At 42.7% G+C, this 60,948-nt stretch overlaps 1 protein-coding gene across 1 annotated transcript; it reads right to left on the minus strand.

The window, feature by feature from the left end:
• Window positions 1-13,888: 13,888 nt before the first annotated feature.
• stk33 (serine/threonine kinase 33) lies at window positions 13,889-57,823 on the minus strand. Its single transcript, XM_069659774.1, has 15 exons — window positions 57,731-57,823; window positions 57,108-57,221; window positions 56,880-56,984; window positions 56,594-56,732; window positions 54,971-55,056; window positions 54,284-54,371; window positions 52,187-52,262; window positions 51,985-52,097; window positions 51,757-51,842; window positions 51,598-51,670; window positions 51,104-51,285; window positions 49,755-49,841; window positions 49,272-49,406; window positions 14,690-14,746; window positions 13,889-13,993 (listed from the first exon to the last, which is right to left on the minus strand). The coding sequence occupies exons 1-15, from the start codon at window positions 57,821-57,823 to the stop codon at window positions 13,889-13,891; spliced, it is 1,539 nt and encodes a 512-aa protein (XP_069515875.1).
• Window positions 57,824-60,948: the final 3,125 nt, after the last annotated feature.

Here is a 60,948-nt window from a genome sequence, read left to right on the forward strand (position 1 = left end):
ACACTCTCTGCTTTAGGTCTGGATTATGTAACACTCTCAGCTCTCTTGTTTACCCGCTTTGTTAAAGACGGATGAACTTGAGATCTCCATTTTTCATCTCAAGTTTTAAAATTCAAAAAGCGAGCATCGCGATAACAAAGGGCAGCCCCACAATGTGAGAAATGTGCACTCTCCCAGCTGCAGCAGCCCGTCTGCCAACAAAGCACTGTTTGCGTAGAACAACAAAAGAGAGCGGTGCAACAAAACACCAGGCATTATCATCACCATTATTGACAATAACAACAGCAGCAATAACAAGAACAACAGAGGGCATCCTGGGATATCAAGTCACATTTGTTTCCCCATTTGCAGCATGAAACGTACTGTAATAATAAGGCTGCCTTTCTGCTTTCATTCGGAGTGCCGGTGCTGTCAGCGGGACCGCGGACAGGAGGGTTTCATCAGCTCGCCAACTTCACTCTCAACCTAACTAGGCCAGCAGGCTTGACACTTTGCGTCGGAGTACCGAGAGCTCACATAAATGAAATGCAGATGATTGGTAAAATGATACGATACACAAAAGCAAGTGTCACCAGGCTGTCATGTCTGCCTTGTTCGCCCCCCCTTGGTGTGTGTGCTGGCACGCCTTGGGCCACATCGACTTTCTTCCCCCCCCCCCTCTACCCCTCCCCTCCTTACACATGCGGTCCAGGGACGCCGGCCGTCTTACTGACTGACAGGCAGAGGGAGAGATGAGCCGGATTGGGCTGCGTATGCCGCTAAATGCAGGCAGAGAAATAAAGAGAGCAACAACTCATAAGTAAATCTCTTTAAAAGTGAAACAGCGGCAAACACGGGGACGATAAAAGTTGGGAGCAAAACTCGAGTAGACAGAAAGAGAAAGCTATGAGTGTTTGAGGAAGACACAGATGGAAAATAGATTATGACTCTGAGTGTCTGAGTTTAGATTAGGTCACTTTAAAGATCTAAAGCTTCATCAATAGCAAATCAGCCCTCTGTGAGTCTGAGAGGCTGCTTTCTGCCTTGATGCTGATGCATTATGCTGCATTTATAAATAAATGTCATTTTTCAATTAAGTAAACAACTCAGCGGTGCTGAAGGATAGTCGTCATATTAGATCAAAGCTGCTTCTTCTGCCTGCTTTGGATGTTCTTTACAATGACACCAGTTCATTTGAATACAAGCTGATTTCAGACTACGGAGGCCTGAAACAGTCAAATGTGATGAAACTCTTACTGCTCGTTGCTCTCTGTCTGTGACTCACAGTTTCTTTTTGCTTATAAAGATCTGTATGTCCTCATAATAACTGAGTAAAGTCACATCCCGACACCCATCTCTGATGACTGCTCCTCTCTCATTCCCTTCAGCAGCCAACAGGGGGAGCAGCGAGGGGAAAAAACAGACTGCTGGTGTTTCTCGGAAATTAAGCAAATTGGATCATTTGCTGCTTGGATGCAGTAGAATGATGTTCCTCCTCTTCAAATTTACAAGTAAAGTACCTAATAATGCCAAGCAATTAGGAAGGACTGCCACTACACAACAGGGACCGGAGTGATTGCTAATGTGGATTAGGCTGCATTATCCCGCCGGTGGAAGGAGCGGGGTCGACACAGAAAGGTGGTGTTATACGAGCACCAAGGACAATGCCTTAAATGCCACACTTCAGCAGCGAGAAGGGATTTGTCTCTAATTAATTTTCCAAAGATTTCTGTTGTCCGTGTTTCTGAAGGCCAGCCTGGTGGAAACTCCAGCGTGGAGTGCCCTCCAGTAGTTAAAGCCCTGAACAAATGTTCAGCATCATTAAAAATATCAAGTATCTCTTGCTTCCTCCTCTCTCCCACTACATTATCTGCAGTGGCTCTACTTTCTGTATCAATGATAGAACACTTCACTGTTAAAAGTTTCAGAGCTACAGTAAAAAGACATTAACCATTTTATTGGTTATACATGAACGAGAAACTCTCTGCTTCCATTATTTTATAAAACAGGTCAATCCAGTGTTTTATTCCCTTTTAGTAAAATCTCTTTCATCTGTTATGAAGGTGACAGCTGATACACTCTTTGCCTATTTACTCGGCGCAATAAGAAGAACTTGAGGAAATGCTGAGAGATTATCTTAAGCGTTCTCTGTGTCGCCTAAACTTTGCGACACAAATGTGCCGTTCTTTCATCAGAGAAATAACCGCGGGCCCGTTTATCTGGGCTCTGCCATCTGACGAAAGGGTTTAGTGGCGACGAGGGATGTGGTTCTGGATGACAGATTTTAATTACAGGAACACAGGCGAGTGACACTCGAATGACCAGTTGCAGCTTCCCATCAGCCAATCACTGCTGATAACCAGATGATGAGCACACAGCGACCAATTAGCTGTGAAAGGGCAGCAGTGCCACATCAGCCACAGTGCTGCTATGCAGCGTGATCTTCATTGTAGGTGTAAAACTGTGAACACAGATTTCAGAACTTTTGTCACAGTGGTTAAAAGTGAGGGAGACTGTAAAGAGGCCGGAGTATCTTTAGGGCTCATGTAGCAGGTCTGAAGCATGTGACACGGGCAGCTGTGTTGGGTCCTGGGAGCAGGTACGCATTTTATTAGGAGATGAATCAAGTTTGTTTTTGGAATCAAGATTCTGTTTTGTCTGAAGTTGTTATTAGCAAATTTCACTAGTTGTCTTTTATGCAATGAAACGTCATTTCTATACGTCATTTTCTCTTCACCTACAGTATTTATGATGTTACTCATGGCTGCAATCACCACTTAGGGGTCCCTGGGGCAAAAATATGTAGTTAGGCCCCTCCTGACCCCTCTGTGGTTGATTGATACCTGTATTGCTTTGGGATAGTTCATGTTACAGGGATGATGCACTACATGAGCACCAAACACACAAATAATATGACAATTAAAATGAGCTAACGATGTAGGATCCGCTTCAGTTTATATTGAACTTTACTGCTGCAAATTCCCCTGCAAATGTGCAGTTAATCAAATTACTAGAACTAATTGATGCACTGAACCATTTGGGCTTTCCGGGGTCCCTTTGGGTCCGGGGCCCCGTGGCAGTCGCCCGATTTTCTAATCAAAAGCTTCTTGATGTCTGTATTAAAACTGGGGTGAATTTGTATTTAGAAGTCTAAGTGTACGGGTACTTGAACTGCTCCTTTAGCACAATTTCTATTAGTTTACTTATTTTGTAATTGTGACCTTTTTAACATTTTAATATAGTCGATAAAAGACCTAGATGACTAAGAAAGTCCTTTTTTGACGTTTTTTTAAAATCCACACTCATAGGTACAGGGTTTTGTTGAAAAGTGGGAGCTAATGGAAAGATTTATTATTGGAAGGGGTATGAGAGAAAAACTTTTCTACACCACATAACCTCTAAGATGAAGTCAAGAAACAGCTGGCTACACCTGTACTCTAGTTTAGTTAGATTTAGTGTGCTATGAAAACTAAGAATGCATAAGAGCAGTGTTTTATGGGATGTATCAGGACTGCAGAAGAATTTTATATTTTATATATGATATTAAACAACAAAAGATTGGTAAATTATGTATGTCAGATGGCTAAGCTGTCCGATGTTAGTGATGTAACCCTGTGTTGCAATTGGAAAACTTGGTAGAGAGGGCTAAGGCAAAATATTCAACTTAAAAAAACACTGACTCTTTAGTTCGGCTCATTTGAGAGCGTCCCATCACCACAGCTTCATCGTGCCTGATCAGCAAGCCAACATTAGGTCTGGCAAACCTGTCTAATGTGACTAACAACTCAGTTCATAATTTTTGTGACAAAATTATGTTTAGATGATTTAAAGTTTCGCTGCCGTCAGTTGGCCAAACAGTTTCATCAAAATACGCTTGCCAGTGTTTTGCTTTATTTCCAGTCCATGACCTCAGTGAGGCTATAAAGCATATTTTTCATGTTTGATTGACAGCCTAAACATGCTATGGCAAATTATCAGCAACTTGTTTGACTGAACAAACTCAAAACATTTTTTCCTGTAGTTATAATATCAATGATAGTAAAACAATCATTGATATAGTCTGCCTAAATATAACAAAGTCATTCATTAAACAAAGACAAAAGTGCTCAGGTGCCTGGACACACTCATCTTTTCAAAACAGAATTGCTGTTACTTGGTATCTGTAATGATAACATCTCTCAAGACGCAGGCGGTTTTCAATGAACAGCACATTATTTATGTCTCCACTTGTGTTGGTGCTTGTTGTCTGTTATGAACACACATAATGCTGAGCAAAAAATAGTTTACAGCAAAGTACACAGCGACTTTGAACAGCTGGCGTCGGTGCTTGATCGCTCATGAGTGTAGCTGCTGAAGTGAGTGTAGTTAGTATCGTTAACTGCGATCATATTTGCTGTAGCTCAGCGGCTGCTGCAGCTTGGGAGCCATGCACGGAGTGTGTGTGCGTGTGCGATGCTCAGGCCGACAGAGGCCTTTCCTGCTTGACACGGAGCGTAGAGTAGAACCTGAGCAGCTGCATTCTGGTTATTCTGCAGTCGCAGCCTGCTGGTCTGCAGATACATGGGCTTTTGGGCGAGTGGCTGGGAGTAGTGCAGTGTGAATGGTAACACCCTGGACAAATTACATGGCGAGAGAAGAGGGGCCTCTCCCCTGCTGAGCCGTGGTGGCATCACAGGGGCGGAAAATGACAATTCCTTGAAAAGGTCATACAAGACGCCTGCACTGTGATACGAGCTTACAGCCAATCTGACAATCTTAATTCAAATCATGACATTCCCCCAAAAAGTAGAACGTTTTCATCTCCGCATGTCAGATCAGCTGTCTGACCTTTTGCATGTAAGAACTTCACTGAGTTTTAACAAATGCTAATCAGAGCCCTTCATTAACGGCTCTGTCGCACATCCGACGCGCCGCCCCATCTGCAATTTATGCATTTCACACCGATTCAAAAGAGTAATAGGATTCCTGCTATATTCTATTAATACGCCTATATTGTCTATGAATTGAGCCATCTTAAATGACATGATGGATTTCAATATGACAAAGTGGTCACGTTAAGAGGAGAATTGCCTTTTGTCAGATTCTGAGGCATTTAACAGTGTGTGTTTTTAATATGTAATCTCACATTATTCATGTCGGCACGTATTTTATTTCCTCTTATTTTCCCCACATCTTTTTTTTCTCCTCCTAAACTGGAAAAAGAGTATTTGACAATGAATTTCATGCTTCAACCAGCCCCCTACCCGCATGACCAGCGTCGCACCACACCTTAATACCACTGCAGATGAAATGTCATGGAATATTCACCTGCAGAGTTACAGACCTGCACGTCTGTTCACAGGCCTTTTCTTTATACATGCTAGGGTATTTTTGCTAGTAATCTGAATCAGGGTATATCATAGTACATAAGCATAAACTCATAAGCATATTAGGCCTGAAGTTCAAGTTCAAAATCCATGACGTGCCACAAAAGATTTTTAGATTGTTGAGCTTCTTTTATGAGCCTCTTTGACAGATAAGCTTAAATTATGAATGCTTTCACTTCCCGCCTCTTCTGTGCCTGCCATTCTTGGCCATTGTTACTGTAAGTGAGCACCTACAAAGGGGTTTAGTCCAGCTGAAAGGATGAAATAACAGTAAGTTGGAATAATGGTCCATTAAGGAGCAATCAGTAGTAGATTTCCTGCATGTGACATCTGAACTTTTCAGATATTTGTGAGACACGTCAGAGAAATGTTATTTTGAAACAGTAACTTAATCAGATCATAATCAGTTTAATCAGATCATATGGGGTTTAAAAATACATATTTGCCATTAAAGTCAAACTAATACTGTGACACATTTGTGTAAACAGTCTCTACCCTTTGACCCTTGACTTAGGCTTTTCCCCCTGCAGAGGATAACAAACAAGGATTGGCACCAGTAGACATGCAGTGAACTTTTATTGTGTGCTCCTGACATCATACTGTGTATCTACAAACATAATCCTTCTTTATCAAGTCAATTTGGTTTGTTTAACATCTTTTCTATGCTCTCTGTCCCTTTAAAGCATTCAGCATTTGGGACAATCTAATTTGCTACTTTGCCGGGAAATGTAGAAGCTAGCAAGCTAGCCTAATGAGTTTCAAAACATTGAGAGGAAGCTATATAGCCTAGCTTGCTAATGTTAGCACTCAACTCCCCCTTAGATGTGAGTCATGTTATATTAACGCCTGCTGAGTCACACACCAGCAGCTCCTGAACACTCAGTGCTGGCTTCCTGCTTTATACAGACTCAGGGTCTTGCTAGCGTTAGCGGTTTCTCCTTCATGGGTCCTGTGGTGATGATGGCAACTTCACAAAGCTACTCACAGACTGCATGTGATTCTGTTGTTTCTACTGGAGCCTCTGTGGGTCAGTAACATGGTGCAACGCAGTTTCACAGCATTTCACGAAAGACTCACGAAAGGTCATATTTAAATACATATATTTACAAGAATTGTTTTCCGGCACAGTCGGCATGTCTTTCAAAGTGTTATATTTCAAATGGATGTATATTACATGCCTGTGACATTAAAAAGCTTTCACTCGAATTTTTTGGGTGAAAGAGACAAGAACAGCATCACGGTGAAATGTAAGTTGTGCCTGGAGGATAAGTGCTTTTCAGCTGTGAAGAGCTCTACTTCAAATTTGAAGAAGCATCTGAAGGCTAAACAGCTGTGCCTAATACTGCATGCCTCTGACCTGCTGTAAAGGTTGTATTAAGTCTGTCATTCCTGTTATGATTATGGTCTGCAAAAAGCTATCCAATGACGGTAGTATCAATGCATCAAAGGTAGACGTACAGTAGGCTACAAGCCGTCCTGACGATATAACAAAGACCTTATCAGTTCCTTAAGCCAAACAAGTAGTATTGGTAGCTGTTCAGGTCTAACTAGTCGATAATGTTTCAGAAAATGCTCGGGTAGGGTTCAGAAAACGTTAGTCACTGTTGATTTTTGGTTCTAAGATGGGATACAAATAGTGGTCTCCTAGCTTTAACAGAAAGAGCATGCTGCAGCATTAAACACCTAAAGTGTAACCACAATGCAATGCGGTTGTGGTGACTTTTGGCAAAATATAAGGAAAATATCATCACCATCTTCCCATCACCATGCAAGGAATAAAAGTGTTTCCTGAACTAAAAGTTAAGTTGTCCACATTCCAGATCTACAAAAGTGCGGGATCAAAATATTCACAGAAACAGCCACAGTCCGCTCACCACTGCGCTCTGATCTGTGTTGCATTGAAATGAACCCGAGCTCTCGATGAAATCCAAACATGGGGCGGCAAAAGCACCGGGTTACGGTGTGGACCGGAGGACAGATAGGGCAGCAAAGCCTCCCTCACAGCTGGGTGCTCAGATTAATAGGCAAGATAGATGTAGTGTATGTGTTTACTCATCACTGTGATTGTGTCTGCCCGGGACGAAGGCTTTATTTGAACGGGTCAGGATTGTAGGAGACTGTATGGGGAGCATTATAAATGAAGATATAGTGAAAGGCCTTGGTGGGAGAATAATGATGTATACTCCATCACCTCTGCATTTGAATATTTAAATCTACTTACAGTATCATACGAACTCCCCGCTCTCCTCTGAAACACCACTTCAGAGAAAAAGGCCTTTAATATACGAAATGCTGCTGTGTCAGTCGGGGAGAGTTCAGGTTTTACAAGAAGCAGCACTTCAGGATGTGACCCGGTGCCGTGCATATCTTCTGTCTCATTGTAACGTTTCCCTCGCCGGGGTTAATGAGCTTGACTCCGGGCGCCCTCGCCCTGCTCAACAGACACAGTTACCTTGCACTCCTCCCTCTTTTCTTCCAGCATGCCGTCAACCTGAAGCCGAACATCTCCACGGCTGAAAACAGCAATTCCACTTAGCACATGCAGCCAGGGGAAAGTTATCGAGCAGCGGAGTGGTCACCTGTGCTTTTCAAGGCTCAGGTCCAGCAAGGTCAAACGCTCGGCAATGAGCTGCATCTACTTGCTTTGTCAGTCAGAGGCCTCTGAGGGATTAATTGTCCCCCCGCTCCGTCTCATTCAAACCCATCCACCACTTTCCTGCTCCATGAAAGGTGCTCGCCGATCATCAGGAGCCTTTTTTTACATGTTTTTTTTTAACCAATCCTTTTATTAAACGTCGAGCAAACACGCGCCGATTCAGAAGACCTATCTTTAAATCTGCGGCCTCATGCATTTTTAATTGAACATGATTGTAGCATTAACAGCTGAATATGCAGCCGGCCTTTTCTCACATTCGTCTCAGCCTTAAGTGCGAGTGCCTTAAATTAAAAGGCCATAGAAATCAATACAAGTGGCATCCATGAGAGAGCACATATCTTCGACAGTCTGTCTCCTAATGCATCACTCACCACATGCTCTGCTCTTGTGTCTAAAAGCACTTAATGTGCAATAAGAAGCCGCCCACCTCAGATGTTGCCAAATACCGGGGATGGCCTGTCTGAGGGAGCTTAAAAGTTCGCTCTAATGCTACATTAATGGCTTATCTAGTCTTGCCTCTTTGTAGGAGTGAAACTTATCATGCTGAGCAGCGCTGTCAGAAGATGTTTAATGGAAGCTAGCGTGCAAAAAATTCAAACCGAAGATGCTTTGCACAGCTTTTATGTGATGCAACAAATAACTGTTTGAGTTTTGCTAATTTAGGTCACATTAATTTGATGTGCTATATTCTGCATGTTATCTGGATGGTGCAGGAGGGGTTTAATAATATATTTTTTAAACCACATCAAGTAAATATCCTTCAGAGAGAGCAGAGGGGACGATTTGGAGACTCGGGATCTCAGATTCCTGCGATGGACAAAGATGGAGGTCTGAGCCGCCCACTTGAGGTCATTTCCACAAAAACAGTTTGACACAGATTTCTAACAAGCATTAGACTGTCTGTTTTTCTTCATTTTTAAGGTGTCGTTCCTCTCCTGGAATGTATCCCTCATCTTCTCTTCATCCTGCACATAAACTTGAACGCACAGATTTGTAAGAGCAAAACAGTGAATCTGCAGCGCCGGCGAGCGAGGCTGCGGAGGACTGCATGAAAAGAACTCATTAAAAACTGTGACTCACTCACGGAGACGCTCCGGCTTGCACTGAGTCGAGATGATTTGTGAGTAAATCCTAGACTGTTGTCCAACAACATATTTCTAATTGCCTCCGCACACGCACACAAGCCTGTGTTCACACACGGAAAAGCACACTGTATGACACATAAGATCCTCCCTCGTACAGTGAGAGTCAAAACTGAAAAATAGATGAGATCTTTGTCACTCAAATGGCGGTAGGTTTCTTAAGTGCTGTCAGAGTACGGATGAGGCCAACATGCATTATGGAGGACCGAGCCTGGCTCAGCGCCTCGCCTCTCTCTGCCTGGTGCCTCGGCACAAAACTGTCTAATGGAGTTGAAGACATGGTAATTTCTGTAGCAACCTAAGGTTCTATAATAATATCTAAAGTTGGAAGCTAATTAATCTCAGAGGTATATCACAGGCTTAAGGCCTCTCTGCACTGTCTGGGGCTGCTAATTCCTTCCATCTGGGGTTCTGAGGAGCATTTATGGGAGTTTACCAGATTAGCCGCAGACACAGGATCTTTAAAGGGAACTGCTTGTTCTCCTCAGATTGGAGATCTGTCCTCATGTGCGGGGGATAGGCTAATAAAGCGCTATTGTGTGCTTATGTGACTGGTTTGACTGGAGGGCTAAAAACGGAAGTCGATGCCTTTTATTTTTACTGATGTGTAAAGCAGGACATGTGCGGTATTCATTTAAATCCATGTAGAGTGCACATCTTTCCAATTACACTTGAAGTGGACTTTTCCTTCCAGAGCGTGCACTTACAGAAGAAGCTTATAGTCCATTGCTGGAGATATGCATCAATGTAGGTTAACTAAAAGCTACTGTATCACACGTTCTGAAATGAGACTTATCAGAATCTTTTGTTGCAGCTGTTTAGATGGCAGAGATCACTGACTTCTCATTACCGCTACAAAGCAGCGCGGGTTCAGGGAGGCTAAATTTGAACATAATGACGGATGAACAATGATATTTGTCTCCTTTTCCAGCAGATATATTTAACAATAATATTAAGTCTTGCAGCCTTCGGCGAGATCTAGACCTGTCCTGATAAGACCAAGGTCATCTGTGAGGAGTGTCTGCATAGGAAATGAGTGCAAGCTCCCAGCAGACTCAGCAGGAACGCTGGAGAGATGAGTTAATAGTCGCCACTCTGGTTTTTAAAGTGTGTCTGCAGTCCTGGTTGAGTTTAAGAGAAAGACACCCGAGACGGGAAGAAAGAGACGGAATTAAAAGTGGAAGAGAGACATAAATGGAGCGTTCACGTGGAAATATAATCCACCCCTCTCCTCTAAATCATTTTCAACCTCATGTCCTCCCTGTAAAGCACAACTTTCACTCTTTAGTCGAACAGCAGAAACCCGGCTGCAGACTGGATCCACACTCCACTACATTAGTTAAGTGAATTTCCCCATGTGCCATTTGAGGGTGTGCACCAGGCGCCGTCTCACCTGCAGTTTGTGTCACTCACAGCTGGCACTGACGAATTATTAAGGTGGATTTGACATGAAATGTTGGACGTAGTCACCCTCTACCTTTTCTCCACCCATTAGTCTCCGAGCGAGCTACTTGACAGGGAGTGCCTTCAGCTAGCATCAGCTCAGGCAGCAGCGCTCCTCTCCTCCCCCGCAGATGCACCTTGGGCCTGCAGTGGTCTCCTCCTCCTCTTCTTTGTTCGCCGCATCTGTTCAGGGTGAGATGACAGCACTGATTAGCCTCACTCAGAGTCTTAATAAGACGACCGGAGTACAGAGAGGCAGCACAAGGCGAATGCAGACGCACAAACACAGCAGTTGTAATCACTACATGCCCGGCCTGTGCAGCCCTGAACCTACAGTAAACATGACTCTGTCCTTAACCCTAATGAGGTCTGTGAAATGTCCCTCTCTGTCGGTGATTTGTTTAGCTTTCCCAGACCTAGCATCTCGGCTGCTCCTCCTGCAGTCCACACTGCACAGGCTGAGAGCTACTTATTTTCATTTTAATGACTGTAAGCTTCTCTTAATATCAGCCTCTGGATTACAGATGGACTTCAGGGGGAATTCAACACTTTAAGTCAAACTCTTTTCCATGTTTCCCCATGCAGCTATGTTTACCTGATTTGCAGATGATTTGAAAGATTGTTATTAAGCTTAAAAACATGCTATCGGTTTAGTTTGCAGTATCTTTTCTAAACAATGAAGTGGTTCTGTAAAACCACTGCTGGTTTTCGGTAAAAAGCTAAAAGGAAGTGGTGTTTTCCTGTCAAATGAAACCGGGTTAACCAAGTGAAAACTGCTCCAGATATTCATAGGCTGTTGTATAACAGGTGCTGTTGGCTTGAAAATTCTACCTCTTACTGTATTCAATATTTTCTTTTTCTTTTTTTCCAATTTTTGTTGCACACAAAGTGCCAAAAAATATCAAAGTCAATTGGCCAGTTTACTCAAATAGCCAATTTTGATGGATTTCAAAACTAAGTATGCAGCGTTTGTGTTTCCAGGAGTGTAGCGTGCACATTTTACAGCAGCATAGGAGGAATAAACACTTGGTATCTGTTTTTTGTTGTTGTTTCTGGTCAGATGTGTATGTAGGTATGAGTGGGTGTGCAGCCTCGGCTCTCTGTAGGGCTGCGTTCCTGCAGGGTGAACTTCTCCCACTCGTCTCCACCGTCTCCCCCTCTGCCTCCTGGCGGATGCTCCTCACTCTGATATGTGTGTCCCAGCCCACCTGTTCAGGCCTCATTACTGTCAGGTCTGTGTTAATAAATATCCAGGTGTAGAGCGCTCCTCGGTGCCTGTACTTCATCACCGAGGAGCTCAGTCTGCCGGGCGCCCCCTCCTCTCCTGCAGCAGGGCTGACAGGAACCATGATTACACTGTAAGCACTGTAGTTATTCACCTTCTGCCCAAACTCCGACACTGCACTCCATCTTACACAGCGGCACACACATACGCTGCTCATGCACACGTGCACACAAACATACAGGAACACACACGCGGTGACAAACAAATACTTACAGATATTTGCTCTTTCATTCCCATTATTTCTCCCTTCAGTGCAGCCCTCTGTGTGTGCAGGCTACATGGACTGTACTTTGCCATTTGCACCGTAGGGACAAACCTACAGCGATGTGTGGGGACGGCTGCTGTGCTAAATCATTGCTGTAGTGTGGGTCCAACAGTTGGCAATAAATTGTGCATAAATGTAAAAGTTTAGAAATCGTCACACTTTTCTTTCACTCATGTTATCTAACAGGTTCATGTGTTTATGAACAGCTGTCACACACATGATATGTGTGAAGACACACAAAGGCTGATTACAAATCTGACTTTCATCAACGTGGACTTTGCTTTTTAAGTTATAGATCGTGCAACGCGATCACTCATCAAGGGAGGTTTGTGTCAGTGTCCTTAAACAAGACAGAATCAGATATTTTGCACAAGAATCATGTGAAGTCACTGAACTGGGTTCTTTGTATAGTGAAAAAAAAGAACATCACATGTATCTACATTAGATCTCCTTTACCTTTTCTTCTCAAAGTTTTCTATACTGACATGCACCTTTGCACAAAAGTTAATCTCACGTCCAAAATGCACTCGTGCAAACAAAACACTTGTTACATCTCAGATTCCATTCTTGTACCCAAACACTGCACAGAAAGAAACTAAAAGTTATTCCAGTGATGCAGTTCAAACTGTACATATTCACTACAACAGCAGAGAGATGCAGATGTAGAGAAACATACTTTCTGCATACCTGCTTATCCCTAATAATCTACTCTATAACAAGTCTGTTCCCAGCATACATTGTGTCCAAGAGGGTCATGTGATCATGTGACTGGTTGTCAGAAGCGTTCCTCCTATGTGATCAGAATATTTGGTCATGAATGCAGATTGACTTCTGCTCCGCTGATTACAGAAGTGTTGTTGAAAAACTGAACTAGTATAGAGAAAGGATCTTGTGATGTTTTTGTTGTGTTACTTTGAACGTGATTGTTTGTTTTAAAGATTATTTTTGGGGGCTTTTTTGCCTGTATTGATAGGATAGATGAAGAGAGACAGGGAGTGTGGGGAAGAGAGTGGGGGATGACGTGCACCAGGGGATCAGCAGCCCAGGAGTTGAGCCTGTGATCAGTGCGTCGAGGACTGTGGCCTCCATACATGGGGCGCCTGCTCTACCAACTGAGCTACACCAGCGCCCCTGGATGGGATTGTTTGACCTTCAGTGGTCAAAAATGTATCTGACTTTCCTGACATATTTGCTGATGTTATTTGCGACACACATGATAGTTTTATAATTCAATGTTGGAACAAATCACATGGAATATAGTATGAGTCTCTTAATTTGCACTTCAGACTATAAACTCTGCAAACCGGAGGAGCTGCCGAAGTCTAGACCTTAAATGTACATCTAAGTTTTTGATCCCACTTGTTTGAGGTAGCTTTTAAACTTGTGAACAACCTTTTTTTATAGTTATAGTTTTTATAAAAGTAGATAAAACCCAACCTAAGAGGACTGGCTCATCTGAGCATCAGTTAACAGTGCCGTACTTTGCTGTTACATTTTGAAATAAAACATATAATTTTGTATACTTTTGGAGCCCAGATAGTTCCAAGGATTTATCAGAGAGCTGGTGGTTATAAAGAGGGACTACTTTCATCAAACAGGTCACTTTGACTTTGATGGAAGTCTCTCTTATCAAATGTATTTTCCTGGAAAGCGATCCCGGCTGCCTGTCATGGAATCAGCACTTGTGTATGTGTTCGTGCAGGCCCCCGCCTCTTTGCATGTGTGAGGTCAGTGTGAGCGGCCTGAGCCGGGTTAACCAGGCCTGTGTGAGGGCTCTCGTCTGAGCAGCTCAGCAGCCGGGGCGGCGACAGCGGCGGTGGTCAGGGGGAATGACAGGGAGGACACAACCACTTGACTCTGGAGAAGCAATCAGAGACTAAGGGGTTTAATGCACTGCCTTGGGTCTGAGCCACAGCAATTGGGTTTGATAGCCGTGTCATTATGAGAGGAGGGCGTCTGGAGGTCTTCAGCGGCCAGGGATTAGAGGAGAAGAGGGGCGACGCGGAGACGGAAGACGAGAAGAGGAGGAGGAGGAGAGCCGGCAGTGGGAATCTCTGCGTCCGCCGCTTTGGACGCAAAACCCTCTCTCACCTCCTCGACTCCCCCTGTCATCATCATCATCATCATCATCATCATCACGCTCGCTCCGCTCTCGCTGATTTCCCTTTTACAAAAGTGACAAAGAGAGCGAGGCCTTGAAAGGACAATACCAGAGGTCACTCCCACATTGTGTTTCGATCGTGTTTTACAGCAGACGTTTTAATTTGCTGCCATGCGGACAATTATAGTTTATTTTTTCTGCGGCAGCTAATTAAGAGGAAGCAATATCAGTGACAGTGCCTAAAGTGTTTGTCTCTTTGGCGTTCATGCACCTCCTCCTCATTTACCCTCTGTAATCAGCGTGAGAGGGAGAAAAAAATGACAATAATAAAACATTCTGCTTAAAATCTGACACTTAACTCTGATTTTTACTTCATTATTTTCTTTCCCAGACTCATTTGCAGCCTTAACCACAAGATGTAACTTATTTACAATGTAACTCTTTTTACTTACCTCCTTGAAGTTCATCCTGTAGACTTCGAGCTCACGGTGCACTCTGTGTTCATGTGTCTGCGAGAGCGAGGTATGTGCAGAGTGAGTGTGAAGGAAGTCAACCTGTGATGGATGCGATGGCAGATGCTCGGGTAAGAGTTGTCATCAGCGTTCCCGGAGCCTTATGGAAGAGAGCCAGGTATACGCCGCTTTGATTGGGCCTTCTGTGGCTCTGCTGTTTGCCGCAGCGCAGCTTTGATTAGCGCCTCCATGAAAATGTATGCCCTATGCTCAAAGAAAACTGGGGGAGTAACTACCTGTCAGGAAATTCACAAACAAGGCTACTTAGAGCACAGGGACCTGTATATTTTAAAGTCTAATATTCCCCGCCATTTCCTTTCATTTCATTGTGGGGGGCTCCCCAAATCCCTGTTGGTACCCCGCCCCGGCGCACCCTTGCAAAAGGTCCCCAGATAAGGAGCTGCACTGCTGCCCCCCCCTCCCAAAAGCTAGGTGAGGGAGACACAACAAAGGCTCTCTGCCAGATGCTGTGAATACCAAAAATCCTCCGACACAAAATATATAAATTAATCAGAGTGCAGGTAAATAAATAAATAATGTATATGAGGAGCTAATTAAATGTGTTTATTCCTGTTATCATATGCTGCCCTCATTTCCACCACTTGAAGTCATGAATCATTAAGTGGCTGCTAAATTGGTCTCTGGGGCCGTCCTAGTGGCAGGGGGCGGCCAGATCCTGTCTGGCAGAAGGCAGGTGTGCGGCGGACGGACGGATGGCCTGTGCTCCCGCGGTCCTCGGACAGCGGCGCCTGACAGAGGGGAAGCAGGCGTCACGCTGGGAGGTGAGTGGCCGGAGGAGAGCCTGTAGCAGAGCGCCTGACAGGACCGCCCGTCACCAGGGCCAGCGCTGCTTTGATTAATGAGGGCATTTGAAAGACAATTAGTGGAAGCAGATTTGCCTTCAACTACCTTATCAATCAGAACTCTTTTAATTCAATGTGTAGCACCCTCTGCACCAAAATGAGTGTGAGCGCATGGTGCATCAGGGCAGGAACAGCCTGCCTGTCAACAGGAGGGGGGAGAGGAGGGCCGGCCTATAAAATACAACACCATTCCTCCCAGGGCTACGGAGACTTAGGATGCACAGTGCTTGTTGTTGAACTTGTAGAAGCCAACTCTTTTTGCATGTAACGGTAAGACATTATAAACATACACTTTATGCAGTATAATCCTTTGTTTGGCATGCAATGACTTTGTTCTTGCTATTATTTCTAACACAAAAGCAAGAAATGATTTAATGAATTGTTTCTGTACTATAAAACCTGTTTCAGCCTTCAGCATGCTGGTGTCATGTGGGCATGTATGTCTGTCAGTGCAACCTTATCTACAGACTGATCACATATTGGATGATTTTTCAGTGACAACATATTTAAGTGTTGATTTCTTTTATTTTAATGGGAAATAAACTGATTATAGTCAAGAAGTTTCCACTTTAGGTTTAGTCTAACTAACATACTGTGAACTGACACATTAATGTTGTATGTGATACATTACGTTACTTCCTCTCTGGCTCACTCCAGAAAGGCCAAACTACTTCTTTCATCTGAAGTGAAAGTTGGCTTTGTACATAAATCATTAGGGGTCCAATCATCCAACATGGACATCATGTCATGTGATACTGGGCTTGTATTTAGCATGGAGCAGTGTCTGACACCATTCCTCTCTGTGTGGAGTTTGCATGTTGTCCAAGTGCCCCCTGGTTTGCCATTTTGTACTCCGGCTTCCTCCCACACTCCAAAGACGTGCAGCTTAGGATAAAAGTCCACTCTAAATTACTCATAGGTGTGAATGTGAGCATGGATGGTAGTCTACAAAAAGGACTGGGTTAAACATAGGGAAAGGTCATAGCCTGGGTCTAAATGGTCCGTTTCTGAAGGTTAAGAATTCGTTGTTATTGTTACAATATAACCTCTTCTTTTACTGTTTCCACAGTAAAGGAAACCAATATTGACTTATCATTAGTAAGCAGGAAACATACACCACCTCAGAGGTGAAGTCCTAGTTCATGTTGTTGAACTATTCTCTTATTCTTCTACAGACTTTGTGGCTTTAACTCAAGTCAACATCATTTATACTGAACCTTTCACACAATCATGCAGCCACAAAAAGGAAGTGAAGAATAGACAATAAATATTCACTGATCAGCCATAACATCATGACCAGTGGGTGGGATATATTTGGCAGCAAGTGAATCTTTTGTCCTTGAAGTTGATGTGTTAGAAAAGGGAAAGATGGGCAAGCTGGATGTGACTTTGACAAGGGCCAAATTGTAATGGCTAGACGACTGGGTCAGAGCGTCTCCAAAACTGCAGCTCTTGTGGGTCACACCGGTCAAGCTGCCCATCCTGACCCCTGTCCACCGCCAAAAGCACCTACTATGGGCACGTGAGCATCAGAACTGGACCACGGAGCAATGAAAACAAAGGAAGAAGGTTTCTTTTACATCATGTGGATGGCCTGGTGCATGTGCGTGGCTTACCTGGGGAAGACATGGCACCAGGATGCACTATGGGAGGAATGCAAGCCGGCGGAGGCAGTGTGATGCTTTGGGTGAATGTTCTGCTGGGAAACCTTGGGTCCTGCCATTCATGTGGATGTTACTTTGACACATACCACTGACCTGAACATTGTTGCAGACCAAGTACACCTCTTCATGGCATTCCCTAATGGCAGTGACCTCTTTCAGCAGGATAATGCACCCTGCCACACTGCAGAAATGCTTCACGATTGGTTTGAGGAACACGACGAGTTTGAGGTGTTGACTTGGCCTCCAAATTCCCCAGATCTCAATCCAATCGAGCATCTGTGGGATGTGCTGGACAGACACGTCTGATCCATGGAGGAGGCCCCACCTCGCAATTTACAGGACTTAAAGGATCTGCTGCTAACGTCTTGGTGCCAGATATCTCAGCACACCATCAGAGGTCTAGTGGAGTCCATGCCTTGACCGGTCATGGATGTTTTGGCGGCTGAAGGGGGACCTACACAATATTAGGTTGGTGGTCATAACGTTATGGCTGATCTGTGTAATGTTACAAGTCTAAAACTAACAATATCGACATCTTCCCTTGGTTGGTTCCAATGTGATCCCACTTAAGGACTTCATCACTTGCACTTAAACAAATGTCTTTTTGAGGCATTTCACAGTCTCCACTTGAACTTGACTACTTGCCACTGACTCATTTAGTTAAACTGGTACAACTAAAAGTCAGAAAACCAAGCAGGAAGGGCAGCTGAGGCTCAGTGGTCGAGTTGGTCACCTCTCAATCGGTGGGTTGGGAGTTCGATTCCCAGACTGGGGTTCAATCCCTGACTGCTACAATGACACCGAGTCGAAGTATCCTTGGGCAAGACACTGAACTCCAAATTGCTCCCGAAGACATAGATGTCAGGTATGAATTGGCATAGATACTGATAGGAGGTTGGCACTTAGGCCTTTGTCATCTGTGTGTAAATGGGTGAATGTGACATGTAGTGTAAAAACGCCATATAGGAACAGTCCATTTACCATTGTACCATTTAAAGTTGGAGATACAAAGGCCCATATACATTTGTCGCTGCATACCTGCCAAAAAGGTTTCCCTGCTGTCTTGTTATAATCATCTTTTGCAGAGTGGATCATGAGGATCTTTCACCTAAACAACCTGCTTCTCAGTTTGACTCACCAAAGCCTTCAAAGCACATTTTACTAGTTTCCCTGCTGTAAAGGTCAATATTTAAGAGATATTTTTCCAACTTTGTGACAGCTCAGAGCTCTCAGACTTCTCAACAAATACATATAAAAAGATCTCACTTCAGTGCGTTCCATACAGCTACGGCTTTTTGCACAATTCCACTTGTCAATCATTTGAACAGAAATTATTTGAACCACTGGAGAAATGATGTAGATCTGCCAGTGTGCTTAAGAGGCTGAAAGATGTGTTTTCATATAGCTGGAAACAAGCGAGTGAGGAAGTGTCTCTATTGATCCCCCTGCCTGTAAATAAAACAGGGCCAATGAGCAAAAAGAAACAAACAACTCTGGCAGAGAGAACATGGGGAGAGAAAAAAATCAATAGGTCCCCTCGCTGGTGGGTCTTCTCTGGTCAGACTATTCTCTCCGGGTTAGGCTGTGCGCAGACAGTAAGCAGGGAGCACACAGTCAACATCCTCTTGATTTCCAAATTTCTGCTGTAATGGGGCTCTGCAGAGGAGGCAGCTCATGTGCATTTGACCCACTCAGCTCTGGGAGAAAAGGAAGCACAAACAGATAACAGCTTTCAGCAGAGGATGAGGATCGGTAATAATGCAGACTCAAATGATTCATGGGTCATGTTTTAAAGTGGCACTTAACCAATTTTGCATGTCAGAGTCAGTTTATGAGGAGCGCGTGGAGAGAGTTTTGTCTTCTGTAACTTTGGAGGAGTTTGTCAAGATTGAGAAAATTACTTAATACTCGCTTTAGTCGTTCTGGAGGAGGGGGAGATTAACGAGTTGCAATGTGGTCATTGAAGTATCCGTTATTTTTTGAGGTTGACTCATAGACTGTATAAAAAGATGGACGACATGACTGCTCCGCAAAAGTGAAGCCAAAGCATCTCGTACGCCTCCTGCTGACAGGCTGCAGTACAGGTCATAAAGCCCGTCTCCTCTATGTTAACAGATGGGACATGAGTCAAACTGTAACATCAAAAATACAACACTCTCAAACATGGTTTCTGCCTTTATAGTTAGTTATTATAATGCTGATTTATTTAAGTGTTAATTATTCTTAGAAGTCTAGTTTTAATTAGTTATTTGCTTATTTAGTTATAATGCCATGATTGACAGCTCTGCAGCTGATCTGTTCCCGAGTAGCAGAGTAGAGGAGGCACATCGAGAGGAGACGTAGCTGACATTAACAGTACAGTTAGTGAAGTTTACATATCCGTAAATATCTGCTTCAGATAACACAAGAAACACTAGAACACTACAGTAGAAACTGTCCTAATGTGAGGGCTCTTTGCTGGTATTTTTTCGGTAAGATGAATGTGTGGTTTGGGTTGCGGAAGGGGCGGGACGTCAATACCTTGGCTCCACTAGCCGATCTCTGCTGGGCAGACTCTGGATCCAGATGAGCAAGATGTCAACGAGAGGAGGTGGAGACGTGTCATCCATCTTTATATATAAATAAACATCTACTATAAACAACATTCAGCTACATCAACTTCTTTCTTAATCTAAACTTTTGGGAAATTCAAAATTGAACACTAAAGTATTGATCATAATCTTCCTTTTTTACATGTCAAGTAGAATACTCCTCTATTGACTGAAGATAAGGATTTAGGAGATAGATGATATTATGTTGCTTAAAGAGAGTCAGTATAGAAGACAGAAAAAGACCCTGGGTCCCTCTCACTGTGGACAAAGACTATTCCATACGTGTGGAAGTGACATCATCCAGAGCACAATATATTTAACGGCCTCTCTTCCGACGGTCCTCGTGATGCATTTGGCTCCGGCGTGGTTAAAACCAGGCCAGTGGTGGACACTGGGCTCCGCCTGCCTCTTCTTCTTGTTCCAGCTTAGCGGGCAATAAGGAATGCTGCCTGCCGCCCTCCGTTTCCCATTAGCTGTTTTATTTCACGGGAAATTTGCTTCCTGCTTGCTGTAATTGGTATCCAGGCACCTCCTGATGTGGGCATTAGGATTTTTAATACAATCTTTTACGCAGGTGAGAATGCGCATATATTACCCTTTCAGTGGCACATTATTTGATTCTCATTCACAATTATTTACCCATACACTGTGTGTAACAAAGTTAAATATTGTGGATAATGTTATTAGCTAAATACAAGTGGGTATAACTGTGTTTCCACGCCCTCGCTGCACAATGGTGATAATAACGACGTATGAAGACTTTGGTGTCATTTCTTCCAGTATTGGCCCTGTAGTGGAGCCACATCCCCAAAAGCAAGATGGTTTGCATGATTTCCCACAAGGCAGTGCTGTTTTAATATCGGCAGAAGCAGTTTTGTAATGAAAGGCAGCACATTAAGTCAGGTAAACCAATAGAGAATGATTTTTATCCTTCTTTTTCGGCCCCTAAAGACACAGCCTATGTGTAGTGGAACTGGTATTCACAACAACCACAGGACCACACACAACATGTGCTTTAAGATTATTTGTCAGTGTAACAAGAAAAAAAAGAGTTAATCTTACCTCCTGGTAATTAACACCGCCTTTGGCCTTTTAATTCACAGCATTTCTAAGGATTTGGTTACTGCAAATTGGTCGACAATTGTGTGTTTGGAATTCAAGACACATGCGGTATTGAATGGAGAAATCTGCGGCAAGTCTTTCTCCAGCAAAGGCCAGAACTGGGCGCCATAATGATATTCATTTTCAAACAGGAGAACATTCTAATGGGCAATTAAGATGATCAAGCCTGCCAAGATCCACGTGAAGAACGGAGCGCTGGTGCCAGTGATTACGTGTCCTCCGCCCCTGCCTGCTTCCTGCGCTGGCCCGGGCTTTGTCTTATGTGTGTGCATAAGTAGCAGGGAGGGAAAGAGGGAAAAGGCTCCAAAAGCACAATGTAATTGAACTTTCCACATTATTTCTCACTAATATGTGCTGCCACTTGGTCTCATTAGTGGAATGATGTGCTCTGCCATTCTGAAATGAACTCTTTGCCCGAGTAATTAAGGCTCCTAAAGTTTCTAGTCCTTTGTTTAAAGAATTCGTCCTTGTGCTCTCCATGCCCCATCAGCTGCCTAATTAGCAGGACCTTTGTGTGATTAAAAATTCTCACAGAGATTCCGTTGGATATTTTCCTCTGTTAATGAGTGTTTGTGGACAGCTGGGAACGGGCGCGGGCTCCCTCCTCGGAAGACCTCCTGTGCATTGGGCAGACCTCTGTCAGGGCCCGAGAGTGAGAGCTGTCATTTCTGTAATGGGGATGGAAATTGGTCAAAACCCACCAAGGCCCCCGCAGGAATGGAAATGCCTTGAAATATAAATGAGGATGAATATTCATATTTCCCTTCGATAAGAAAAAAAAGTGCTGAGTATTAATATACATGTCTGTCAGTTAAAGCAGGAGCTCTGTGTGCTATGGCTGCCCATTAACGCAGCCCTTGGCTTCATTTGCTATTATCCTCAGGTTCTTTCCCCCCCCTAAAGTTGGGGTCACCCTCTCCACTGAGAATTGCACATTGGAGGCTTCCCTTTTGTTACTATTCTCCCACTTAGTGAGCGTCTCAGAGAGAGAGGAAAAAAGGCCCTGAAACAGCCAGAAAGACATTTAATGAAGCCCACTCGGAAGTAAGGTAAGCAGGGGTCAAAGCCAAATGAAAGGAACAAGCCTGCTACGTGTGCAGATGGAGGACAGCAGAAATCCAGGGGGAAGAAAGGAGGGACTTTAGGGGGGAGAGGAAGAAGAAGGAGTCCACATTGGTTTTAACTGCCTGGGACAGATGCCCTTCAGCCTCGAAGCTTCCACTCTGTCTTCATTTGTCTAAGAAAAAATGTTAATTCACTTGTTCGTACAATACCACATATCTATATTTCAGTAATGAGCTGAGGGAAGATGTGTTCAGTGTCCGCTGCTAAAACAAACCTGCTACGAGACGAGAGCGGCGCCCTTAAAGCCGGAGGAGGAGAGGAAATCAAAGTAATGACACAACTTGACTTGCACACAGAGAAACTGTTGAACCAAGTGATGGAGCAGTGAATAGATTTTTAAAACATTATTATAAATACAGAAAGACTTAATGAGTTGATTAATATTCCTGTTTTAAGGGACTTGGATCTCCAGAGGAAAAGGCAGCTATGATATGACGTCTCCATCGCAGGAGAATTAACACCTGAGGGGCTTCTTCGGCTTTTAAGATTGAATCCTTTCAAATTCTTCAAGAAGAAAGGAAACTTTTCTCAGTGTGATTTTTAAGTATGATTGTGGGTGTACTGATGAAAGTGTTCAAAGTGAAGGTCAACGAGATAAGATTCAGTATCAAATCACAAATTACACAGGGCCTAGTTTTGGATGTCTGGACCCAGTCTCTTTACGTCCTCATCATGCGCAATGACGAGCTGGACGACGCGTCTCCATCTGCACTCATTGTACGAAATTCAAGCCAAAATAGCCCCCGTGACGGGCGCTGCCATCTTGCGCTGGTGACGTCATTTGGAGCCAGAGCTGCACAGTAGCGATTGGCGGGTGGAGCTGCTGAAGCCACTTGCGCTAACCAAAACGCACACTTAACTGACAGGAAAAAAACGGCACAGATCCCGCACGTCGACGTGTTTAACAGCTTCTTTGTGTTGGTCTGAGGATAACGTTCACAGGTATGTAAACTTCACTGACTGTAGTGATTGTTTGAGTAACATTTTACTCTCTCCTCCACTCTGCTAATCTGGAACTGATCAACTGCTGGAGCCGCATTTGTCAACAGAGCTGTCAATCATCGTTTTTAAAGCATCAAATAACTAATTAAAAATAAACTTGTCAGAAAAATGAACACTTGGATGTAAATCAGCATGATAAGAACTAACTATAATGACAGAAACCATGTTTGAGAAACATTTATTTGGTGTGTATTTTGATTTTATAGTTTGACTCATGTCCCATCTGTTAACATGGAGGAGGCGGGCTTTATGACCTATACTGCAGCCAGTCAGCAGGGGGCGCTCCAAATGTTTTGGCTTCACTTTTAGGGAGCTGTCATGTCGTCCATCTTTTTATGCAGTCTATGATCATGTATCACTTGAATATTTTTTTCATCTGTACAAGTCTTTCTATCTATAAACTCTTAGCGCAGCATTAAAAGGTTTTCAGGTGCTTTTTAAGAGTGTACTTACTGACCTCCTCCATCAATCTACAGTTAAAGGTTTGGCCCTATTTGGATTGAGCTAAATTTCCTGGATGCATGGAGCTCCGTGTAATTTGTTTGTTTTTAATTAAACTCTAACGTAGCTTTCTCAGGGCCTGGCGACTCTGCAGCTCTGCCCAGTGACTGGGGGATATTTAATAAGCTGCGGTGCTGAAAGTTGTTTCATTAGGTGTGAAAAGGGCTGATAACTCAATAGCCAACAGCCAAACATCCTCTCTGTGTCGGTTTCCTGCCTCTTTAATCTGTTTTTCATTCTGCCTGGCATGCTGGAGCAGTACAGGGGACTTCACAAAGAGGAAAAGACATTCATCACCATCGGGCCTCCAACAGACCGGGGTGATGGAGCTAGCCAGTTTGGCTGAGGAAGGAGACGATCAGACTGCAGAGCACGACGGCCAAGGCACCTCGTGTGAACTGGAGATTAGTGAGTGTTAGTGTACATGTATGACATTTAGACGTATGGTTATTGTTTCAATCATTAGCAGATGACACCAATCCTCAGTAGCCTTTAGAGTCGTCATTAGTCAAGCTTCCATCCAAATTTAGTGCAAAATTTATTCTGATTTTGAGAAAACGTGCAAAAAAAGCTAATTATTGTGACATTTCTATTCACTTGTGTTATGCAAATACAAGGACTTGGTTTACTGAGATAAACAGTTGGTCGGCACTTCTTCTGCAGCAGAGATGACTTAAAGTAATAATCACAAAGGTCTTCATTCAAATAAATGTCTGTTAAGTCTCTATCTATCGCTGAATGAGGTAACACAATGGTGACTGAGCCTATGGCCCACTGATGAAGCCTTTGCATTTGCAGTATATAGTATTATTATGGACTGGGTGTCTGGTGCTACTTTCGCGGAAAACATCACAAGCAGTGCCCAGTTAGTGACACGTTTCCCATCACCCAGCAGTGGTTGGTCTGCCAGAGAGCTGCTTTTCCGGTCTCTGCAAGTGTTGCAAGTAAACAGTAATCTGCTATGGCTGAACAAACAAAAAAAAGATCGATGACTACAGATACAACTTCAAAAATAAGTGAAAATCCAAAGAAAAAGAAGCTAACTCGATGCTCAGATGAAGGCAAACAGTCTGAAAAGGAAAGCGACCGTCAGCGAGGAAAAACAAGAGTTACAACCGGAGCCAACCGTTGACATCACACATGCGACACTGTCTGGATATCTGGGAAGTGTGCTCCCGCAATTACAGTTTATCGCCACAGGTGCCGCCAAAGAGAACGAAACTGAGATCTTCGAGATTCTATCTTTAATTGAAGATCGGCAAACATACCTCAATTAAACAAAAAATTAGTGACATCTCCAACAACTATTCATGTTTGAGCAGTTAAAAGCAGCTTTCAGGTTAAAGGGTTTTTCTTTGTACAGTTTTTCAATAAAAGCATCAGGTGCCATGCTTCATTTATGAGTGTTTTGCTCAGGCTATTGCACACATTTTGCTTTGTCAAATGTTGCATTTATGGATACAGCTACTTCAGAGGGAAAACAGTTCATTTTAGAGTGCCGATGAATTGGGTCCACTAAAATTACCGCCTAGTCGATTTTTGGCTGGGTGTTGTACATCTGTATCCAGCTGAACAGAGCAGACGAGCCAGGCAGGAAGTCTGCATACCAGTCGTATAACGAAACATAAACACTTAACAATGTTGCCCAAAGTAACAGCAAAAATCTTATCGAAAAATAACCAAGTCACAAGTCGCCCTCAGTGAAACACCATCAGTGGGGCATAGTGCCGCCTAGAGGACAAAGTAAAGCTGCAGCAGATGTGACGTCATAGAGATGCACCTGGCGGAATAGCAGCGTTAGTGTTCGGTGCATTCATCAGTTTAGTCTAAAGGGAATTAACATTTTGTTGTGTTTCAAATGTAGAGTAACAGTGTGAGCTGCCGTACCCTAAGACAGACAATATTTCATCAGTTTAGAAACTAGCCATTACTTTCTTGAAAGGCTCGGACCAGAGAGCTACAGGCTGCTAGTTAAAATCGAATCACATTTGTAAAAATCTTGTTGCTCACGTCTATTATTTGCTCCTTTAACCAGAAGTACTCGGATCAAATTGAGTCCAGCATAAAACAGTACGAGCCAAATGGCATTCATGCAAACATTAGTAGTTTAAGAGTCCTCTTTAATATCTGTATTAACTTTATTTTCTATGCTTTTTGACTTATCCTCACACAAACACCTGGGTCGTGTCTATGATCTTGCCTTTAGTTGTGTCACTGCTGAGTGTTAGCAAATGATAGAGACGTTTATAAAACCCCAGAAAGTGCAGACCTGTAATGAACAGTGCTGTCTGTTTCAAACACACACAGTCACATCACTCCATGTCTGCACAGTTGCTCGGCTCTGTTGAGGCAGTAATGTTCTGGGCATATCATTAAAGTAAAAAAAAACCCACCACAGAGTTATTTTCTTCTACCTGAGAAATGTGACAGGCCAAGTATCTCTCTGCCTCTTTTTCTCCCATACTGAATAGATAGCACAGGCCTTAATTTGCTGCCAGAGATGTGTGGCATAGTTGAGTGTTCCCCCTCCCTCCCTCCCTCCCTCCTTCAGGGAGGATTTTTGAAGCTCTTACAGTAATAAGGCGACAAGTGTGCCTTCATGTGTTGAACTACATCAAGCCCACTAATCCTTGTAGATTGAAGCCGCCCACTGATTTAGATTGTCATTATGTGTTTCATAAACGTTCCACTCGGAGGTTTTATATTCAAAAAATGTGGAGAGGTGGAGGTGGAATAGATGGTGTAAATGGGCCTTTCATTACCGCTCATCCCTCTGTATTCACAGTTTAAACAGGGCGACGTAGGTGTGCTCGCTCAACGGCTCTGTTCCACCTGAGATGAAAGGCTATTTACATCCGCCGATGATGATGATGATGATGATGATGATGATGATGATGGCTGTGGGAGCCGGCGATGTTTCCAGGCGACCGGGTTTCCCCCGCTCGCCGTCGTTTGACAGGCTTTAAAGAGCACACTGTTAGCGCTCTGCAGACATTGTGGCCATCACGCCTAATTGACCGGAGGGGCTGTGCCTTAAGTGAAACACAAGTATAACAACTGCAGAAAATGAACCTCTTCCTCCGCATGGACGTGACAGTGCAGACAAATCACAGGTCACCCACTTTATATGTGCGGAGCCGTATAATTGTCTCATTTGAGCTACACTGATCTTTAAACGTGTAAACTATAAGAAACTGGACCACAAGCCGGAAGGAACCCGTTTCATTCTTATTTCAAGCGGCGTTGATAAGTCGATGGCTGATAAGTGTTATTCATTTCAATGAGTAAGCCAATTAAAACTGGAGTTTTATCTAATTTGATAGTTAGACCTCATTTGAAAGAGTTTAGACTGAAAACTCTGCATTAATAGTGCGGTTTAATTTAATTTTCCACTTTTTTTCTGCAGTGTTGGATTAACAGGATTCAAACTTTGTCTTCTAATTGCACGACTCTATTGGACTATTTAATTAGCTGCTTTTTGCTGTGCATTAAGCAAAACCCCATACCCCAGAAAATAAATGAATAATTAAAATAAATGTATGCTTAAAGGCAATTAAAGCAGCCGCTACTTTAGCTGCTACATTGGTTCCACTTGTCCCGGAAAGTGTGAGGAAATGTAAATGTGCACGCTGCTGCAGACTCAGGGTCCTGCAGGTGGGGGGAAAAAAAACTTCTCCACAGCAAACTTGACGTATGAAAATGGAGTAAGTGAAAGCGGCTCCTCTATTTTTCATGAAAAAGGTCACTTATCTGTGAATGTAATGTCACCAAGTTCTCTTCATCAATTCAATAACAGTGCGAAAGTGAAAAAAAATAGTTGGGTCATTTCTTTGTAATACACCCCTGGGCTTTTTATTATGACTTCATTTCCCGCTGTAATATTGGAACGTCTCTATAATTGTAAAAGTGTAATAGACTCTAATATAATTTCATTTTGAACCCTGAATGGTCTATGCCATCTCTGCTCAATTTGAGTAGAATAATGATTTTTAATGTCCACACATGGCTTCCTGTGACCTTATTCAATCTGTGGGCTGATCAGGAAATATATTGATTCAATTACAGCGCTGATGACAAGCGAACAGAGGAGAGGAGAGAAAAAAGGTCAGCATATATTTGAAAATGTAAATCTTAACAATGTCTTTTGGGTTTGCTGAAAAAAGCCATTATCAAATGCCATTTGGCTGCAGTGGCATGCAGCCCTCTGCCTTTTTCTCCCTCACCGATGGGAATAGCTGGAATATTTCGGATATCCGTGGTGGATTTTTCCTCTGTCAGCGCGTGAGTTATATTCAGAGCATGTGCCTCTGTTTTGCTATTTGCCATGATGGTGTGGAATATAATGGCTCGCATTATTTCTTTAGCATTACATGTCCAAAACTGGCCTTTTGGAGACTTCCTAATGACCTTGAGGTAATGACTTTTCAGGTGCTTTCATATGTACACTCTGTTCTTTTGCTGCATAAGCTGCTCTATAAGTAAATTAGCCTGTCTGTGCTCAAACATTGAACAAAGCTCTTAAATTCATTCCCTCTCAAATTACATGCACACCACACCGGGCTCCACTAATTATTTGTTTGGTCATTAAAAACTCATTAAATTTAAATTGTTCATTTGCATACCACTGTGTGTTGCATCATAAATTATTAATTGAAGATAAATAAATGAATTCAATTAGAATTATAAGTAATGTAACATATGCAGCAACAGAGATCTGCTGCTTGTCTTTCTTTTGACATTGAGGTTCAGCGTCCGAGAAATAACTGCGGTGGGATTGTGTGAATAAAGAGCTCGCTCGCAGAAAGGCATCCTCGTTAAACGAGTGCACAAAATGTGAATACCAGAGAGCAGATTTTGAAGAGCGGCTGATGAGTGCAGATCACAGCTGCACGGCCAACGTGAACACGCTGCTGAATTCTTTCTACAGACAAAAAGTGGGAAATATTCTCCTCTCTTCTGTTTTACATTTCGCTGATTAACTCGCTCCCCTCCCTGCTGTCGCTGTTTGGCTTTGATGCATTTGAATAAATTGACTTTTTCTCTCGCTGACAAATATTTAAGCAATGCGGCCAAAGAAAGGCAGTTCTCCTTAACCCGACTCATTACCTCACATCTGTATGTGCTCAGTGGTCGGATCATCTTGTCTCAGGGCTGGAGTAATATTCCATCTCATTGCAAAGGATTACTCCGCAACCCAACTCGTGTCTGCGGCTGTTCAGTTACTTTACATGCCCACTATTTTCCAGTTCCGGGGATTGGTAAATGTTCACCCTTTTTCAAATCACTTCATTAATTAAATGGGATTGGGAAAGGTTTTGAGCTAATGGATTAGACTGGAGCTGGCTGGTTCAGGCCTTTTACCAGAGGTCACATTTCATTTGCTGCCTATGTCAAGCGACCAGCAGCGGGGCCTCAGAGGCAATCTAATCAATGTCTGCGTGCCGTAGCCCTTGAATGAATCCATTAAAGTTATGTGGATGCATCCTGCACAGAGAAAAAAAAAGTCTCCTGATACCTCTGATAGAAATTAGCCGTTCTCCAATTAGGAGAGAGGCTGGGCTCATTCTGGACGCCAGCCAAAGCAGAATTAATAGGCCATCAGAGCCTCTTGTGTGTTAAATCCCATTTGTTCGCCCATGCTTTATGAAAGCTCCTCCTCTGTTTCTGCAGGCCTGGCGTGAGACCCCCGAACACCCACCACAAAACTTCAGTCATTAAATAAAGTTCTGGGAGGAGACGAGACAGGGAGGGCTGGAGGAGCTGCAATTTAGGCCGGCGTTGTCAGAGACGATGATTCGGAAGGGCCGGACTGAGCCGAGGTTGTGATTGCATTTGGGGTTTGGATGGGCTTAGTCTGCGGCCAGGAATGGAGCTAAGAGGACTTTAGCGGGACACTGGGGGGACAGTGGTCATGTGGGCCTCTTCAGCACCAACTTTATCTCAGCAGTGTCCACTAATCCCACAAATTGATCCTCAGTGTTTCTGTGTTTAAGTGGAGGGAGAGCTCTGACCAAATCTCTTTGGAAAAGGATGTCTGAAATGCCTAAACCTATCAGAGGGAGAGGTCTCACCCCTACACTTTTTTAAAGCACTTTGTGGCACACGATCATTATTTCTGTATGCCTGAAAACACGCAGCATCATGAGATAATTACTGGACATAAACTTTACTTAAAGAGTAACCGCTTCTGGCATGCCTGACTCACAGAGGCAAGAGTCAAAGCTGTTGTGGAGTTTGTTGCTAAGAACAAACTGTGTTTTTCTGCTAGAGCTTCTTTATCAATGTACGTCATAGTGATTTCTCAGCTTCAGTTGGAGCACATTAATGAATTTTTTAAGAATATTGTTGAGGAATTAGTTTAAGGTTTACTTAATATTTATTAGAAGCTTTACAACAAATAGTTTGTTTATACAAAAGTCTCTTCTAAATATATGTAATGTAATATAGTGATAGTTAAGCAGTGGTAACAAGGCACAGCAGGCCAGTCTAGCGTTGGAACCCTCAGCTAGCTGAAATCTTGTGTGTGTGTGTTTGTGTCTGGCTGTCATAAGAGAGATACTCTGTATTTTAAGACTTGGAGGTTGGTGTCTTTTTTTAGCCTTTTCAAAACCAAAAACAGCCGTGTGTTTGTTTGTTCTAACATAAGCTATGAAAAAGACAGTTTAAAAAAAAAACACCTTGTTTACAACTTACACATCCACTGTGTAGCAGACGGGCCTCGATGCTAAAAGAGTTTAAGGAAATGTTGGCAGTGTTAGTCTTAATAGGTTTTACTAAACTTAGGGAAGCTTAAAATCCAGCAGCCTGAATCAAAGCAACCTTAAGAGCACTAATGCTAATAGTTAAAGTGCTGTTTCTTGTTTAAACAAGTATAAACTAAGCAACCAAACAGGTTGATTTCACTTCTTTACCTTACAAAACTTCAAAGACTTGGGTTAACTAGCTATACCCTTCTACCAGCTAGCCTTTGTCTTTCCCTGTGAGATGCAGCATTAGCCTTATTTTGTAGCACAATATCAAGTGTAGCTATTAAGAGCCCAAGATTCTTGTATTAATAGAATCAGCACGTTAATCAAGCTTTATAACCAAATATTGGAGTTAATGTTAGCTTAATTAGCCAGTTAGCAACAGAATTTGCTGGTTCTAACCACTTTTTGTGTCCCGTGTGAAACTAAAAGTAAACACTGACATATAGTTTTAGCCCAACCATATTCTTTTCATAACTGTTACGCGGCTACACTAAACCAGACTTGTTTCCTGTAGTTAGCTAAGGTTAGCAAGCCCGTAACCTAGTGCCTAACCTAGTGCCTGACCTAGTGCCGTGTTGTATTAGACTTGGACGTGAGACCTACACTTCCCTGGGTGAGTGAAAGCTTTCCTATCTGGGGGTTATTAGCATTTGACTCACTGCCAGGCCCCTGATCGTATTCCCTGCGACCAGCTCACTCGGCCCGGGCAACTCCGCTGAACACCCGTCGGGTGCAGTCCATGGGTCCAGTTCGCCAGCCCGCTCTTCTTTGTAGGTCAGGTTTTTAAAAAGGTGTATAAAAATGACAGTGTGTGTGGGTCAAAGTCCGTTTTCTCAGTCTTTGGTTTTTAAGACATGTCTTGCTTGTGTTTTGCTTCTTTGTCCTTCGTCCAAACCACGGCAGAAACTCACTCATACCAGATGCGACAGATATCGGCTAATGAGTCAAAGCCACCACCCCCAAGTGTGACATCAATTCTGACCCTGCCTCCTAGCTCCCTAAACCACACCTATATAGAAGACCTTCATCACTAGCCCACTACAGCTTATGATAACGATAACACTAACCTAGACATTGTCATAGTTTTGGTTCAAACCAATCCAGTGAGATAATTTCACAACATTAACCCTGTGTGTTAACTTTGAAGCAGTCCTATTGGTTAAGTTTATGCACCAAAAGAACTAAGGAAAATACACTGGTTTGGACAACAGTGCTTTTGTCTACCTCTGCCTGAATGCAAGGCCCAAAAAATGACTGAGAATTTGATTGTTAAATTTGTTTTAGCTTTATAAATTGAAAGCTTGACAGACAGTAACTCTGGGGGATCGGGGCTAAGCGAACATTAATTGTGCAGTTAAGGTATTTTCAGTTAGCATAAATTACCAGATGCCTTGTAAAGTACAGCCATAGATGGCCTTGACAGTTACTGATAATCTTACATTTAATGTCAATTTTTTTTGGGGGGCGTTTTTCTAAAAGGTGACAACCATTGCAATGAATTTATTCAGAAACAAAGCAGCAAACATGAACTTTTCTTTGAGGATCAGGTTGCCACATTTAAGCCTGCGTATGCAACCAAAGCAATGACTCACCTTGACAAAAGCTGTGATAACCTCCAACAAACCTTTCCCCCCAAAATCAGGCAGCCAACCAAAATAACAGCGAGACATTGAGCTCAGGGGGGGAGGCCTCAAACTGCTGCTGTACGGAGAAGTTTGAATCCACTGGAGGGCCATTACAGCTCAACCGTTCTCCTCGCTGCACTGATAAACAACAATTCCCAGAGTCCCTCAGTCCTCCATTGTCCGAATTTACATGAGGTTTGGGGGATTCGGCGTGTGCGAGTGATGGAGGTCATAGAGAGTGTGTATTCACAAGCATTTGCAGAACAAGGACAATGATGAGCATGACTTTTCCTAAAAACACTCTAAAATTCAAACACACTTTGAAAACGCTTCAAAGCACAAACACACCTGAATGTACACAAACTGCTTTCATGCCTCCTGAAACGTGCGCTCTCCTTTTTCATGTGCTCATTCAAACACATTTTTTTCCATTCTGTTACAGACACACTATATGTAAATGAGATCTAAAATGGCTCTCATGCTTGCCCTCTTCCTCCGGTGCCAGAGTCACGCATCATTGTCAGCAGCCAGCAAAACAAGATGAAATAAAATTCTAAGCCGTCCTGGCAGTCAAGGACACCATTCCCTCACCGTAATAGCCTGTATCGCCTAGCCACTCCATGTGTAGCTTTTCTTCATTGCTCTGGGCTTTTATTCCTGGCAATAAGCTCTTTATCACTCCTCAACACAATTCATTTAAAACCACCGTCAAGAAGCAATCAAACCTTAAGTAAGAGGATTCAAAGTCAGTGTGTTATTGTTAAGCAAAGTAGCATTACTTCATTTCCATAATGCTCCCGCGCAGAGATGCCAAATAGGTAATAATAAAGAACAGTACGCGTGAAAATAAACAGTTAATATTTTCTCTCATTTTTGCAGCCTTAGATTAAAATGCAACACTTCATCCAGCCTCATATCCTCGTTTCTTTGGTGCATTTGCCTCTTTTCTTCCTCCCAGAATGACATTATGTTTGGGTTTGTTGTCTCTCTGCCTCGGACACCTATGATTTAGCAATTCTTGACATATCCATTACACCTCACAGATTGGCTGTTCTCCTCTCCCTGTGTCTGGGAAACCTATAGAAATGACACAAGCCCCTCCATGCCTTTTTTTTTCAGATGTCCTCGATTCTCAGGTGCTGCGTTAAGAAAGAAGTGTATTCTAATTTCAGGAGTGTTCCCTTACTATTAACTATGGCTACAGCGGAGACATCAATCTTGACAAGGTCTTTTTGAAGCGCGTCTAAAAATGCAATACTACTGTGTATTTTCACCCGCCCTCCACGGACACTCAGACTGCTCGCTCTATGATTTACTCTCTGCATTATTTTTGTATCTGTAACAGTGTTTAGAGAATGGCTCACCTGTCATCATTATGTGTCTATATGTTGATTGCTTAGGTAGAATAACCTTTTCTCTTCTCCTCTACAGAAGAGACTCAACCGATTTTATAACAGGTGCAATAACAGATAGAATCAATGCCATGATCACCACAATCATCTTCAACCTCCTCGACTTGTTTATTGTGAGCGCAGATTCAGCTCCACCTCGTACACTGATGTTTACTCGTGGATTGATCTTCATCCTCGTGTATTTGCTGTTCTATTTAATTCATTACATTCTTGCCCGTCAACGCTAATTGATCAGGTAAAACAGGAAGTAGATCATGCAGCAACTGCATCAACCTATGAATTGATTGTGAGAAACCGCACGGCCAAAAGGTCATGTTATGTGTCCCTGTAGCAATACGTCGGGAATCATTATTAATTAGGATGTGATTTCCAATACAAAGGGGCGTGTCCAGACTTGGGAAACAGGGGTAGCAAAAAGTATGTCCCATTGCATTTATTAACCATTTCTGACTCCTCTAATCACATCTAATTTAAAGCTATAATAATGTTATAAATGTCTGTCAAGTCAATATCACCGAATGAGGTAACACAGTGGTGATTGAGCCCATGGCCCGCTGATGATGAGATGATGAGATCCGACATTCACAGAAAAAATCACAAGTGGCGCCCAGTTTGTGACACGTTTTCCATCACCCAGCAGTGGTTGGTCTGCAAGAGAGGGTAGGCGGAGCTAAGTGACTGAACTTCCGGTTTCTGTAAGCTTTGCGAGTAAACAGTAATCTACTATGGCTGAACAAACAAAATAAGTGAAAATCCAAAGAAAAAGAAACAAATTTGTCTACAACAAAGCAAGACCATGACATGGGGAGCCAGTCGTAGACGACTGGTTAAATTCGGAAGTGTGCTCCTACAATATCCAATTGTTGCCAGTGGGTGGCGCCCAAGAGCACAAAATTGAAATGTTCAAGATTGTATCTTTAACTACTAACATTAATGTATTTACAGAAAAATAACACTACAGAATGGCACCAAACAAATCTTCTATCTTTGATTCTTCAGGGACTCAACAAGAGGATCGATCTCCAAAAGTCCCCGTAAAACGTAACAAAAGAAATGTGCTGCACTGAAATGTCGCAAAAAGCTACAAGCAGCATGTAGCAAGACAGCCAACTAATTCACTTTGAACAGAAGTCTGGGCTGCACGGTGGTGCAGTGGTTAGAGGTGTCGCCTCACAGCTAGAAGGTTCCTAGTTCGGACATAAGGGGTCTTTCTGTGTGGAGTCTGCATGTTCTCCCAGTGCATGCGTTGGTTCCCTCTGGGTACTCCGGCATCCTCCAAAGACATGCTTGTTAGGTTCATTGGTGAGTCTTAATTGGCCGTAGATGTAAGTGTGAGCGTGAGAGGTTGTCTGTCTCTATGTGTCAGCCCTGTGATTGACTGGCGATCAGTCCAGGTTGTACCCCACCTCCCCCACGACCCTGAACAGGATAAGCTGTACAGACAATGGATGGATGGATGGATGGAACATAAGTCCCGACCTCCCGACTAGGCAGATAGCCAATCATAGAAGGCATTATGGGGGTGGCCATTTAGATTTCAGATGGGCCAGGCCACCCCAGGAAAACACCCCTGAAATATTACGTTTGGATATTTTTGCACCTAATTATTCTCTCTTTGGGCATTAACGCCTGGAAAGTCACTCTCTCGCTGTGTTTGTTTAATTAAATTCAATATAATCAGATCTCAGCACACAAGCACATTTTACAGAAAGGTTTTTAGATGCAAATCATAATCAAGTGGCCCAGTGAGCGGTGTGTGTTTGTTAAACGTAGTTATAAGTATGATGGTTTAATTCCGTGTCCACTCTCCCCTCCCTCCAGTGCTTTCTGTTTAATACACCAACTTCATCACCAGGGAGATTAAGGCTAATGCCTAAAGGAGCACAGCCCAAAATTGAAAAGAATTAACTGTAATTAGCATGCTAACAAATGGCTAATACGAAGGCAATTGTTACATTTTCATTAAATAACCTGTAATCTTACTCTTGAGTGGCTCATTTTAAATTATGTTCAAATGGAGTGTATGGTTTTTTTATTTCAATCATTTCAATGAGGTCAAATCCATATAGGAAATGAATGCAGGGAGCCTTTTTCTGTCTCACCAGGGTCTTTACGTTTTGTGCAGCACATGTGCTAAAGACAGGTAAGCCTACATCAAGCGCAGCATCATTACACCAACAGCACAGCCGCAGCAGGCAGCTCGGCACATAAAAGAGCCCGCTAACTGTTCTTTCAGCCTGTAAACTCAGCTAATTAACAGTAGCTTCATGTTTTGTGTATGTCGCCAGCTCTGTGTGCTTCTTCAAGGCCACAGGATGCAAGCCCAGCAACAATCTGCAAGCCAATTGTCACAGAAAGAGAGAGAGACAGGCAGCAGTGAGCATGGGTTTATTGGCTCTGATAGTTATTGGATGGAGCATTTTTTTCCATCTTTTCTCACCTTCTGCTTGCTGTTGCCTCTGCCGTCACCGGTGTCTCCCCACACCAACTGTAATAAAACAATAATAATGATAAGAATAGCATCACTTCAATCTCACTTTCAGTGATTACATTGTTCCACCCGTTTCCGTTTCTGCTTAAATTATATTTAACTTCATCTGCTGTGGTCGGCAAACAGGATTACTGGTGCTTATCTGAAATGAAAGTGCATTTTTAACGCAGTTTAATAACGAGAGTGGAAAATCCAGTCCATAGCAATAAAGCTGAAACTAATTCATTTCAATGGCTGTCGGCGCGGAGTGTTTCAATTCTTCCTCACATGGCCGTCCGCGCTGTTAAAAACTGTATGAGGAAGGAGGCAGAAGGCCATTTGTGTAATCTGCGGCAGCCTGACGTGAGCGTGGTGATCACAGCAACACTGAAGAATCTTCATCCAGCCTTTAAGAGCCTCTTCAGAGAGACACTTAAAAGCAACCCTGATCATCAAACTCTGCAACTTTTCTTAAAAGTCTCGAGCTGAGCGGAGGGTGAAGGGGTGGACGGGTAAGATGGAGGAGGGAGAAAGTGCCGCATGTCCTCGTGCATTTAAAGCGGTCAGCAGTTTGAACCTGTCCGTGCCTCCTGTTCCATTATGGAATAGTAACACAGCGGCCTGTTTGTTCGCCAAACACAATTAACAAGGTTTCTGCTGCACATCAATACCGCTATTTGCATAAGGTATTGATCTGGAGTCCTTATAATCACAAAATGTTAATTGCACCAATTAATTCTCAATCTGTTTGTGCCCTTGTCTGGCCGCCTTGAGCCCTGAAGGTCAGTGTGAAAATGAACTGCTCTTTGATTCTCCTCCAGGAAAAGATTTTTTCTCAAGACAACACAGTTTGCTACTCTGGAAATCAAAAGGCCTCCACCATCCTTTATCATTATTATCATTCCCTGTGAGTAGCAGCTAATGGGGTTGAAATCTTGTGATCTGATTTGTCCTTTTAAACAAGGTTTTTCTTGTCTCGTTCATTAACCAGGGCTGCTTCCTCCTCTCTGCAGAGGCTCGCCTATTTACACCTCAAAGACACAGTATCCCCTTTTATATTGACTAATAAGTCATTTTCTGAGACAATGCATCGCCCATTTGATTCATGGCCCCTACACAGTGTTTCCCTGTGTCTCTGGTCCTGCTGCTACACCATGTTATTACATGCTGAAACATGACCTCCTGGTTTATTGTCTGTTTGAGATGATCAGAATAATAAGTCAGAGCTGTCGACTCTGCTGCTCCTCTGCCTCTGATGTGTAGGTAGGCCTTCTTCTTTTGTTGTGTGCTGCACTCTTTAACATGACACCACTTATACTGTTGTCCTCATACAGTTTAATCTTATATATGGTATAGTTAAGAATATAAGGTATGCTGCTTCCTGAAGGGGTGTAAATAAATTATATTTGTGCTCCGGCTGTATTGATTGGACTCTGCGTTAATTGCTTTCCCCCCCTCTTGATACGGTCAACAACAAGAATACAATTAAAGGTTTTGCAACGTGTTTCACTCACTGATATCTGTACATAACAGAGCAGAAGGACCTCTCTCCCCGTCCCCGTCATCCATGCCTGAACACAGCCAAATGACAAATGAGCCACCCCGTGTGAAAGATGAATTTCAATCCACTACACCTGTGCCACCCCACCAAATGAAAGGACTGATTGCCTCCAATTGCATATTTAAAATGCTTAATTCCTCCATTAAGAAACCTATTTACATGAATTAGGGACAATTAGCATTTTCAGACCCACTTCAACTTTGTTCGCCCCCATCCATTAACATTTCAAAGTGTCGGCTGCCAGACACAAGAAAGCCCCTCCATCTGATTCGTGCTGACCCCCTCTGACGGCTGCCTGGATGGACTTTTTTATCTGTAGCACCTCGCTAAAGGAAGGGGCCGGCCCCGGGTCCGCTGTAAGTCACCTCATTATGGTTAATCAACAAAAGCCGGTGAATGAAAGACAACAGAGTGAAGGGCAAAGGGATGTCTGATTCAGAGAGGCTGAGGTGCAGGGCTGAGACCTTACACACATTTTATCTGAGGGATATTACATTAATTGTATGTGGCAGACCTTGTGGGTCGTCCCTCTAACAGTATGTTGCACACTGCACAGGCGAGGGAGACGGAAAAACCTGTGGCCTTGAAATTGTCAGTAGAAATAAAGAAGAAGAAAAGGCAATAAAATAAGGAGAGGAAGAGTATTATGATTTGCGACTATCAGGTTTCTGAAGAATAGACATCATAGCCAAGCGGCAACCCCTGGGGCTGAGAAATGAAGACGATGTGTAAGTGTGAAAAACTGCAGTTCCTTGAGTGGCCACTTGAGGCAGGCACCAGAGGTGAGTAAATCCCCATTGTGCCCGTCTTTACAGCAGAATTAGACATGTTCACAGTCTGGTACAAAAAACAACTTCCGTCAATAACCTTTTTTTTTTAATTAATGCCGATTGTTCGGGGGTTTAATAACTAAATAACTAATAACTAAATTATATTAGGCCTTAAAGTAATAATCTCAAAGATTTTCATTTAAATAAATGTCTGTTAAGTCACTATCTGTCACCGAATGAGGTAACACAATGGCGATTGAGCCTATGGCCCACTGAAGAAAGCCTTTGCATTTGCAGTATTATGGACTGGGTGTCTGTGACGACTTTCACAGAAAAAATCGCAAGCGGCGCCCAGTTAGTGGCACGTTTTCCATCACCCAGCAGTGGTCGCTGATGGTAGGCAGAGGTAATGCAACAAACACACGTGTGTAAAGCGGCTGTTTTCCGTGTTGTGAGTAAACAGAAATCTACTATGGCTGAACAAACGAAGAAAAGATCGATGACGACAGATACAACTTCAAAAATAAGTGAAAATCCAAAGAAAAAGAAACTAACTATGTACCATGACTGACAGGTATGTTTCGCTGTCAGACATCAAAACAGCTAATTCAGTCAAATATAATCATCTCGGTCAACATCCACCACAAATAGAATCTCATTCAGCTAGCTTGTTTATTCGTTAGCTAACTTGGCGTTAGCTAACCCCTCGCTCCTCTCCAGCCCCACCCTCTTGTCCACTTAACATCAGACAACCAAGATGGCAGCGGCCAAATGCTGAACTCAAGGCTTCAAAAAGGCAGTCGACACGCCAAAGGGTGACATCACTGTGGATACTTCCATTATTAATACAGTCTGTGGTTGTAGCTCAATCCAGTCTTCACAATGGAAAACGAGGCCTCAGTGACGACTGTTTGTGCACATGCAGCCTTCAGTATAATTATTGGTCAGCGTCTGATTCAAAGTGCTTACACATCCTTAATATGAGCTTTTTGATGGAGAAAAGCTGTCAGCTTCTAATTAAGATGACAGAAGCTCTTTCTCTCTCTTTTTGGGGAATTTACTGGGAAAAAGAGCCTCTCATCATGTGAGTCATATGTAATGCTTTTTATTGCTGCAGTCACAGGCAGGAGAGGGAGGGTGAGAGAGCTTGTTTTGATGATTATATTCACTCTTGAAAACATATTAATATCTCTTTGAGTTGCATAAATCCTCGTGTGTTGATTCATGTTAGTGCGTGCTCTTAGGGTGTGATCAGACCAGCTGCACTGCAAATTGTGTATGCAGTTGAATTACACAGAAAGTCAATGCAAAGACATTGTTAGCATGAAAAAGCATCTGCAAGCGTCCGTCTGTACAGTCTAACACCACTTACTGTAACTTATTCTGAACATTTTCAGACCAACTTTAAGTTTTGTTTTACCGATTACCAACTATTAACTCACATTGCCTACACGTATGTTCCTACTGTGCATTTATATATTGAATGGCATCATATAACATAGATGTATATGGACTATTGGCGCAGTCAGAGGAAATAAGAGACATTTCTTAATACCCAAACCTGAACCGTCCTTTGTCAGTCCTTTTTCAGCTTGGGTCAGGTAGCAGAGCTCAATGTGATGCTTACAGGAAGCTGTAAACATCACATTGGGAGTTCAATGTGATGAGCAGAGCTCAAAAGGAAACACACAGTTTTGGATGTGAAAGGCTGACCAACTTGGTGTGGGGCCAAGGTAAAGAGTAGTTTAAGGTTAAAAGGGTCGAGTCACCCAGAACAACATTTTTTTCCACTTCCTCTGAGTAAGAAGACAAAGAGACAGCCTAAGAGAGAGCTATGAAGGCCATGAACATCTTTAATTCAGAGCTCTGACTTGGTGAAAGTAAATGTGAAAAGGAAATCTGCTACAGAACTACACTGTAGAAGGAATGTTTACAATTTATCCATGCCTTATGTTATAATAGAAATAGGACATATCTGAAAAGGAAGGAGATTTGTTGTCTACTCAATAACCTACTGAAAATGGATGCCATCAGGCTGAGGGCTGCCGGCTTGTTTGTTCTTGTGCTAAGGTTGAGCAGCGTGGGACTCCTCGGCAGCTCAAACAGCACTTTGTGCAACAAGAGGAAAACGCTGATACGGTGGACCCTCAAGTTTGAGACCAGTGCTCACAGCCGAAGTGTCTGAGTGGAAGTATCTACTCGTACTATAAACTCCATCATGATACAGAAAGTGTAGCTGGCGCTGGCAGCATATTTTGCTGCTTGGTCTTAACATTAGAGATAAACATCCCGTATTCCTGTAAATCTTATTGGAGGTTGAAGGTGACAACTAACAAACCTCTGCAGGACGTCCACTGACTTTCCAACGTTGCTGCGCCTCACTCAGTGAATCTATAGTGGCCGCGTTCCAATACTTACATGTAATTTAGTATGTCCCAATGCAAGTATGTGAAATTACAGGGATGTCCTCTGCGCAGCATAAGATACGTCACATCGGCTGTTCTGCCAAGAGAGCAAAAAAAACATATTGTACGTTACTATGAAAATAACATTGACAGAGAACTGCATATGTTGATTTACTTTTATAAATGTAATACTGCATGTTAGATTTTACAATTAACTTAATGTAACATGCATAACGAAGTAAAGACAGCAGAGCTCTCTGGGTTGACCTCTGACATCTCCAAGTCCACTATCTTCCAACAATATTCTAACTTTGCGTTTCATACTGTGTCAAATGCATGAGCGAGAGGGTCAAAGTTCAGTGTGCAATGTTACGATAAAGTAGAATGTCCTGCATTGTGCATAGAAAGTACAAACGATGCAGTGGGCAGCTGGACTACAGCAAAGAGAAAAGGTAATTTGGACCTTTATTTCTTTTGCATGTTCTTTTTCTTTTCCACATCCTGCTTCCTACATCCAGCATGCAACAGTAAGACGTAATGCTATTTTTAAAGGTACTCTGTGGAGTTTTCATTGAAGCTAAACACTGTTTTTGTTTTCATTCTTTTGTGTGCACCCAAGGTTTTGCTAAATTAATTTCCTTCCATGTTTTTTTCATTCCTACACGACCCATTTGGCAGCAAATGTCTCTCTTTATTGAGCATAAATGACACCACAAGTCAACATGTGTTTTCAGTCTGCAGAAATGCACTGGTGCTCATTTCATGTATGTAAGGCATGAGATGCAGTTATTACAGGAACACGCTCATAAAAACATGGCTCTACAGTACAGCGCCGCTAGTGGTCATAATCTCATCAATGTACCCCGAGGTAGCTGCATAAGTAGCTGCAAAACGTGCAAACTGAAACACTGGCTCAACATAAATCAGCAGCAGAATTAACAGAGATAAATACAGTGTAGGATTTGTGTAAAATAAAAGTGGAAAGGTGGAAGTTATCCATCCTACAATGTCAACATACTGTAATCCTAAACAGGGATATGAGTAGAAATCATATTTATGTGACTGTTTATATACAGGGTGTGTAGCAACATGCAGATATTCCCACTACCACATCTATAGGAGGTCATACATATGGAGGAAAGTTATTAGGCATGTAGGCTTGTGCGTAGATACCTGTCCACCTCCCTGATATATTCCCTTGATTTGCTGCTCTACAGTATGTCAGCTCACATTTTCCAATCCCTGGCTTCCCTTAGCCCCCCCCCCCACCTGTGTCCGCTCAACAGTAATTCCCCCCCTGATTCATTTAATATGACATACAGAGCAAATGTGAGACATAGATTTATCTGTCTAAATAGGCAAGTTTAATCTGTTTGTTTTTGCTCTCCTACACAGGATTGTCACACCCATCATGAAGCCCTTGTACCTGACAGGACATGTTAATGAGTCTGAGCCAAGCTGCTAATGCTAGACCACCTACCACTGTTAAATCTAACTCTAGGCATGTCCAGCTTATGCAGTGTATCCTCTTCATCACTTCATCATCTGTACTTATTTCTGCTCCACCTGCTAACTTTTGCTCGTTCATTTATTTGCACTACCAAAAATCTGCTCTGAGCTGAACTACTCTGCCTCGTCTCTTACTGGAAATGCATGTTTATAAAATAGCAGCCTAACAGTCACATGTGGGCTGTGCAGAATGTTAGAATGATTCACAATCAAACTGAATAATAAAACTAAATCATCTGCTAAATATACTGAAACCTACAGTTGTTGTGGTTTCTTTTGCCAGTACACAAGATGATGCTTCTGAGTGTTGCTCCTCTGAAACACCTCGCAATCCTTCCAATATTTCAGGGCACACCAAAGGACAATCAAATGCCATCGTCTCCCTGGATTTAGCCGCCTTATTGAGCTCCTGACAATCTCCTTCTAACATATTTCAAAATAAAGGTGGTAACTTCCAGTTTACAATTCATGGCTGTGTGTCTTTTCTTACAGCGTGCGATGTTAAGTCCTTTGTATCGTTGCTGTGCTGGTTTATCATTAAGTAAGCTGCAGATAATGTGTCATCATAAATAACTTAAATGGACACCAGTATCACTGCATAGACATCTACACGAGCTGCAATAAACACAATGCAGCTTATTTGAATGCACTTATTGTCTGTATTGCAAGGACGCACTATCATTATTGTGCTATTGATTATACATAACTCACTTTGTCTGATTATGATTACAATTTAATATTGACTTCCAGCGTGAGATGAATTCACTCTCCTGGTGTCAGTCTTGTTGACTCGTATGATCTATCATTCATCAATACCATTGATCCTCCCAAAGTTCATCCATCCATATGTGACTGGCACATCAGGATTTTACATAAAAAAAAGATTGAGGGGAGGCAATCTGCATGTCAGCAAAATGTCACCATAATTGAGCTCGGCTGATGTTATTGTCCCTTAACGAAGTTCTGACTGTTTTATAAACAGGGCTGGGACAAGATGCATCAGTCACAAGGGAGACTGTTAACATTACCAAGGACAAGAGCGTCTTGCATTAAACAGGAGCGGCAGATGTGCCGCACTCGCCCTCATATGGAATTTGAATTCACGCTGATCCTCTGATCCATCCATCCATCCATCTATCTGCTCATGTGTTGACGCAGACGCACACAGTGATGGCACACACATAGCAGGAGATGTGTTTACAGTCTACAGAACAAAAGGAGAACATGCAGCACTACAATAGCACACAAGAATGACAGTGCACCGAGGCTAATTGGAAAAGGCCTGTCACTGATTACAGACACACTCTGTTTGTGTGCGCAGAAATGTGTTTGTGTGTACACATACCCCCGTGTGTGCCTTGCGTGGGTGCGAGGCGATTCAGTCCACACACACCGGTGTATCTCTGGCAATTGCTGTGCTGGTGGACACCGCTGTGACAGTGGGCTGCCCTCCGAGGTCTCTGGATATCCAGTGTAAATCCAGCCCAGTGGAGCTGTGAAAAAAGCTAATAATATGTTATTGCAGTCCAGGTCCCCCTGTCGCCTCTCCATCAGAGCACCACTGTCACCTTACACACGGACCGCGGTGTGATAATGGACAATAATGCGGAGAAGCTGAGAGTGAGAAGTCCAATCTGCCTCCTGAGTGGAAAGAACAGGCCGTATGCTGTGTGAGGGCTCCTGACTCCGAGGCCGTGTGTCATCCCATCATGAACCTCGGGGCGTCCCTTCCAATAGACGAGCACACTTCTGATTGATTATTATCTTATTTCATAAATCGTGAAAGTTCAGTCTTTACAAGAGAGGGCCTGTGTGAGTTGTCTCAGTGCAAAACTCACTAATTACATCCTTTCCCAGCGAGACAGGAGGCTAATTTGTGCATACGACTCTGCAGCTTTGTGTCTCACCGTTTTTTTAAGCATCCAAATAGTAAAACCAGCTCCTCAGAAGACCGTTGCCTAATTGTTTCATCATGATGTGTTTATCCATATTTAATGTAGAAACATTTTCTCCTGCAGAAACACAGTCATTAGCGGGAGCTTCGCAAAGAAATAAATACGCAGATTTGTTGTGAGTGTTTAAATCTCTCAAAGAGAATCTGAAATCACATTATCAGCGGTGACTTCAGGCGTGTTTGCGAGTGAGCACATGAGCTATTGTTGTGCCTTCTTTGTTTAGAACAAAGTTTTACAAAATAACCTTCAAAAGAGAACTCTGTTTTCAAACCTAAACATATTAAATATGCTTCCTTTGATCAGGAAAACGTTTCTTGTTTCGCTTACAGTGGAGTTATTCCTATAGAGAAAGGTTTAACACAACAAAACACAAAGCAAAACAGTGCACATGAAAACAAAGTGGTTCAACTTTCAGCCTGACTGAGGCCTCTAGTGGCGGCTGAAGGCAACATCCTCCTGACTGCACATCAACATGAGGTGAGAGGTTTAAGGATGATTCCTTAATTCGAGATCAGCTTCAAACTCTGATCGACATTGTAGCATCTCTGCGCCTGCAATATAGAACTCATTGGACAATCCTGCAGCTGTAAAAGAACAGACTAGTTTCCAGTTGTCACACAGGCATCATTCATCAGGCTGGAGTGAATATAAGACTGTGCAGGAAGTCTTCTATGTGTAATTATTGTGATGTTGAGAGGGCACAGAGGGCACTTTATTTTCCGTCTGATGATTGAATTCCTGCCTCCCTCCCGTGCTGAGTTGTATTTTGGTGCGTGACCACGAGCTTTGTGGTTTTCCAAACCCCTCATGGGACCAATTCCCATTATTTACTTGACTGTGACCCCGTATCGTGACCCCTCAAGTCTCTCATTCTCCGGGAGCCTACTTTTAAATTGCCCACCTAATGGCAACCTGCATTTTTTACTCAACTGTAATGAATGCTCCAATTACGCTGAAGGTGATGGAGGCGATTTTCCTATGATAGGAGGGGTGATTGGATCTCCCACACTCCATTTCACTATCTCCCTGCTCTTCAGGCATTCCCACAGCAGACCTGTGGTCAGCACAAGCTGCTGGGAGGAAACTCAGCCTCCTCCACTTGTGGTAATGCACCCTCTTAGTGCACCAATGAGGTGACTCCAAAATTAAGTGCTTGAAATAAATGAATTCATTCTGGCAGAAATGTGTCAAATGACCTTTCCGCTGCTCATTACACATGGTGCACATTACACCAGAGAAATGCTCCTGTTGTCTGGGCTCCCTTTGTTTCCCCCCTCCCCTCTCTCTTGTCAAAGGGGGAATGGTAATTAATTGAAATCATTTCCATGTGTAAGGTTTTGTAGATCCCTCCTCAAGGTGTGTCAGCGGGTCGATAGATATTTGGAGTGTATAGTGGAGCCAGGTGATAAGAACTCCAGTCATAGTGTGGTAAATGACTGCCAAAGCTCCATAAAACCAATTCAAGGGCAGAGGAGTTTGAGGGCAGGAAGTAACAGAAAGAAAGAGGGGATAGAGGGGGGCATTGTCCCCAGTGGACGATTTTCTGACAGCAGTGACGGTGGTCACTTCCCACAGAAATTGAAATGTTTTGGATCACTCAAGGCTAGGCACATTTTTCATTTTCTTCCCTTTTTTACTCCCCTGATTAAAAGGCTGTTTGTGAGTCTCCTTCCTTTGAGGTGGTGGTATCCTCCTGCTCGGCTGAATGCGGGGCATTTTACCCAGCTCTGTGCACAAGAGAGGAGAGCTTATCCTAATGCAGAGGCTGCCTGCCTGCCTGTCTGCCTGCCAAGGAGAGATGTGGCTTTAAGAGGCCCATACATGGTGTTGATTAGTTTTACTGAGCGGGTATGCAGAGACCAATAAATTAAATATGAATAAATTAAAAATGTACTCTAGCAGAAAATTGCTTGGAAAACAACCACCTCCCCATTAAAATATGTATAGTAATGCCTTTTATGTGAAGTAACTTGGGATTAGATATCACTGTAAATTAACACGCCATCCAACCGTAGTGGAGAACTTTTCACTTTTAACAAGGAGTTATAAAAGGGTATTTACTCCAGTGTGTTCGGTAATTAATTTGATATTCAAATGAGCTTACAGTGTGTATTATAATTGCAAATATCCCAAATAAGAGTAGTTTTAAAAAGGGGGTAGTGTCAACAAAGATTGATGAGGCTGGCTTTGAAATTGCCATCTGTTTCAAATGTTTACTTGAGGTGGGGTTTGTGCCCCCTCCCTCTCTGCTGTGGAAATAGAGGCATCATGGTTTTTGCCGCCATATGCATCTCTTATTTAATGTTGTAAAAAAAAAATTGGGGGGCGGGGGGCAACCACACACACACACACACACACTCACATATGTGCATCTCCACACACAAACACTGAAGGGGATCAGGAACATCAGCATGTGTGATGAGCTCCCACAGATAACGTCTCCGCAACATTTCCATGACATTGTTGCTGTGTTACCTCATTACCACAATGTCACAGCAGCCGTGTGAGGATGTTGTGTTTGGGGGGGGGGGGGGGGGGGGAGTGCAGGGAGGTGTGGTGCATGGGTGGTGGTGGGGGGGTCCACCTGCAGGTATCGAGCCTCTGCAGATGAGCTGATTAATTAAAGGGAGCTCTATTAAGGTTATTGAGATGCACCCCCTCCTCTCCCTCCATGCTCCTCACTGGATAAAGGTGATTGGAGCGGAGGGGGGGCCGAGGTAGGGGGAAGCATCCTTGCCTCTTTTGACATTACCCCGCGTGCACCCACTTCACACGCCCCGCGACTCTCGCCACAAGTGCCTCTCTGCACCCCACCTTCGCGGGGGTGACACTCTCTTCTCGCTCCAAAATGGGGCTGCGGAGTTTTAATCCCTCCCGCCCGTCAACCCACCCACCCTTACTTCCATCTGTCAGGAGCACTGCTGGAGGAAAAAGGGGGGGGAGGGTTTTTTGGGAGGCAGGGGGCGCATCCCTTGTTCCATCCCGACGAATTTTCTAATTTCCTTTGCCTCCATGCTTTGTCCCAAATTCACGCCCCTAACCTACCCACCATACAGCCGCTCTCTGGTTCTGTCTCCCCCCCCTCCCCTCCTCTCCCACCTCTTCTCTCTGTTGTTTTGGCCAAAGGAGGAAAAGTAAAGCTGGAGGCTCCTGTTGGCTTCCAGCAATACAAGCTGACAGTTATTTAAACAGCATATGAACCTACTGTCAGCGTACATGAAGACACTGATTCTTCCACATTTTCTTGATGTGTTTCAGTCTCTTTAAATTTGTTCCACCCCCTGGCAGGATGTACAAGCACTCCTATGATTTGCTGTAGGTCATATTCAGCTTGCACAAATCAATTGTGCGATTTTTTCCCCCCCTCCTTTTGTTTCCCTGTAATTAACCAAGACAATGAGGACCATATGCTGAAATCTAATCTCCTCTTCTGACTGAAATTACCCAAACAAGAGGTTGTCTAAACAGACTTCCAGTGCTGTCATCGAAAGGGAAAAGTAACGCAAGTATTTTTCATTTTCTACCAACATGACACCACCCAAAAAGACGCACGTCCTAACAATTGACTGTGTTTGAATGGACCATCAACACAAACAACATATTAATTAGTGACACATCACTTGGACATCACAGTTTTAATGGGCAGTGACTCAAGCAATCAATTCTAATTACACATCATCATGCACCAAACTAGGTAGTAAGCTTTAGGGATAGCACTCTCCTGTCAGACTCACTCCAGGAGAGGAATTCAGGAACCTGCTACAGCTCCATCTGCTGTTTACACCAGCAGATGTAAACGTAATGTTGCAGTCTTTTTTTGGCCTGCAGCTCTATTTTACTCAAACTGAATCAACACATGTAACATTCATTTTTTTGCATTTCTACACTGTACACATCATATCAAGATACATCACCTAACACCGGGGCATTTACCTGCAGCATTTAAAGGTTATCATACTGTGTCCACACTTTTAAGACACTAACTTCTCCCTGAAATGTAGAAACACCTTTTGAAATGACAAAAAATGCACTCTACATTTACACATACGCACTAAAACACAGAGCGTGTGCGTGAACACGGAGCCCCATTGTTGGCACTCATTCACTTCAAGATGCAAATGGGTGGATTTGAAATTCAGCCTCTGTGTGTTATGCTTGGCTACTTTAATGTTGTATCTATGCCGGGGATTATTCTCTCTACAGCGGAAAAACCTGTGCTTGAATGGCAGTGCCCTCAAAGTAGCTCCTGCTGCTTTCAATGGCCTCCAAACGAGATTAGACCCGTGGCTGCCCTCAGTCCCAATCCTCTGCATTCAGACGGAGCGTAACCAGCCTGTGTGACAGTTTCTCTGTTTTGACACTGAGTGGGAGCAGTCAGTGCATATAGGGCGTTTTAGAATTGAGAGGTCAGGAGAGAAGAAAGAAAAATCCTCTATTGCTCACTTTGGTGTTGTGAGATGATATCCAGTTAATTCTCCTGACCTCTTAAAGAGTTTTTGTTTCTATTCAGCATGAAGTTATAAAACATTCAAACATATTTTCTCCTTTAATTGAAACAGAATCTGCAAAATTGTTGTGCATCAGTTCTGTGTTTAATCATATTTGGCACATTTTTTATATAAAGTCATATAATTAAAAAAATCCCCAGACTATCACAATTTTTAGGAAGAATTCGTACATTTATTTATAAAATGTTTAAAATCTTATCTGACCAAATAATTACACCCCTGTTGACATCTAGCCCAAATTAAATTTCCCCAACGTGGTTTTATAATAATAATTATTACTATCAATAAACTGTAGAAATAATAATCTATGTTCGATTGGCTTTTAAAACAAATGTGAGCCTGTATCTTGGCCGCCTGACATTACAGTTGGCTGAGTTACAGTAAGCATTTGTCAAGCAGTTTTACCCCATACTGCTAGGATCACCTCAAAGCAGGGGGGCCTTTTCTTTGGCACAAGGAACAGCTGACCCTCAGCTACAGGGGTCTCAGACTTCTACTTCCACACCTGCATTAGCCCCAAGTATTTGCCACTTCTCTCAATGCTTATTCTCTGGTCATCACAGTAAGGATCGCACCATTCACAGTAGTTTCATTCACTGCTAAATCACAGAATTACATTAATTAAATAAAGTGTGTCCACCTCTACTTGACTTTGTCTCTCTTGTTTTCCCTCTTTTGTTTACCAGTTACAGTCCTGCTTTTAATGGAGGTGGAGGATCTCTTGTCGTCAGAGGCCGGTTTCTGTCCTGCGCTGACGTCCTTCTTGTCCTGAGGTCTGTGCTGTTTTACACTCGGCTGTGCGGAGGGTTTCACACCTGCATGAGACTGCAGGGACAAGATTCATATTCATCTTACATAACAGAATTTACTTTCACATTCATTTGAAAACAGCTGCATGGGTACAGCTTCATTAGCATTTTCTGGAAGAGGTAAATCTGACACCATCTAGTGGTGACTGAGTATGAAAGGAAGAATGCAGGGCAATATGGAGGCACAAAGGAAGCTAAGTAGAGAGATGAGTGTTTAAAATGTTTGTTGGAAAATGTCTTAATCTGTAAAATTAAAAGTTACAGGTTTTTGTCAAGTGCTTCTGGGATTATGATTAAAACAAACTGATTAAAGAGAAAATTGAAGTTATACTAGAAACGCAGAGTTGTAGGAGTTTCATCAAACCTGTGTGGGGGTGCGTTGAGGTGGTCCCGGGATCTCAGAACGGTTCTTATGCTTGTCCTGCCGGATGCTGCCACCACTGTCTTTAGTCTGTATTCAAAGAGACACGTATAACCCAACAGGAAGATTGATTCCTAGATTTAATGAACATGTATAATAGACATGGACTGACCTATAGATTGGTGGTTACAGTGTTGATTTGTTTTTAATTTGTTTGTTTAACAAATTAGATTTACAATCATAATTACCACCTTGAAACTGACATGAAGGATGTCTACAAGCCAGAAAGATTAATATGGTAACTTAAAAGAACACAGCATCAAAATATTTGTAGATTTATAACCGCCTACTGCAAAGTAAAACAGAGGCCCAGCTGTATCAAGTCTGGGCGGTAAAAGTACCAAATATAAAAGTGCTAATCCTGAAAATTTCTGTTTCGTTCTCTTTGGTGGCACATATGGCGATAAACAGTAATCACGGGCGCACACTTCCCAGATATCCGGACAGTGTTCCATGTGTGACGTCCACGGTTGGCTCCGGTTGTAACTCTTGATTTTCCTCTCTGACGGTGGCTTTCCTTTTTAGACTGTTTGCCTTCATCTGAGCGTCAAATTTGTTTGTATTTCTTCGGATTTTCATTTATTTTTGAAGTTGTATCTGTAGTCATCCATCTTTTCTTTGTTTGTTCAGCCATAGTAGATTACTGTTTACTCGCAACACTTGCAGAGACCAGAAAAGCAGCCGCTTAGCTCCGCCTACGCTCTCTGGCAGACCAACCACTGCTGGGGAAAACACGTCACTAACTGGGCACCACTTGTGATTTTTTCCGTGAATGTCGCACCAGACACCCAGTCTGTATTACTGCAAATGCAAAGGCTTTCATCAGTCACCATTGTGTTACCTCATTTGGTGATAGATAGTGACTTAACAGACATTTATTTAAATGAAAATCTTTGAGATTATTACTTTAAAGTAAAGTTGCATAATCCTTTCTATGTTAAGTAACTAACATTGCTCCATATTTTTCTTCTTCCATGATGTAGATAATATGTCTATCATTGTTTATTCAGGACCATGTATGTATGACCATAACCATTATGAATAATGACTAATAACTTCAATAACTCTGTAAAACCAGCTTTGCTGTAAGTGCAGAGTTACTCACTTCATCAGATAGTCCAGTTAAAAAGAAGATAATTACCACATGAGGTAAGTGATGTGTAAGCAGACGTTAACAGTACTAAAATAAACAAGTCACGCCTTATTTGACAGCAATAAAGATTTATAGACCTGAGTAAGACAACCAATATACAGGTGAGGTCAGCTTGTTATAGAGCTGTGCTGAACAGTACCGGCTTGGTGGATGTGGAAGGTGAGCAGAACCTCCTCTCTTTGCTGGGCTTTGGGTCTGGCTTTGCTTGGCTCCTGCAGTTACTGTCTGTTTTTGGTGAAGCTGCCCTGGGGGCCGGGGATGAGTCCAGTGTGTCCTCAGAAGGGACGAGAGGGAGGGGCGAGTCCTCCTCGGCCTGTGTTTCTGTTGTGGATGATTTTAAATAACATCAGGTAACCTCATGACGCTTTTTTTCCCTCTTTGCCTCCGTTCATCACTCCTATGCCTCTCTGCTACTCAGTGCTCTCCATTATATGATCATCAGAAGTGTTATATTTACATATAACAAGTTACTGTGGAGATTTTACTCATTACACCTATTTTAGTAACTTCTGTATATCCATTAGAGCCGTGTCCTTAAAGTAAACTGCATGTAGTCATAGCAATAATACTAATGCTCGGTGCTTGAATTAAGGTGAATATTTGAATTAAGTTGATTATTCGTCATTGTCTCACTCTCTTGCTCTTCTCGGTGGTGACGCATCATCTCCAGCATATTGGACGGTAATGCAGACACATTAGTGTCACCCTGGTGGACAAAGCACCCCATTAGAGCTCCTCATGTGACTCATTTGGGAAAGTTTATGAATGCTGCTGGAACAATCGCTGCCTTACTGTGATCCAAGGGTTTTCCAGGAGCTGATTAGCAGACATGCGGTTGGTAGGGTCCACCTTCAGAAGGTAGGTCAGTAGAATTTTGGCTGGTGAGACGAATCAGTGAGTTTGTTAGTAACAATTTAAAAGATCCTGTAACAATCAATACAAATAAATACTCCCTCAAACACACACTTTGCTTCTTTTTTGCAGAGTCACATTGATTATTTATGAATTGTTAAATCTTACCTGCATCACTGACTGTGGCCCAGACGCTTTGGGTGAATTTGACTTCTTTGTTCATTATCTCCTTAAACAGCTCTGCATTTGTCTTGGCCACAAATGGAAGCTCCCCACACAGCCTGCAGAGACACACAGCACAGACAAATGTACTCACAGTAGCTATATAAGTATGTATATCAGTTTATATTTTCTGTGTGTGTCTACTTACAGCGTATACATAACGACTCCTATGCTCCACACGTCACACCAGTGGGTGTAACCGCGGCCGCTCATAATTTCAGGAGCTGAAATTCACACACAATCACAAATGTAAGGCTTTATATTGCTGCGATATGGAAATTTGGGGGCTTAAAACTTCATGTTATAACTAGGCTGTACTACTTGTGGTTGTGCTGCTGAGCATTGTTCCATAGTTTTATGAGCACATACAAGCACATCACAAGAGAAGGAGCCACATGATACACAGGCAGTAATGCTTTCGCGCAGCTGGTGGCAGTAATGAGCCGTGAAAGGTAGAAGCACCCCAATAAAAGTGGAGAAGAAGGGGACTGCAAGCAGGAACAATAGTTATGACAAAGGTATGCAAGAACTTGTCAGCATAAATTAAATTGGATGATTAAGTGTATCTTTAAGACCTAATCAAAAACTTACAAAGCCAATTTTTAAATACTTTCAAACGTGCATTTTAAATCATAGCAGTTTCCTTTTTTGCTAGTTCGTTTTTGTTATCAGTTTAATAGCATGGCACAAAGGGAGGTCCTATTGTACAGTAGTTCTCATGCCCTACATTTTTGTATTACCCAATTACTGTATATATAGATGGAAGACACGCCTCCATCTGCTCTCACTGTACGATATTGAAGCCAAAATAGCCCCCGTGACAGGCGCTGCCATCTTACAATGGCGACGTCATTCGAACACGCATGTGCATAAATTAAGGTCACACGCTCGGAAATACACACAGGTTGTGTCTCTATTTATTTAGCGAGGAGACTGCATCTAAGTTTTTAATACGGGACGAGCCGACGAGAAGGACGGTGCGGGTCAGAGACAGATGATCCATAGTGTGATCCTAGCAGTTTATCTAAATTTATAATGTGATCCAGCAGTGAGCAGTTTGGTAAATGGACTGTAATTGTATAGCGCTTTTCTAGTCTTTGCGACCACTCAAAGCTGCTTTTACACTACAATCAGCTATCACAATCATACCCGTTGGCTATGCCGCCGGGAGCAATGTCTTGTCCAAGGACCCTTCGGCATGTGGCCTGAGGGAGCTGGGGATCGAGCCTCTGACCTTCCAATTGAAGGACGACCAACTCTACCACTGAGCCACAGCTGCCCCAGTTTATAATCATGCAGCGCAGTGATGTCACCGATTGGTGTGTTTCTCAGGCTCTGCCCCTGACTTAATAGGGTCGCGATCGGTCCCGTATTTCTGTGAAAACCCTTTATTAAGCATAAAATACGTCTTCACACGCTGTGACTGAGATGAGCCGGAGGTGATCCACGCGGAGTTTATCAGTTATCATGCCGCGCGGGGAGGAGACAGACGTTAGGGGAGGAGCAGATATGACGCAAACCTGTTTGTGTTTTGATGCTCATACCTGAATCATCAATAATGTTGCGATCCGTCCGTATTTCTGCGCACAGTTAAAGTACAAACGTTGTCTCCACAGGCTGTCATATGCCCATATGCTGTGTAGTTCATATATTTCACTGTTAAAGACAGAGCTTTAGAGGGGCATCAGGCTTCATGATTAAAGTTTCATGGGATGCGAAGCCACGTTGCCAGGTCCGCACCTTTTCAAGCTGAATTATTCTACTTTTGAAGTGTCGTTAGAGGTGCGAAGCGCTGTGCGGTTGCACACTTCACACAGCCCATTCGACTGTTCTGACACGTATGTTGAACTACTGAACAACCCAGGGTCCGGTACCGGGGATTGCGAACCCCTGGTCGATAGTATTACCGTAGTAATGTGCACAAACGGAGCATAAGAAAAAAAAAAAACATGGACATTGCTCCACAGCGCCACTATCGCACACAAACTCCATAGGTACCTTAAGATAACATGATGTGTAAATATAAGGTCTACATCCCGCTTGAAAAATACGATTAAACTTAAACTAAAAACCAAACTTAAAACCACTCTGTCCAGTATTAAGGTTGTCTCCAGTGGTGGAACCAAAGACGCACTGTGGCGGATGGCAAGGCATCCTCCTAAAGCACTCATTCAAACTTCGAGCTCCCTCCCTCTGGTCATCAGTGTGGCCTACTAGCATGCTGTAGGAGATAGCGATGTCTTACCCATAAAGATAAGAGTCCCACAGGCCTCCGTCATTATGTTCTCAATGCCTGCACCACCCATCTGTACTGATAATCCAAAGTCCGTCACCTAGGTAGAGAATAGCACTTAAGAGAAATGTGATATAAATGGACATGATTTAGACGTGCTGACACATCAACCGATTTGTTAAAGGTGCATTGTCAGGAAGACAATGATCATTGGTGATTCACATGAACAGTGACATAGCTGCTGAGGCGGGTCCACATATTTGCAGAGGAGTATCACATTATAACAAAAGAAAGATCCTGAAAGGAAGACAAACTAATAATCAATAAAAGTCATGTATGCTGTGCCATGAAAACATGTTGTAACATGCGCAGTACGTGGGTGAAACTGAGACAAAGAGCGAAAAACAGAGAGTCACAGGGACATGGTCTAGACTTTTAGCTTGTGCACCAGGTACATGCTTTGGCTGACTCTTGTCTATGCACACCACATACTGTGCTCAGCTTGTCATTTGTTTAAAGATACAGTCCAGTCTCTCTTTGTAAACTGAAGACCAGGGGGGAGTCTGTCATAATGAGGTCGTATTTAAAGCCTTTAGTAAATACTGAGATGATGGGGGAGGAAGGGATGGGAAGTGCCCATCAGAGGCTGATGGACTGAGTCCGACAGATAAAGGTCCTCAGTTTGTGTTACCGTCTTACCTTGATATTAATCCTGCCATTTTCATCCTCATCGACCGAGTTTTTCACAAGGATGTTTCCGAGTTTCAAATCCCGATGCGCTATGTCTGTAAGATGTCAAGAGGAGGATTTTTGCATAGACAATAAAAATGTATTTCACACTTCAGATGTGCTGCTGTTGGCTGTACTCCGTCCTGTTGACTAAAGCATTGGCCTCATTACAAGAGTTGGTTTTCAGGCGCTGCACTGCGGCTGCCCACTGCTCCTTAATTGTTAAGATCTATAAAGGGAAGGAAAAATGTCTGCAGCGGGATTAATAAAGACCAACTTAACTAAGAAGCTGCACAGATATGGCCAGAGGAACATGGCCATTAGTGAAAACTCACCGAACACATAATATTGTGAAACATATTGTGAGGCAAAAACAAAAAGGTGTTTTTTCTGTTTTTGACATATTTAGTCAGAGTGGGAGTACAGAAGAAAAGAAAGCCTGTGATCAAAGATAAGTGCAACATGATTTTCTAATGTCAGTCACCAGAATGAATAATAAAATCTTTTCTGCATGCACTAACACAGTGATCTGTTTACCTTGTTTACAGCAGGCCAGGCTGGAGGGCCTCGTTAACAAAACTTGGTGGAGTGAAAGAAGGCAGGAGGAAAAATACAATTCGCCCTGGGCAGTCCCTTTCACCGCACTGTTTGAAGCAGCCAATTATAAAACGCAACAGTGTTGATGCTGTGTGTGAAAGGTAAGGTAGACCAACTGGTGTGCACAGAACAAACACATGGAAATGTAATTTTTATCCTTCATCTTTTTAAGATTTGTTTTGCTCAATAAGAAGAATAAGAACAATAAAAATATTTAATAGTATTTTTCACCTGCTTGCTTGGAGCTGGAAATGTCTTTATTTTGAATGATACATATTTTAAATAATATAATTTTCGGCGCACTACGGTATCTCAATAAGAGATCATACTATTTCATAAAACAGCTGGATCTGCAGTTTAGTAGCATGAAAAGTGCAAAATGTACCATGTTGTTACTAGCATGTGTTAGCATTAAAGCTTAAGACTGACTGTTCTGTGTGTCAAACAGCTGAGCCTGACAAAGGACAGCACAGTTTGAGACAATATGATAAAACAAATGTAAGCTGGGGGATTTTCATAACTGGTCACTTAGTAAAAAAAGGGTTCTGGCTTCCTCATTAGCATCATGAAAAACCAGCACGCAGGGACTTTCCATGTGTAAACACACCTATTAATCAGTATTGCTCCCTAGCTGGTTGTAAATTACTCATTAACTACATGTAATGGTGCTTCATTGCCAGGCGAGTTCACCATTACAAAGAGGGATGGCATTTCCAAATAAAACACATAGATTTAATTAAAATGTTTAATATGATTTGTTTTTTCATTGAAGTTTTTTTTATATTGTTGCTCTTTTATCAAAAAGTGCCATGCTTCTATAATGGATAAAAATAGTCTCACTTCATTGCCGGCAACGCAATTTGAGTATAATGATGGCCACTGTCTGAACAGAGTCTCCACATGTGGTCTTTATTATAAACAAACTGAATAGCCCTGTTTTACCTGCCACGTCTGTTAAATACTTTCAGTTAGTCAAATGTCTGTGAATGACGTTACTTCTTTTGTGAAGGTAGACAACAGCGTCGGCTAAGCTGCAGATGATATGCCTCGTCTCATCCTCTGTAAAGAACTTTTTCCGCTTCAACAGCTGCTCCAGATCCCCTCCAACACACAGCTCAGTGACCAAATAAGTCATCTGGAAGCAAGCAGAGAAAACACATCTCACCATACAGTCAAATTGTGTGTCATTATCAGTTATTGCAGAGAGACAATTAGAGGAGATTAAGACATATAAAACCCACTCTCTTAATAAGCCTTACTTTGAGTTCCTTACGATCCTCACCTTAGCCGTGACGTAGACTTCCTTGAGATGTATGATGTGAGCATGATTCACCCGTTTGAGAATGTTTATTTCGTTCTCCAGCATCTCCACTTTCGAACTTCCTGGCTGAAGTGACAGAAAGTCAAATCACAGCGTGGTTTCTCCCAAAACATTAAACTCTATCATAAGTGCAACTTTTTTATCACATTAAAGAAACAGGCTCCCCAGAGGGATTCCAAATGCACTCACCGCTGGTTTGCAAACCTTCTTAATAGCCCATTTTGTCCGTGTCTCAATGTGGGTGGCTTCATAAACAACTCCGAAGCTACCTTGACCCAATTTCCTTCCAAATGTATATATTTCCTACAGGGATAAGAGAGAAAAACTTAATACACTTGTAATCTGCAGCTGCCGACTGTCAGTCAGAGACAGCAGAGGATTTCCCTTGAGCTTGTGTTTGAGGCTTTTTACCGTTTTGAATTACAAAAAACATTATGTCTTAGGTCAAGACCTTAATTCTGAAGTCGTGTCTGAAAAGAAACAATACGTTTTTGTGTCTCTGGAGGTGCAGAGTATAGTATTTCTAATCAAGTTACAAATGATTAAGTTGCTGCTGCAGTTTGTTCAATCTCAGGTCTAATTAACTTGATCATTATCTGTGTGCATGCAAGGGTGAGCACTGGCTGCTTCGGATTTGGCAAAGGGAGCAGTCAAATTCCCCAATGAAAGGAGCTCTACAATAGCCAAGTGAAGTTTGATCCCCTCCTGCTGCAGATAGAGTGTACACCAGAGAGTACAGGTAACTTCTTTAGTAGTGGCCTCACAGCACAACACACAGCTAAAGTGGAATCATGTGCAAAAGCTCTCCATACCCTGAGGTCAGCATCATCCTCCAGCCGTGTTACAGGTACAGTCCTCTCCAATGTGGCACTGCTGGTCTGTGGGGACACCATGTTCACTAGCATCTCCTTGTGTCACCTGGAGATCAAAGGAGAGAGCAGTCATCAGAGATATTATGGGAAAACAATGTAATTAATTTGACTTTTTATCCATTTGACTCATCAATTAGATACTGTGAAAGAAACATCAGTGAAATTATGAACATTATTATTAACAGTATTATAACTGAAGCTTGTTTTAGACACTTAAGCTAGCTCGTGAATAAGTCATGAAGTAGTGTACACACATCATTTCTTGCTCTCGTCTAACTTCTCATCTTTTTTCCCAAACTGCTGCCTCATTGTGAGCCCATATGAGCACTAAGCACAATCTACCCCGCTTGGAAAACAGTCTCTAAAGCCAAATTAAATGTAAAGCAGTTATCAAGTGATGACTGGGAGCGTTGAAGTGGATCCACCACATGCACAGCAATTAATTATTAACAAGGAAGCAGTGTCTTTAACCTCTTCACTCTGACGCATTATTTTAGCCCTGACAGGGCTCTCATAACAGGCCTGTCTCCCCCACTATCTCCCGTCTATTTTCCAATCAAAACGATTGTGACAGCGTCTGGAAATTCCAATCAGCTCAATCACAGCTCGTTTGTGGGAGACAGAGGGATGTGATGAGTGTATCACTGGGAACTTGAAGTAACCGGAGGAGGGGGGTCCCGTGCACCTCAGGTGTCTGGTCCTTAACCCCAGACGCCCAATGCAAAGGAAACAGGATACACCTGGGTCAGGTGAGGGTGAGAAGTCTGACCATAAAAAGTCACTAACAGACATGTGTTGAGTTGCTTTAAGGTGCGGGTTGTCAATGAGCAATCTCGAAGGCTGTCTTTCGTAAACTTCTGATCAGACTATGGATCAAAAGAGATCTACTATTTCTGTCATCCTGATACCTACGCTTGAGTATTGGCCAATACTGAGTACTCTTCGATACCGGCCCAATAAAATTATTTATTTATATGTATTATTATTCTTTATTAACATCTGCATACTACTAACCCTGGATGAATGTGATTGTTGTATGGCCTGGCTCAGTACACTAAAGGAATCTTAACCTCTAAATAAGCTGAGTACAAACACGCTAAGCTAACGCTAACAGACATTCTGTGTCCACCAATTCAGTTTTTATTCAGTTTAAATCATCTAAACTTTAAATTAAAACAAAAGGGGGCGCTGGTTGGTAGATCAGGCGCCCCAAGTACAGAGGATACAGTCCTCGATGCACTGATCGCAGGTTTCGACTCCCGGTCTGCTGATCGTACGGTGCATGCCATCCCCACTCACTACTACCCATATTTCCTGTCTCTCTTCAGCTGTACTATTGAATAAAAGTAAAAAAGAAATAATTGTAGAAAAAAAAAACAGTCTTAAAATGTGTGATGAGAAAACACTCATATATGACCTAGCTTTGACTAACGCTACGCTCCCTCCTAGCCGTGTTGTTTGCTATTGCCACATGATGAATTACGTGCAATCAGGTCTTCTTTGCTGCCCTAAAACAGTAGCAAATGACAGCCATGAGCTATATTATTGCTGTAAAGGCTACTGTTTAAAGGGAGAGGAAACTCCTACATTTCAGTCAGTAAATTATGGTATCGGACCGTTGCATTAACTGACAATTTAGAAAATTTAGGAGGCATTTCTAAAACTGGTAACAAGACAAATCTAGTTCAAAACTTACTTTTTATCATCTTTAAACCACAAACACCTGAACTGCAGCTGCATTCAACCACAAACCCAAACTGGGGAATTGGCTGGCGGGCAGTGGAAAATTAACCCAGATATGATCAGACTTTGGGTCAGAATGCATCTGAGAGTTTGATCCCTGATCAACAGATACATACGGTACCTCTGCCTCTTCTGACAAAGGCTACCAATTTGTTTTGCCCACCAGTAAGGAACTGTACCAAGAGGGTGGACTGTAACACCTCTCCTTTTCCTCCAGAATCCCATCACTCTCTCCCCAAAAAACACTCAGGAATCAGCTATTTTGCTAATGCAGCGACAAGGACGTGGTGCTCTCCTGGCTTGCAACATGAAAATATGGCCAATTGTTTTTGTTTCATGACCAAATTGCTGGGAATAAAATAGGGATTCTGAACCTCTCAGGAGTGGTGGGTAACAAGTGTGCCCCTGTGCAAATAAAATGTCTTCCATTAAGGCTAAATTCTCTGTCCAGGTACATCAGCAGCACAATATGTGACAGTTCAAAAGTGTACACTGCTTTCTCTGCTTCTTATTGACTCAATGGATCTATATTGTCCATCTCTTCATAGATGGAGCATTGAAAAAATACATAATCATTCACTAGGTGAAAATAATGATTAAATAGCAGCAGATAGCACAAATTAATAATGTCACAACATCATGGGCTTTGTTCTCACACAGACACGCTGAAAGAGGAGCAAACATCAGCACACACCCAGCTCCAAGGAGACTCAGGCCACCTTTTACACTGAGTTGGTCTCATCTCCAGTTTCAGCAGGAAGTAATTAGAGCCGACGGTTCATCACAAGTCAAGCCCATACATGCCTCATCTCTCCATCATTCTGTCAGACAGCAATTTCTATTTATTTACACGACTGAGTGACTAAATGTACATAGTGTCTAATGACTGTGAGTGTGGGTGATACTGTCTCAGGATTAAGCACACAAACCCAATGTCACTTGGTAACAAAGAGAGCATGGACACACAAAGGATGACTCTGGTTAACTTTTCGTCCCCTAAACCTGCTTGTCTTTCATTAACTCAGGTTAAAGGATATTTACTTTTTCTCCCACCTTGAATGTCAATAAGATGGCAAGCAGCCTTTAGAGGCTGCAATGTTCTTTAGATCTCACGCTATAAGACTTTTAAACAGGAAAAACTAACATTTGACAATGTCAAAAGTACTTATGTTAACAAGTATATACTGTAATTATATACAGATTAAAAGTGTACCTGGAAGTAGGGAGTTTTAACTGTCTAACACAGTTTACATGCAGTGTAGTTTCTCCATTTTCACGTGATAGCGAGTTATCCGAGTTATCTAATGAGCTAAGTTTATCCTATTTCTATGTTTGTTTTGTGCTTTTGCAACTCTTGAGATACTACTTATGATCATCCTATCATACGGTGGTGCCGCGTTATCTCGTGATAGCAA

This window comes from Semicossyphus pulcher, unplaced genomic scaffold (genome assembly GCF_022749685.1).
Source record: "Semicossyphus pulcher isolate SPU_LCO1_2020_fin unplaced genomic scaffold, fSemPul1.0.p SCAF_1, whole genome shotgun sequence".
Lineage (NCBI taxonomy): Eukaryota > Metazoa > Chordata > Actinopteri > Labriformes > Labridae > Semicossyphus > Semicossyphus pulcher.

What these genes read in the sequence shown, in the direction of transcription:
- stk33 (XM_069659774.1), bottom strand. Translation starts at nt 57,823, where the DNA reads ATGCTAGTGAACATGGTGTCCCCACAGACCAGCAGTGCCACATTGGAG. An exon ending in ATGGCAGGATTAATATCAAG is followed by an intron (nt 54,372 to 54,970) that starts GTAAGACGGTAA and finishes TTCTCTACCTAG; the next exon opens with GTGACGGACTTTGGATTATC. An exon ending in GGCCACAGTCAGTGATGCAG is followed by an intron (nt 51,843 to 51,984) that starts GTAAGATTTAAC and finishes TCGTCTCACCAG; the next exon opens with CCAAAATTCTACTGACCTAC.